A 72,089-nucleotide genomic window follows, 5' to 3' on the forward strand; every position below is an offset into this window, starting at 1 on the left:
TTCCATATTAAAACACCCTAATTTTAAAAAAAAAGCTGATTGTATATTAACATGCACTTAAAGGAGAACGAACAGTATTCATGATAAATTAATCATTTTATTTAATTTTGATTAATTAAATAATTGAACTTTTATAAATCGAAACACATTTTTTTAATTCCCCCGGTGTTTTCTAGGGAGGCAACTAGCTGGAGAGAGGCTCGTCTTAGTTTTTTAAAAAATAAAATAAAATTCATACATTCATGTTCCATCTTAAAGTAAAAATTATACTTATTCACGTTCATTTAATATGAAATTTGTCATATTCTCGAAGTTGATATATTCATACAAATTCTTGTATTACATGCGTTATTGGATTATGTACCGAATAAGTCATGTTACTCGGTGATTATCGACAGTATTAATATACATTAAAGGCGTTTAATAAATGACAATAATGATAATTATGGAAACTCCTTACGAATCATGATCATGTCCCACCGAATTTGGGTGACATTCTCGATAAATCAACTAATACTGATTTAGTGGAAGATATTAATTTATTAAAGATATTATCAAAATATACCAATATATTTCCTATAAATCATTAACATTGATATTTGATAGATGTGGTCCATCACAACAAAAGTCTATGACTAAACATTATAAATAAACCTTCTCCAGAGGTGTAACTCTTAACTATACAATATACATTCTTAACACATATTAGTTACTTGATCGTCGGAGTACATTTTTCATGTCAACCCCAACTGAGCACCAACAATTGAAGGAGAAGACTTGAAGTGAAGAGCGAGAAGGCAATCGGCACATTAGCAATTGTTCAACTAGTTTCAGGTATTATTTAGGTTCACTTTGTCTATATAGGTACATGTAATCGTTTTTGTTTTATCTCAAGTATTAATTAATTATATTTTAAATATTAATTAAATAATTATTTTATAAAAACTAAAGTTATATAAAAGAAAAATAATATTAAATAATAATTATACATAATTGAAAATTTTATGATAATTATAACATCCATTGTTTTTATTAAATATAGAGAAATTTCAAGATTTTAGATTTTGGTGAACTTGGTGAAAATTGAAAACTCAAGAATTGAAAAAATAAAAAATATCATAAAAGATTTTTTCTAAGTATGAAATATAATAGTGAAAGTAAGATTTTTAGTTTATTTAATAAATTAAATGTGTTTTAGTAACTTTGGAGATTGATAAGAGAATATATATATATATATATATATATATCACTGAAAATTATTAAATAAAATTAATTTTAGAGACAACAAATAATTAGTTACTATATTAAATAAATTAGATAATATTTAGTAACTAATTTTTATATCTCTAAAACTGATTTTTATGTAATAGTTTTCTTGTGGTGTATATAATTATGGTCATTATCGTCTAATTTCTTTGAATATTATTTATAATCATAACTCATAAATACAAAACTCCATCAAATTCAGTTGAGTTTATATAATTTGTCATCTCTTATATTTTTTTTTTATAAAAGCTTTCATATTAGATATTACTATGCAGTTTGATATCTCAGCTAGACTGATACATCAAACAACAACAATCATTTGTCATCACATTAAAAAATATTATTAAAAAAAATACAAAAATATAGGGGAACTAGACCAAAACTCATATGCTAACAAAAAAGATACATAGGTAAACTATACTTATTCATAAAGAATTCTAAGAATAGACTAGATGGAAGTATATACCAATAAAATGATTCTTTATGAATAAATATATTAAATTAGTCAACTTATCAGCACATATTGTAGAAACTCATCCAATTTTAAACTGGTGAAAACACAGGTATTTTTGCATCTCTGCATTTTTTTATTTTTATCATTTGCATATATATATATATATATATATGTTTAATATTAAAATTTAAATAAGAAATTTTATTATTTGAACACTTATATTAACACTATATTCGAATAATTTTTTAATAGCATAATTTAATTTTAATAAATAATTTATTTGAAAAGATAATTTTTTTTTATTTTTTATTAAATTAATTAATGTTAACATCATCATTTTATCAAAGCTACTGACAATAAATATATATTAACTAATTAATTACATATTAATTCTAAAATATCATCAATACCAATTATAAAAAAATATAATAATAAATATTTGCATTAATATTTTATATACAACAATTATAAAATCGATCATTTAAAAAAAATAGTTGGAAATGATGAAAAGATTAAACATTTAGATTGAAAAACATTGAATACTGTACATATTTGAGTTTGATAATATATATCTTAATTAAGAAAAATGTTTAAATAAATATTTATTGTGAAAGATATTTTATAAGAACAATTAATTACGTCATAAACGTATTATCCCTGAATTAACAATACAAACCTATATTAGTATTTATTATTTTAGATTCAGCACAAACACCAATTCAATCCTATTTCAAACTAATTTAATTTCTTGAAAGTTTTAATTGTTTAAAAAATTTTAAATAATTTTTATCCTGCTACAGCTAATTTGGTTTAAATTAATATTATGTTTAAATACAAAGTCTTAAAAAGCATTATATATTCCAAATTTACCAGGTAGCCTGGTCAAACATAAACTTTTTTTTTTCTATTATATCTTAAATTTTTTTCCAAAGATAAAATAACAGTAAATAAAAAATTTAATAAAATTTATTTAAATAGATATGTATTTATTATAAATTTAACTTCTTTATCTTTTATTTATTTAATGAATAAATACATAAGAAAAAAAAAATCTGTTGGAAATATTTATTCCAGAATTATTATATAGTTATGAAGATTTGAATTGAATTGAAAATCAGTTCTCGATAAAAGAAAGTGATGAATGGATTAAACATTTAGATTAAAAATATTAAATATTATACATATTTGATTTGATAATATGTATTATATATATTTTAAGTAGGAAAAATGTTTAAATAAATATTTGTTTGATTGATAAAATAAATTTGGTGAATTAGGGATAGAGAAATTAAAAGTACCATTGTTCATGAAGAACTTTGTAAAATTTTAAGAAAAAATATTTATTAAATGTTATTATTTAATAGATAAAAGATTATGTAGCACATTGAAATATCTAATGGAAAAAAAAAGAGCAAAATAAACAAACAAAAAAAAGCAAAATAAACAAACAAAAAAAGAGCACAAACATTGCGAATTCATAACCAACATGCAACATTAATTGATTAGAAAAACAAACTAATTATCACTACTCTTTTCTTTCATATAAGCTTTTATCACTTTCGATGGCGACGTTTTTGATATCGTTTCTCGATATTAAGGCATACATTGTAAGGAGAATTGAAGAAGTTGGATGAAAAGTCACTCATCCTAATTTAATCAAGAGACCAAACTTCATGTGCTTGATGAGGATAACGATTTCCCACTGGATTAATTCAATACAATTATGTATTTTATGTCAAACTATTAATAAAAAACAAATTAATTGAAGATTAGTAAAAAAAAAAGAAGTTTTTTCTCATCATTAGGAACACTTTTTGTTTATTCTAGAATTTTAGGTTTCACTTTTTGCTTACTATAGAATTTTAGGTTTTCGAATACACATTTATTGGATATGAATTCATACACACATGTGCCAATGCAAGTATTTTTTTTGCGTGCTTGCAATGTGGTGAGTTTTGAGTTCTCCTATTGTTGCCATAATTCGTGAGTCAATTTTTAACCTGATATACAAAAATGTAATGCATGTAAAACAGATGAAACAAAACCAGAAAAATAAATAAAAAATCAGGATATGAGAGAGGGAAGAGAAGTGAGAAGTTTTGATAGAGAGGAAAGTGGAAAGTGTTGATAAAGAGGAAAGTGAGAAGTCTTAAGGAAATTACATTTGATTTTTAAATAATATAATTAAAAAAAATAAAAGTGAATACCAAAAGAAGAAAATGACAAGAATGTCAAAGATAACAATAAAATCACAAAAAAAACTTCTTATTATATATTTTTAAAATAATAAAATAAAATATTAGTATAAAAATGAAATGAGAAAGTAAGTGTGGACATTAAAAAAATCTCTTTATATATAAGTATATATATATATATATATTATATAATTATGTTTTTATTAAAATTGAGTCTGAAATACTGGTGAATTATATTAAACTGCTATGTTGATAATACATTTTCAAATACTTTTTTTTATAATAATTTGGTCATATAACTTATTTTATTTTATATTTTTCGACTAAATATGTTCTACCTAATTTTTATAAACTCGATTTTAATCTTTAAAAAAATATAACATTGTTAATTCTTATATTTTTTCTATATTAACAAATTTAAAAACATAAATTTACAAAAATAATATTATACATAGTTATTTTGTCCAATTCTTTAATAACATGATAAGTCATCAAAGAGTTACTAATGTTACTTTTAAGAGTAGAGAATCATACTACTCATAGAAGGAACACAAGGCAAAAACAATAAATTTGTAAACTCTTAATACTTTTTCGTCATTAATTATGTTTCATTTCGCACAAACTATTTAATGTACCATTGAAAAAAATATTAAATGAATGATCATCTTTAATTTATTTTCCTTTTTATGATCAACATATACTTATTTAATATCACCTTATATCTCTTATATTTATCTTATTTAAATTTTTTTTATATTTTTTATCTTTATCTTATTTTGTTTTGCCTTTATTTTATATGTTTTTTATTTTTATTTTATTGTTGCTGTTTTTATTTTCTAGACTTCTTTATTTTTGTATTTTTTTTTCTTCTCATTTTTAAGCATTAAGTGTATCATTTGCATTAGTTTTTTTTAGGATTTTGCATTTAAGGTAGACACTTCAATATAATTTGTGGGTCCACTATTAATTAATATTAATTGACTTTATTTTTTTATAATTATGTCCTGTATTTTTTTACTTGAAATTAAGATGATTACATCATCAATAATAAAAATAAATACTAATTTATGTTTATATATTCAAGTTTTATGTTGTTGTAGAGTTTAATTTTTTATTTTTTTCATCCTTAAAAAAAAATAATTTTAAACTAAACATTTTAAATTTATTACTTTTTTATTTTATTTTGTAAAAACTCATTTATTTATTCATTAATTATATTTCTAACTATTTTAAACATTAAAAATATTTTATTTTTAATGTATTTAAAATTAAAATTATATAAAAAGTAATTTATTATTTATTTATTTATTTTTTAAATGGTGTTAGAAAGAGAAATAAAAATAAAATAGTATTAAATAGGAAAATAAAAATTAAATGATGAGAGATATGCAACTTACCCACATCTTTTAAGTAGAAGAAACCTATATTTAATTATCTTGTTCTCTACCTTAATTATCCCTTGTAAATTAGCAGTTAAAGTAGAAAAGATTTCCACGCGGCTAAGTAATTGAAAAAGTAATCTTTGTATCTATATTTTGGGTACAATAATAAAGTAAGAGGTTTGGTCAGAGTTTAGACTTCTCAGAATTTATGTTGTGAAGTTCTTTATTCTGAGAAGGAAGAGAGAAGAGGGAACAGAAGAAGGTAGCAATGGATGAGATACTGAACAAGGTGGGGTCATACTGGTTCAGCCGCAAGGCCAACAAGGAGTTTGACTCTGTCGGTGATGATATCAACGTACAGTCCTTAACACCCTTTCAATCTTTTGCTAGATTCATTCTTAATTTTCTATATTTAATTTGCAAAAAATTCCTTTTTTCTCTCTTTTTTTTCTTTTTCCTTTACCATGTGTGCTTCGATTTTATGGTTCTGGCTGTCATATTTGCCCCTCTTGAAAAAAAATTGGAATTTATTTTATTGCTCAACCATGGAGCAGTATTTCTGTTGAGGGTTAAGGTTGAAATTGAGACGTAATTGCTGAATATTCATGTGAATAATGCATACAGGCATGCCTTTTTGGGGTTCTATGAAAAAAGGACGTTTTTAATTTGTGACTTTTTTGGTTGTTTTAGGAAGGAGTGAGAAAAAGGTTTAGGTAGTTCCTTTATGTGTGCTAAAGAAAGTTTAGTTCTGGTATGGGAGGGGGAAAGTGAACTACAAGGTAAACTCATGCTGCATAAGGTGGATTTGAGGTTTTGGTTTAAATGAGTAGCAGGTGCACCCTTTTGAAATCAGGCAGTCGCCTTCATCCGAATGTTAAAGTCTTGGTACCTGTTTATTGTGATTATCTTTCTCTTCTTTTACACACCCACACTGAATTTACTTGTAGGTGTTTGTTCGTTTTCCCCTTTTGGATACTTGGAGTTCTTTATTGAATAAAACCAGGGGTACTTGATAGTTAATGATGTTGAGTTTGTTTTTCATATTCTCCTGCTTTTGGTGCGTGGATATCCTCAACATAAATCTTCGGGAAGATTGCATTGCTGTGTTTGAATATAATATATTTCCTGGTGATTAGTCAATATGTTACCATTGTGATAAGTGTAGCAAACTGGCCATATTTACTTTAGTTTTGAAACAGAATCACTGGAATTGAAAAGGAACACTGTCTATAAATGTGTATGAAATGTTTGTAGATACTAAAATGCTACGGTGATCATCATTTCTGAGATTGAGTTTTTTTGGGGCATTATTTATGGTTCTGGTGAGTAGAAACTTGGCTATAAGATAGTATAAAGGTGAGCAGAACATTGGCATTGGGTCCAGGATTAGAGTTTAATTCTCAGAATTGGAAGCTTAATTTCACGACTCTTTTATTGTGGACATGAGATTAAATACGAAATGGGCCATAGATTTTTTAAGGAGAGACAGGTAAGGGCCTAGTAACTTAGGAAGGAAATTTTAGGCTGTGAATAAACAAAGGAACAGAGAAGCTTTATAAATTTTTTGTATATGTTTTTTCTTTTTCTGGTAGGGAACAGGGGAGTTACAAAACTAAGAGACACGAGGAAAGCTTGAGGATGAAGCATCTGCCAGTACAGAAAAATAAAATCAGGAATGAAATCATATATTCCGCTGGCAAAATTAGAAAAAAAAAGTGCTAGATTTGGCTAATGCATTTGCAACTTGGTTAGTCTCTCTAAAGTTATGTGATAACTTGACAGTTCCTGCTTGCTCCATAATGTGCTTGTTCTGATTCAAAAGTGGAAAAATTGGCCAAGTTGTAGGACAGCTATGTGTGATTAATGTAATGTCTGTAGGAGAATCTGATTCCAGTAGATAACCTTTTCCCCTATCCAAATTCAGACCATGGAACAATCCCCATAACCTTTTCTCTGATTAACCACAATTCCAGAAGAAGAACGTGAGATTTCAAGGCCAAAAAACTAGTGAAGATGGCCAAGATTTTTAATGCTGAATTTGTGGTCCAACTGTACCTTGACAGACTCAATTTCATTAGAATCATTGCCTGCAAGAACTATGTCATTAACATAGATTAATAATGCAGTGAAAGACACCCTGTATGCTTTATTAGGATTGAATGATCTACTGAAGATTGGGTGAATTTAAGGGCTAATAACGTTGTGGTGAGCTTGGCATACCACTGTCTGTCTACTAGCTTGTTTCAACCCTTACAATGATTTTCTCAATTTACAGACGTTATTTGGAGGAGAGGATGCCATACCAGGGGGAAAATTCATATAAACTTCTTCATGTAAATCGCTATGCAAAAAAGCATTATTAACGTCCATCTGTTCAAGAAACCAGTTTTTGGCAGTATCTAAGGCAAGGATGACTCTCACTGTTGTGAGTTTTGCAACAGGAGAGAAAGTGTCAAAATAATCTACTCCTTCAATTTGTGTATAACCAATTATCGGGCTTTATGCCTTTCTATGCTCCATCAACATGGAATTTGACCTTATAAACCCATTTACAGTCAACGGGATTTTTACCAGGAGGAAGATCAACTCTCTCAAGCATTTTAGAAGCTTGAGTATATATTTTAGGTTCAATTAAGGAAGATACTGAATAACAGAAATTCCTATAATTGGAAGAGGAATAATTTTGCAACAAATATCAAATTGACCTTGAATTCATGTATATAGTACATTACTTAAGGTTAAAAATGGGGAAAGTTGCACAATACCAGAAACCTTTGCATGAATTTTTGATCCATCAGGTAAGGTAATAAGAACAGGTGAAATTTCAGAAAATGTGAGAAAGTTTGCAAGGTTAAAAGTCATGTGATCAGTGGCCCTGTATCAAGGAGCCATTGATCAAATCGTTTACCTGGAGCAGGGGAATGAGTGTGTAAAGCTATGGTATGGGCCAAGTTGGAAAGATAGGGAGTGTTACAGCAGCTACCTTAGTTGGACTATTGAAGCAAGTTAAGAAGTCCTTGATACTGCTCTTGTGTAAAACTAGGACCTGGGATAGTATTTCCTAATTGGGTTTGAGGCCCTCTTTCCATGGCACAATCCTCATTTGAGATAACATCATTGGCATTGCTTTGTCTAGGCTTGTAGCTAGGAGGAAAACCATGCTTAAAATAGCAAGTATCTACTGTGTGATTGGTCCTTCACAGTGTGTACACAGTTTGTTGGAGACAATTTGGCCTCATCCTGTTGTACTACGACCTCTACCTCTACCTCTACCAGCATTTCCACGGCCTCTGCCATATCTAGGATACTGGTTTGAATTGACAGCAAGACCTCTTCCAGAACCAGTACATTGATCGGTGTTGACAGCAAAGATTTTCGTATCAAATGAGGACTCAATCACTCCAGTAGCAGACATTTGCCTTTCTTGTTGTACAACTACAGAAAAAGCCTTGTTTATTGGAGTAAGTGAATCCAGAAGCATAATCTCGGAGTGGTCCCTCAGATTCCCTTCACAACCAGCCATAGTATTTGCTCTACAACTTGTGTGTAGAAGTTGATACCATATGGTGTGAGATTGTGTTTCTAGAACCGTTTTGAATTTTTTTAATATATATCAGTGATTCAGGTGAGAGATGAGCTAAGATAGATTATCGATTAACCTAGTTAGAAGTAGTTTGAGTGTCTCAGTAAGCCCTAATGATTAATAGTATGTAATATATCAATGCATGCTTGAAGTTAGTCTTGTTTTGGTGCTGAGAGGTGTTCATTTTTCCTTGCTGGAAATTTTCAGGTTCGCTTATATAAGGCAAAATGGGTTAGATTGTTAATGACTTAATGCTTTTAGTTCTTTAATTCTTCCTGCTTTGGGTATAACTATATAGCATACAAGATTACTTTGATATGGATATTAGGGAATTTGCAATGCTCAAGATTGATTTATGTCCCTGCTGTTCAAAGAAAGCATTTTATTCATTTGTGCATCTTGTTTGTAATGTTTCTTATAAATTTAACAAATCTTGAGAAGACGTTTTATTGCTTATGTTTTATTAACACCTTTGCCACTGTTGAATAGTCACTGTCAACCAGTATTGAAGGGGGAACCAAATGGTTGGTCAACAAATTAAAAGGTTTGTATCAATTATGTTTCTATGTATTTCTCAAACATTTGTACAAGTATATGTATAGGTTATGAAATCTATGCTTTAGTGGGGAGTTCTTTTAATTTAAACTCAATCTCTGATAATTAAATGCATCAAAGTTTCAAAATCTTCACTTGGATTGCCAAAGCCATTATACAGATTTCATCAATCCTCTATGTAATTAATTTTTATTTGACCTGAATGTAAGGGGATTCTCCATGATGAGAGAACTGGACTAACATGGGGATTTAGTATTTTGAAATATGAATCACTTTCAACTGTGTTTGTTTATATATATGGTGTGGGGGTAGGCAGGCAGGAGTTTTGGCGGTAGTCTAGTGTGAATAGGGATATATACTTGCATAGCTTTTTCAGAAATTTCTTTTTCTAAAGAACACTAAATACACTGAAAAGGACTTCAAAACATTCTAAACTGAACTTAATGTAACAAGCATGCATTGTCTCATCATGTTTGCCAAAGTCCATCTTGTACAAGAAAACCTATGAATTTTGGTATTTGATCATTCTATAGGTAACGTAACTTGTGGAAGTAGGATTTTTACGTTTGATCTTTAGTACATACAGATTACATATTGAATTTATTAGCATCCCAGTTTTACAAATCTTAGAAACTGCCAAGTCCTTTTAAAGATTATTTATACATTCTTCTCCAACCATTGCTTTCTCCAGTCATTGACACCTCATACTTCCCACTCCTACCCTCCACCCTTTTGATTAACATTACTCTCTCTATGCTTCATAGGAAAGATGCAAAAGCCATTAACGGAGTTACTAAAGGAGTATGATCTACCCATTGGAATCTTTCCTCGTGATGCAACAAACTATGAATTCAATGAAGAAACAGGGAAGCTTGTTGTTTACATTCCTCAAGTGTGTGAAGTCGGCTACCGAGATTCATCTGTCTTGCGGTTCTCCACCAGTGTGAGTGGTTATTTGGAGAAAGGAAAGCTAGCAGAAATAGAGGGAATAAAGACTAAAGTGCTGATCTGGGTAAAAGTAACCACCGTTTCATCTGAGGGACCAAAGCTCCATTTCATGGCTGGCATGAAGAAGACAAGGAAAAGGGAAGCATATGAGGTTACTAGAGATGGTATAAACGTAGATAAGTTCTGATATATTTACAACAAGTTACTCTTGTTAAGTAGTTTTACAGTTAGTAAAATAAATTATCTGTTCTTGTGGATCATTTTATTCTATTAGATATGAATGCAGTGAGTGAACTTGGAATTTGGTGGAACCTCTCTTGGTCCTTGCTTGATGTGAAGTACTTTCAGTTTTTACTGTTTGGGTTTATTAAGTTTTATTCAATACTGGAACATATGTGCTAGTGAACAATGTGCATATTTGGATAACCATTTAAAAAGTACTTTTGGGTGTTAAACATACCCTTTAAGAAAATATTCTTTATACCCTGTACCATTTAATATGAAAGCACTTTTACAAGGGTTCTAACGGTAATCCAAACATGACTCAAGGATATTGTCAGAATAATACTTTGGTACATGACTCGGGGTATTGGTTCCCCACTACTATTAGAGTCTGCTATTAATTGTGTAGAGAATGGTTAAATGACACAATTGAAACGCAGAAAGTGTTGGTGTCACATTAACTTCATAATAAAGAAGTATTCAAAATGTATTTGTGGCCTTTTGGAATTGTCATATTCAAAAGTATTGGTCCCTTTTGGAAATGTCGAAGTCTGTCTTAAATTGTAAGCCAATGATTCTTTAGTTACATTTTCCTTTAATATTGAATGCAAATTAGGATCTACAAATTTGAAATAGCATCTGTATTTGTAGAAGTTTGGTATGAAATGTCTTCGTCAACGATTCAGCATGTGGAGCAAAACATGATCTGAGTTACTTATGAATTTTTCAAAATGCAGTTAAAAATAAAATGTAGAATGCACCAGCCAGGAATCGAACCCGGGTCCGTACCGTGGCAGGGTACTATTCTACCACTAGACCACTGGTGCTCATGTAATAAGGTCTGATACATTGGATATTTATTACAATAATAATCTTTTAAGCTTCATTTATTATCATTAATTTTACTGTAATTAAAATGTGTAATGCTTTGAAATCTTAGATAAAATTTTATTTTTTAATCTTATATTAATATTTTTCTTCAGTTTTTATTTTTTTCAAAAAGCTTATGTCAATTAATTTTTTTTATAACGAAACAATTTGAATATCTCATTAGTAATTCATTTAAGCTCTATTTTTAATATAGGTTATCTCAAGATAACTACAATTTTTTATAATGATGAAAATTATAAGTATTATTATTAATTATATTCTATTAATATTATTTATATTTTAAGTTATAAGTTTTTAATATAGTTTACAATTTCTAGTGCAAACTAATGAGATATGTTGGTCATTCTTCAACCCTTTGATCTACATAATAAAAATAAAAATCATTTATATCAAATTAATCTTAATCCAAACTTAATTTTTAATAATTTAGAAAGGTTAATGCAATTTAATTTTTTTAAATAATTTTATTATATTTTTCAAAAGTACCGAAAATTGCAATTGAAAGACTATGAGGAATAAGGAAAATTAATCATCAATTACTTTAAAAGAAAAAGTTCTCATTACTCGAAAAGGTAACTCTGAAATAATGATTAAATATGATAGGTGATATTATCTTTATTCTTTATGAAGTGAAATTCGAGCATGTTGAAATCATTATATAAGATCTTCATACTCCGCATAGCAAGAAGCTCAGGAGATATTGGATCAATTTATGCTTATTGAAGTTTAACAAAGTTGCTTGTGAAGTTTGTGTTGTTTCTTGACTTACTGGTTCGCTGCAGTGGTGGTTATTCGTTGTGAAAGGTGGTTGGTGGTAGTATTGGTAATTTTCTACATTTGTTTGTGTTCTCAATTCATGGAATCAAGATGGATTATAAAATTTAGAATATAAAAATTTGGATTTTATGTATTATGTACGGTGTAATTCTGAATTTTAGATGTACAATTCAAAATATAACTTTTTGTTTTAGATTAATTCAAAATATAATTTTATGTTTTAGATTGTACAACCTGAAAGACTTTTCTATATCGAGGAATGTGTTTCAAATTGTACAATCTAAAATATAACTTTATGTACAATCTGAAAACTTTTTATGGATCTGGGAATATATTCTACATTCTGCAATCCATAACACGTTTAAAAAAAAAACACATTATGAATTGTTTAATCTAAAGGGTATTTCCAGATTTTGAATTACCTTCCAAATTGAATAATCTAGAATGTGTTTTGTTAGACCGTACAATCTGAATGATATTTTTAAATCTAGAATAGAAAGTTTGAAATAATTTTGAAATCTTCATTTTATTAATTGATAAAATTATAATAAAGGTATTATCTATCATTGTTACTTGTAATGGTAGGAAAGTTAGTGTTGAATTATGAAGAAGGAATCTCAATTTTGGAGGAAAATATTTGACAAAGTAGATAAAATGTCCGACATGGAAGAGTTAATGAATTACGGAGACAATGAAGATGAATTAGTTCAAGGAGATTGTGTTAGACATTTTACAATAAATAAGGTAAATAAAATTTCATTTATTTGTGTTATAACTTTAACAAGTCATGTAGTTATGTTGTAATGTATCTCTGTAAGGTGGGGTTTGGATTTGATTTTGTGATAGTCATTATTAGATAGGACATAGTAAATGGATGTCTTGTTAGGTTGTGAAAATGGGAGTAAATATAGTAAATGTTTGTTAAATTAATTTGAGAAAAAAAAGAAAAATATTTTAATGAAAAAAAAGTGAAATGATAAAATTTTCCGTTTTTGAATATTTTCAAAATAAATAAATAACTATAGTTATTTTTTTTTATTTCTTTTAATAAATACATTGTTGAACCAAGTGGTGTTCAAGCTTTGAAGAATCCAAACCCTTTGAAGGATGTTGAAGCCTCTGTTGTGTTTGTTGTTGCTGTGCTGATTTAGCTTAGTTCTGGGGTAGTTTGGATGTTGTAATCCACCCTTTGATTAAATCTAAAGCATAGGCATTCTCAATCTTTGTGAAAGTAAAATGTTTTCAAACTAAGTTAAAACAATCGATTGTTTTGTCGAAACAACCGATTGATTCGAGGAAACAACTAATTGTTTGTTTTGGGACCATAACATAAAATCTGTTTTATCTTTGACTGAGCTTTAAATGTTTTAACTGCTTACGCTCCAGTCATTAAATGCTTTGACCAATCTTTTAATGCAATTTAAGAGTTTGTTAAGATTTGATAACAAACTACATCTTTGAATATATTCAGAAAAATAGATTTGACAATTAATCTTTGACAAGTTTTTGCTAAGAGTTTTTGAGTTTTTCAAAGAGCTGAGATTGCTAAGAGTTTGTGATTGATCAAAGTGTATGGAATATGATTCTGCTTGTATTGATTTCAGATTATCTTCTATAACAAGTGTAATCCTTGTACTCTGTTAAACAAGTTTCGTTTCTGTGTTTGCTGAGATTGGCTGTGTGTTTGAGGGGATCAAGATCAGCAATCTTAGTGTTGGTGTGTTGGCTAAGGAGAGTGTGTTTCTTGAGGTGTTCAAGGTCATTCTCTTGGTTGTTGTGTAAGTGATCAAGGTGTGATTGCTTAGAGGATTTCCTCAGGGTTTCTGAGAAGACTGGATGTAGCTCTGGGTTTGGAGTGAACCAGTATAAACAACTGTGTACAATCTCTCTATCCCTATCTCTTTAAATTCAGTTTTGTTATTTGATAACTGGTATAAACAACCGATTGTTTCGGTAAAACAACCAATTGTTTTTCCAGTATTGTGCTTTTGCTTTATGTTTTGGAAAAATTGATTTCTTAATCAAGGTTTTCTTGAAGTATTTTCATTCTAAGCTCAAAAGTTTCTGAAAATCTTTCTTAAACAATTCACCCCCCTCTCGTTTAAGGCCATATATTCTAACAATTGGTATTAGAGCTTGGTTATTGAAAGTTATTCAAGTTGATCTAAAAATCTTTTTTCTATGGCTGGAAAACTATCTTTTGAGGAGGGTGTTTCAATCTACAAACCACCTTTATTCTACGGATTGAATTATAAGTTTTGGGAAGCAAGAATGAAAATCTTTATTGAATCTATTGATCAAAGAATTTGGGATTCAATTGAGAATGGTCCTTACATTACAAAGTTCAAAAAGGATAATTCTTTCATTGCAAAACCTTTGTCTAAATGGACAAATGATGAATGTAAAATGGCTCAGCTTGATCGGTCTGCTCAAAACATTATAGCTTCTGCATTAGATACTAATGAATTTTTCAGGATATCAAAGTGCAAAACTGCTAAGGATATGTGGGATACACTCAAGGCTGCTCATGAACCAAAGGAAGCAATGACAAAGAGTCAAGCAAGAAGGAAAAGAAGGCAAAATAAGAAAAGCCTCAATCTTTGCTTCATGGCCAAAAGGGAGGATGACTCAAGTAGTGTAAGTTCATCAAACACTTCAAACTCTGAAAATTATGGTCAATTGCTTCAAGCCTTTCAAGAAACGCATGAAGAAGCCAACCGATTGACTCTCTTGAACAATCGGTTAAAAGAAAAGAACAGCTGGCTTGAAAACAGAGTAATGGCACTGGAAGAGGATTTAGAAAATTCAAAAACAGATTTTGAAAATCTGGAAATCATTTACAAAAACTCCTCTTGCAAGTGTGATACTTTAGTTTGTGAAAATTGCGAAAATCTTGAAAAGAAGGTTCACTATCTTGTTAAAACAGTGGATAAGCTTTCTAAAGGCCAATCCAACTTTGAGAGTGTTCTAGCATCTCAAAACTGTGTTTTTGAAAAAGCTGAATTGGGTTTTAATCTACAAAACAAACAAGATAGATTTTCAAAATCATTTTCGAAAATGCCAGAAAAACAATCGATTGGACCATCGAAACAACCGATTGTTACATGCTTCTATTGCATGAAAAGAGGTCATTCTGTGAGGTTTTGTAAAATCAGAAAACATGTTGTTCCTAAAGGTCTTATGAAGTGGATTCCTAAGGGAAATAAAGCTTTAATTGATGAGTATAAACCAGATGGACCCACATTCATAAGGGGACCAAATCTTTGTACTTGAAAATCTCTTTTGTAGGAAATCTTGGAGGAGAGCAAGCAACTATGGTACTTGGATAGTGGATGCTCCAAGCATATGACAGGGGACAAATCAAAGTTCCTGAGTATCTCCTTCAATCAAGAGGGTCATGTCACCTATGGAGACAACAACAAAGGAAGAATTCTCGAGAGAGGATCCATAGGAGATAAGAACATCTTGGTAATCCATGATGTACTTTTTCTTGAAGGCCTAAAGCATAATCTGCTGAGCATTAACCAACTTTGTGACAAGGGATATCAAGTGATGTTCAAGTCAAACACATGTGAAATCTGTCTACCCAACACCAAAGAGGTAATGTTGGTAGGTAAGAGAGTTAATAATGTGTATCTTCTAGATATCTCTTCACCATGTTCAATTGGATGTCTTCTATCCAAGCAAGATGAATCTTGGCTTTGGCATAGAAGAATTGCTCATATTCACATGAATCATTTGAACAAGCTTATTTCAAAAGATCTTGTGATTGGGCTGCCAAAACTCAAGTTTGAGAGGGATCACATTTGTGAAGCATGCCAAAAAGGGAAACAAGTGAAAAGTTCTTTCAAAATTAAAAATGTTGTTTCTTCTTTGAGACCTCTTGAACTTCTTCACATGGATCTCTTTGGACCCTCAAGAACTATGAGTCTTGGTGGAAATTATTATGCTCTTGTTATTGTTGATGATTTTTCTAGGTACACTTGGACTCTTTTCTTGGAATCAAAGAGTGATGCCTTTGCTGCATTCAAAAAGCTAGCAAGAAGACTACAAAACACAAAGAACAACAACATAGGTTCTATAAGGAGTGATCATGGAGGAGAATTTCAGAATGAGAAGTTTAGCAAATTCTGTGAGAAGTTGGGAATTCTGCATAATTTCTCTACTCTAAGAATACCACAGCAAAATGGAGTGGTAGAGAGGAAGAACAGGTCTCTTGAAGAGCTAGCAAGGACAATGCTTAGTGAACCATCTCTTCCTAAGTACTTTTGGGCAGATGCAGTGAGCACCTCATGTTATGTGATGAATAGGGTACTTATAAGACCCATTTTGAAGAAAACTCCATATGAACTCTTCAATGGAAGGAAGCCTAACATCAGTCATCTCAAAGTCTTTGGCTACAACTGTTTCGTTCTCAACAATGGAAAGGAAAACTTAGGGAAAGTTTGATGAGAAAGCGGACCTTGGTATCTTCATTGGTTATTCACTCACAAGTCATGCATATAGAGTCTACAACAAGAGGTTGATGACTGTAGAAGAATCAGTTCACGTTGTCTTTGATGAGGTAGATCGCAGAGTCAATCAAATCCCAAAGACCAGTGCTGAAGAAAATGAACAGAGCATCAGTTTGGAGAAGCTGGAAATCTGTGCAGAAAAACAACCGGTTGATTCGCAGAAACAACCGATTGAAATTCTGCAACAGATTGAGTTGCCCAAGGAGTGGAGGATTCCTAGAGATCTGTCAGTGGATAACATCATAGGGCAGATAAAGGAAGGTGTCTCCAAACGTAGCTCCATCTCAAACTTCTGCAGGCACACAACTTTTGTCTCTCAAATTGAACGAAAGTCAATTGAGGAAGCTCTCAAGGATGAGAAGTGGGTTGAAGCTATGCATGAATAGTTGAATCAGTTTGCAAGAAATGAGGTATGGTTTCTTGTCCCTAAAACTAATGAAATGAATATTATTGGTTCGAAATGGGTTTTTAGGAGCAAGCTAGATGAAGATGGTGTCATCACAAGAAACAAAGCAAGGCTAGTTGCCAAGGGCTACAATCAAGAGGAGGGTATAGACTATGGTGAGACTTTTGCTCCTGTTGCTAGATTGGAGGCTGTGAGGTTGTTGTTAGCCTTTGCTTGTATGAGTGGTTTCAAGCTCTTCCAAATGGATGTCAAAAGTGCCTTCTTGAATGGCTACATCAACGAGGAAGTCTATGTAGATCAACCACCGGGCTTTGAAGATCATAAGCATCCCAACCATGTCTTGAAGTTGAAGAAAGCTTTGTATGGACTGAAACAAGATCCAAGGCAGTGGTATGAGAGGCTTAACAACTTTCTGCTATCTCATGGATATGAAAGGGGAATGGTAGACAAGACTCTCTTCATCAAAAAGTCAAATGCAGTAATAATTCTTGTGCAAATCTATGTTGATGATATCATCTTTGGTGCTACACAAGATAGTTTGTGTGAAGAATTTGTGGCTGCAATGAAAGGTGAGTTTGAAATGTCTATGATGGGAGAACTGTCTTTCTTTCTTGGTTTGCAGGTTAAGCAAACAAAGAATGAAATCTTCTTAAGTCAATCAAAGTATTGCAAGGAAATTCTCAAGAAATTTGAAATGGAGAGTTGCAAAGAAGCAAGCACTCCAATGCCATCAAGCTGTTACATGGATGCTGATGCTGCTCGAAAGAGTGTAGATCAAACAAAATACAGAGGATTGATTGGATCTTTGTTATATCTAACAGCTAGTAGGCCGGACATCATGTTTGCGGTGTGTCTATGTGCAAGATATCAAGAAAATCCTAAAGAGTCACACTTCAAAGCCGCAAAAAGAATTCTGAAATATCTCAAAGGAACATCATCTGAAGGATTATGGTATCCTTCTCACTCCCCAATTCATTTAATTTGTTATTCAGATTCTGACTTTGCAGGTTGCAAGCTAGATAGAAAGAGCACAAGTGGCACTTGCCACCTTCTTGGCTCAAGCCTAATCTCATGGCATAGCAAGAAGCAAGCATGTGTTGCTCTCTCTACTGCTGAGGCTGAATATATAGTTGTTGGTAGCTGCTGTGCACAAATCCTATGACTCAAACAACAACTTGCAGACTTTGGATTACAAATCAGCAAGGTTCCTTTGATGTGTGATAACACAAGTGCCATCAATCTTACCAAAACTCAGATTCAACACTCAAGGACCAAACATATTGAGATAAGGCATCATTTCATCAGAGATCATGTACAAAATAGGAATTGTGAAGTGAAGTTTGTGGAGACCAAACTGCAGTTAGCTGACATCTTCACAAAGCCTTTACCAAAAGAGAGGTTTTTCTTCTTAAGAAATGAGTTAGGTATCCTTGATCTTAATAATCTCTCCTAAATCTGTTTTTGATACATGCTAAAGTCTATTTGTGAAGACAAATAGGGGAAGAATTAATTGGTTCTTGTATATCTTTATCTGATACTGTATAAAATGTTAAAATCTCTGATATGAAAGTGTTTTCTGCTGCTGCTAATAGAAACAACCGATTGTTTCGTGTAAACAACCGATTGTTTATCATGTTTTATGCTTTGAATGAGTAATAATCTAACTTGCTGCTGTAAGAAGCATTGGACAGTATAAATGTTATTTTTGCATGAACTGCTTCAGATTCAATCAGAACGAACACAAGCACCAGGGATTTGTCTTCATCAAATAGGGGGAGATTGTTGAACCAAGTGGTGTTCAAGCTTTGAAGAATCCAAACCCTTTGAAGGATGTTGAAGCCTCTGTTGTGCTTGTTGTTGCTGTGCTGGTTTAGCTTAGTTCTGGGGTAGTTTGGATGTTGTAATCCACCCTTTGATTAAATCTAAAGCATAGGCATTCTCAATCTTTGTGAAAGTAAAATGTTTTCAAACTAAGTTAAAACAACCGATTGTTTTGTCGAAACAACCGATTGTTTATACTTAGGTGTTTTGAGAAAAAGATTGAAAACTGTTTTTAAAATGGTTGAACTGTTAAGAACCAAAACAACCGATTGATTCGAGGAAACAACCGATTGTTTGTTTTGGGACCATAACAAAAAATCTGTTTTATCTCTGACTAAGCTTTAAATGTTTTAACTGCTTACGCTCCAGTCATTAAATGCTTTGACCAATCTTTTAATGCAATTTAAGAGTTTGTTAAGATTTGATAACAAACTACATCTTTGAATATATTCAGAAAAACAGATTTGACAATTAATCTTTGACAAGTTTTTGCTAAGAGTTTTTGAGTTTTTCAAAGAGCTGAGATTGCTAAGAGTTTGTGATTGATCAAAGTGTATGGAATAGGATTCTGCTTGTATTGATTTCAGATTATCTTCTATAACAAGTGTAATCCTTGTACTCTGTTAAACAAGTTTCGTTTCTGTGTTTGCTGGGATTGGATGTGTGTTCTTGAGGGGATCAAGATCAGCAATCTTAGTGTTGGTGTGTTGGCCAAGGAGAGTGTGTTTCTTGAGGTGTTCAAGGTCATTCTCTTGGTTGTTGTGTAAGTGGTCAAGGTGTGATTGCTTAGTGGATTTCCTCAGGGTTTCTGAGAAGACTGGATGTAGCTCTGGGTTTGGAGTGAACCAGTATAAACAACTGTGTACAATCTCTCTATCCCTATCTCTTTAAATTCAGTTTTGTTATTTGATAACTGGTATAAACAACCGATTGTTTCGGTAAAACAACCAATTGTTTTTCCAGTATTGTGCTTTTGCTTTATGTTTTGGAAAAATTGATTTCTTAATCAAGGTTTTATTGAAGTATTTTCATTCTAAGCTCAAAAGTTTCTGAAAATCTTTCTTAAACAATTCACCCCCCTCTCGTTTAAGGCCATATATTCTAACATACATGTTCCTAAAAAATATTTGCCAGTTTCTTCTTGCACGCCTACTTTTTTCTTCCTGCACCTCTATAATGTTGTGCAAACACAAAACTGTCTCTATATAAAACTATATATTTATTTTTTTGCATTTCGGATTATAAAATCTGGTAAATTTTCATATTGGTGCTTCTAGTAAAATTTTGGATTGGCGTCTCCGGTAACTTCCTGGATATGTACTTTCGGTAGTACATGAATGACAGTGTTAATCCAAAATAAAAAATGCAGAACATCCATAATTAAAAACACCATTTTGGATCCATCAATCCGTAATTCAAAAATATGCACTATGGATTCAGAAATCCATAATTGAAAAAAATCATTCTTGATCCACCAATCCGTAATAGAAATTAGACTTCCGAATTCAGCAATTCAGAAATCTAACAATTTATGTAAACTTTGCTTCCGGAACACCCCCTCATCCAGAAAGCAACATGATTCACTTCTAGATTGATGAATCCATAACACACTTCCAGATCCTGATTTCAAATAAAAGGTGAAGGTCAATTTTGGGATATATAAAACTATGGGGTGTAGGAAAAAAAATGTAGAAATGCAGGAAGAAATTGCCAAATATATTTTGGTTCTAGCTCATTCATGAGTGAGGTCTAAGTTTTTTTATCACGCTCAAAACAAAAGTTGCAATAAAGAACAAAAAAGAAAGCAAAACAAAACAAGAGAAAAAAAAGAGAGAACATCTCACATTTACTCTTGGCACCCCTCATTTATTTTTATGACCCCCTCTTTTACTTTTAGCACCCCCTCACAAATTCACTTTTTTTTACAAAGTTCAAGGCCAGTTTCAAGATTTATAAAATTGTGGGGTGAATGAAGAAAATCATAGGGCTGCAAGAAGAAGAAGCCCTTTCACAATACCACTCATATATTTTGAACTTACATGGTACCACAACCGTATGAATTTGGGCTATTTCTTCCTGCACCCTAATAAATTTGTTCCTGCACCCCATCATTTTCAAAGAAGACTGTTTTACCCCTTTTGAAAATGACTTTTGGATTGTTCTTTCCAAAATATTTCCAGAACATATTTTTCATAATACATTTTATTAATTCTAGATTTACCGGAAATCAAAAAAATGTATTTCAAAAAAGATATTTTGGAATATTTTGCCTTCTGGATTTTCTATGGAAACGCTCTTTGCTTATAGAATTCTTATTCCAGAAATATTTTTTTGTTTATGAAACCCCTATTGAAGAATTACATTGAATCCCTATCCCAGAAATACTTTTTGTTTATGAAACCCCTATTCAAGAATTACATAAAACTGTGAGAGTAATTTCAATATTTTAAACTGTGAAACACCCTCAATTTTGGTAGGGAATTGAAGGATTCAATTTGCTTTTGGAGGAGTTGGGCCCACAGTTTTATTAGAAATTGAAGGAGCATGAGAGGAAGCTCATGTAAACCAAAAAAGAGTGAGAAATGGGCTTCATGCGTGGGTCCCACTATTTTTGTTGGGGCAAATTTTTCCTGCACCATATCAATTTTAACCTTTACCATATCAATTTTTTAAAATTTCAAAACTACCCTCCTGCACCATATTAATTTTAACCTCCACCATATCAATTTTTTTAAATTTCTAAAACTACCCTTATTCCAAATTAAAAAATCTAAAATAATAATTATAATTGAGAAATAAAAAAATACATTCTGAAAAAAAAATTCTGAACAAAAAACTAAAAATACATTCTGGAAAAAAAATTTCAGAATATGTTTCGAAAATTGAAATCCAAAATATTTCAAATAAAAAAGTTAATAATTTTTTCCATTTTTATGTAAGGTTATTTTCGTCATTTAGGAGGGATATTTTTGTCATTTTCTAGAACTGATTGGGTGCATACTGAAATTGATATGGTGGAGGGAGAAATTGTCTTTTGTTGGTGAGAGGAATTTTTCCATGCTAATGGACCTTATTTTCACATTGTTTTTTGCACCTTTAGATTGGCAATTTCTCCCTCCACCATATCAATTTCAGCATGCACCCAATCAACTATAGGAAATGACAAAAATATCCCTTCTAAATGACGAAAATAACCTTACACAAAAATGGGAAAAATTATTTTTGAAACTTTTATCTGAAATTTTTGTATTTTTAGTTTTGTGATTTTTTTTCCAGCATATATTTTTTTATTTCTCAATTATAATTATTATTTTGGATTTTTTAATTTGGAATAAGGGTAGTTTGGAAATTTAAAAAATTGATATGGTGGAGGTTAAAATTGATATGGTGTAGGAAGAATTTGCCCTTTAGATTTATAACAAATCATGGGCTTTTATTTTATGCCCTTTTATTTGCTGTTATTCCCACCGTCAATTTTTTTGGTATTACAAATTTTTTTTGATATCCGTATCACTAACCAAATTTTTTTTGATATCCGTATCACTAACCAAATTTTTGTTTAAGTATAATCTTTTACTCAATACCGTGTTCAGACAAAAATTAAAAATAAACAACAGAAATTATAGAAATCTAAAAATAGATTAAAAAAATGTCAACAAACATAAAACATCTTTTATCCTAAAACTACTTTATGTTTAATTTTATTTGTTATGGCGTAGGTCCATTCACTCTTTTAAAATATGAGTTCCACTAACAAAGTCCATGACATTCTGACAGTCTTTTTCAAAAGCATGTGTTTAACGTCGAGAACTATGCCATCAATTTACGACAATTCAAGGCTTGTTATATTAAAAGTATACCTTCTCTTGTAACATTGTATGCAGGGTGTAGTGTACATCCCTAGCCATGTCCTTCGCATCACTACACGTATATGAAAGCCTCATATCATGCTCCAAAAGCTTACCAACAAAAATAATGCATAAAATATAATATATAGTTTCACAAAAGTTTAAATATTTCTTCCTTTTTTAATTTATAGAAACATTTTTAGAGACAAAATCGTAATGGTATTGAAGATCCCACGTCGACTAGAGATTAAGACATTTCATTATATATAAGTGGGTGCAAACCTCATCCCATGAGCTGGTTTTATGGGGTTGAGTTAGACTTAAAATCCACTTTGTAATAAATGGAGCTCAAAAACTTAAAAATTGAACAATATCTCAAATAGATAATGATATTATCTCAACAAATCTGAAGTTAAAATAGTAAGATAACATAAAACCTCTTAAAAATATCTCTTTTTTTAAAAGTGTATATAATGAGAGAAAGTGTTCAATAATATATGGTTATTATATAGTCTTTACAGAATAACTTAAACAATATCATAACTATCCATTAATAACAGTAATAAAACTGCTCATGACTAATCAATCCTAAAATTGAATTTAATCACATAATAATAGATATTTATTATTGACTATATAGTAAAAACTTAATGTCTATAATAAATCTTAACAAAACTTTATTTTAATTTAACAAAACTTTATTTTAATTTTTTAAATTAAGGTTAATACAACATTCTGGATGACTCAATCCGATATGATATATCCTTTAGTATATCACCTCCACAAAATAAAGCACTAAGATGAAACCAATGCACCACCACTCCTTGGCGCTCTATGTTTGCAGAAAAGGAAGAAAGAAACCGTGATATACTTGCTTTTAGGTTTTAAAAAGTCTGAAAGATATTGTTGTAAATGCACATAAATGTTGGTGAAGGAGAAAACACCTGAATTCTAAATATTGTTTACAAAATATATGATGATTTTCAAATAACATATGTGATTTGTGTGAAGGGGGATGAATTGAGTTCTATGTTTGACTTAGATGAAATGTGACAGATACTTCAAATATTAGGGTAACAAGTTTGTGATTAGTGATATTAAATATAATAATTCTAACAATCTAAATTACATAAATTAATAAATTAATTGTGTGAAAAATTATTCATCATTGATTATCTAAATTATATATATTAATAAATTAAACGTGTGAAAATTTGAAGGGAGTTAGTCGTGCAAGGAATTTGTCTTGAGTTATGGACTATAAAGCTCAGACACTTCTCTTAAATGATGTGTCGGTGTCGGATACTCATATCGGACACTGACACTCGTATGACACTTGTAGAACACGTATCCATGAAGTGTCCAATTCAAAAAGTATTTGTTGGATTTCTAACAATTCTAGTATGGTTCTAACACAATTTTAAAAAGAAAAAATATATTAATTTTCTAAAAACTCAAACTTATTGTATAAATTTTTATTATGATTATAAAAATAAGAAATAAATCCTTTTGAATCAGTCATGAAAATCATTTTTATGCTCCAAAAAATAATATAGAACATACTTGTGCACATAAATCTTTATTGTTAATTTATATAATTCATAATTATATTATATAGATTTGTGTCCCCATGTCCTACATATTAGATATTATATGTATCTTCGTGTTCGTGTCAGTATCTGTGCTGCATAGGTTATGGAACTCAAATTTGTAGACCAAAAGATCTTATGATGAATAAAATGCTAATTTATGATAAAGATATATTTAATAAAATTCTTTTCAAAATTTTATAGATGTTATTGTATTAAACTTAGGGTATTTAGACTAATATATTGAAATGGAGTAGATAGACTTTATTTGATGTCGCTTCTACATTGTGGTGCGATTTAAAGAAAGCGTGTGAGTATTGAGAGGGTATAAATTGATTTGATTTTAATATGAAATGGGGTTTGGTGAAAAAGTCAAGTTGAGAGAAGACGTTTAAGTTGTGAGAAGACGTTTGGATTGATAATTGTCAATTGAAAGTTAGATTTCTAAGGTTGTTTAATAACCTTTTCATCATAAATAATCCCCTGAGTCGCTTTGGTAAATGGAATAGAGACAATTGGTTTGAGAATTCAAGTGGAGAAGAGAGTGGTTTGAATGAGAGAAGACTCAAGTAGATGAATTTATGACTGTGCTGGAAGGTCAAATCTTGAAAACAGACAGGGAGAACAAATGGTTATGGAGAGACCCGCAAATCTGTAAGTACTCTGTCAAATTTGCATATGCAATCGTTTCTAATTCTATCCCAAGTGCACTTAAGGATATGTATAGGGTTATGCGGGGTTTGTTGTTCCCACCATCAACACAATGTTTTGTTTGGACAACATTGCAAAACAACATCGCCACAAAGCAAAATCTGATTAGAAGGTCAGTCCACCTTGCGAATTCATCATGTGTTTTATGTGGGACCGAGGAGGAAATGTCTTTACACCTTTTCTTAACTTGTCAGATTGTGAGCGTTGTATGGAATTGCTGTAGTAAATGGACTGGGGTTAGATATGTAAATCATTTTGCTCTAAAGGAACACTTCGAACAATTTCATTGCCCTTGGCTTAACAAAGAAAGTAATAAGTTGTGGAAAGGAGTGTGGGTATCCATCATCTGGTGTATCTGGAAACATAGGAATGAGATTGTGTTTAACCAAGTAAAAATGGATGTGAGTGAAATCTTTGCCCTCACCCAAATGCAATCGTGAGTTTCGTTAAAAAACAAAGCTCCAAGGACGCTTTTTTTCCTTTGGTAGCAAAATGTTGATTTTGTGAGGATAAAAGGTCGATATGTATTGACAAATTTTTCTTTCTTTTTAGACTTCTTTGAGAATATATGATGTACCCTTAAGGTATATAAGGTTGGGGCACCTTTTTTGTGCTCTTTTTCTATTAATTTATTATTTACCAATTAAGAAAAAAAATATTTTATTTAATGTGATCACATATTTTATATTTTGTATTTTTTTTACTATTTTTATAATTTACCTTTCTTGTAATTTTTTAATAGTTTACCTTTCTTGTAATTTTTTTTAAACCATACCTCGTATAGGATATGGTATAGAGAGTTTGCTAAATATATACTATATTCTTTTTCTGGTAGATGTTAATTATGTAACTCTTGATTTGGTAAATCATGAACTGCGTAAATGTATATATATATATATATATATATATATATATATATTTATAGACACGTTTTGAACCATAATTAATTTTAGATGTTAGATTTAAAAAAATAATTTATTACTAGAATTAATAAAGTAAAGGAAAAAAAAATTCTATGTTAACTGTGCGAAAATTTTGAAATTACGTTTACCATAATTTGTAACGGCGTTTAAAAAAAAAAAATCATGCACGTTTTTTTTTTCTTCCTTATCTCCATTTCTCTCTTTCTCCATATTCTTTTTTTTTCTCTCTTAATTTTCTCTCTCAATCTTCATCTATTTTAGAATCTGATCGGACCACGTTGAAGCTGACGAGTTAAGGAACATTTCTATCCGATCAAATGTTTAAACAGAGTAAGTTCATTTTTACTCTAAATATCCTTTGTTCTTTGTTTTTTCTTAGGATTTAGTCATCAATTTTGGTGAGGTCAGTTGAGAAGTTTAATCCTCTCAACTTAGTCTACTATATACTGAATTTTTGTTCTGTTTGGATAACTTGGCCTGTAAATCTTGAAGCTTATCCAGACCGTGTGAATAAAATTTTAAAAGTTTTTTGGAAAGTAAGCAATTGAGGTAAGGGAAGCTAAATTGAATTTTTAATAAAACCCTAGGCTAGAAGATCTGGATGTGGAAGGGACGTGGTCTCAATATTCAATTTCTCTTGCAGGATGTTGTGTGTTTATATATATTGGGTTGTTTGTTTATATGTTATTTAAATTTGTGGAAATATTAGGTTTTGATGATTTAGTATTAAAGTGTTATTTTTTTTATGTCAAAATAGACTTTTGAATATTGTGGATCACTTTTTGAATGATATTGTATGACAGGATGGTATGGAATTGAATTCATACATTTGGGATAATGTATGGATTGATGTTTGTTGTGTATTAAGTATTGATGCATATGTGGTAACAGAGATCTCCGAGCTTCACTGATGATCTAAGTCACATAGACTAAGATATCAGGTGGTGAGAAGCTGATGGGGGAGTTCATGCACACCGTGACACGACTTGGGTTGTATTGAACTTACCCTGATCCTTGCTGTTGGATGTTGGATTCGCTGGTAATCTTTGGATCAGGTGTTAGTCTCTGGTAGGACTTACTTCTTTTTTATCAGCCTGGTAGGACTTACTTAATACGAGTCTTCCGGTAGAAGTTGTTTGTTGAGTATTTTGGATGTGTAGATCCATGTGAGATCTATGTGATTGGTTTATGGTTGAGATTTGTTGATCATGTAATTTGGTTTTCTCTTTGGATTTAAGTGTGTATATTATAAAATTCTATTTTCACTAGCTTACCCTTGCTTTTCTTGTTGTGTTTGAACTGCTATGATTGTACTATGTACACGAGCAGATGACCATACAGGTGCAGGAGAGCCTTAGATGTTTCAAAGTTTTATTTTGAGCTATGGATATGTAAATATTTGTATTTCTATAAATCCTAATAATGTATTAGGAATGTTTTGAAAAATTCAAAGTTTATATAGAAACTGGTAGAACGAACTTTTATTATAATAGTTATATGTAAATTATGGGGTGTTACAATTAATTTTAGATGTTAGATTTAAAAAATAATTTATTACTAGAATTAATAAAGTAAAGGCAAAAAAAAAAAATATTCTATGTTAACTGTGCGAAAATTTTGAAATTACGTTTATCATATAAAAAATAAAACATATAACAATGATCGGCATTAATAAATTATCAACAGTGTGAAATTTAAAAATCATTATAACAATGAATTAAAAACTAATTAAAACACTAAAATGAAAGGCACATCAAATTTAATTGGAATAAAGAAAATAAGAATCAAATTATTAGTAAATTTTGTTATTTTTATGTTATGTAATTAAAAAATTGGGTTAAGAGATAAATTTGCCAAGATAAAAAGTCAATAAATTATTAGTCAGGTGAGAAGAGACTATAAGAAACACAATAAAATTACTAACAAATTAGAGAAAGATACAACAATTAAAATGAATAGTATCATTTTTTAGCCATTTAGATATATTATATATATATAATAAAGTATATACATTGTTTTTGTTACTGTTTTAAGATGTATGATTATGGCGTGATTTTGTCTTGGGATATTCATTAAAGAGTAATTTGGAATAAATAAAATAAGAATAAAGGGCGTGTTCTTAGCACTTCAACATGTTTAGAGTAACTTCATTAATATATATACTTTATGAATAATAAGATTTTTAGAAATATTTAGAGTTGATTAAGTTTAAAATCGAAGATCAATTTAAATTATTATTATAAAAAATATAATTTATTAAATATTGTATCTTTAAATTGTTGAAAATAAAAGCATAAGACTATATGTTTCCATTATAAGTCATTTTAATAGAAAGAAAATAGAAATGAGCTTTTACATAACATAAGTTTATACATAAGTTAAAAATATAAATGACGAGAAACTATATGAGGGAGTTTCTACATATTAGTTTATCTATTAACAAATTTTAGCTTATAAAGAAAACTACTTTTAATTTTTCTATTTTTTAAAATATTTAAAGAAAAGTCATTTAAACACACATAAATGATTCATTTATTATTTTGTTATATAAAATTTGGCTATATGCAAATAATCCACTATTAAAAGTGATTAATCGACTTTTTAATTGTGAGAGATTTTTAACATTTATAAATAATTTATTATCATAAGTTAATAAATAACTGTATTTGTTGGGTTTCTTTATCTTTGTCTGGGATTTTAACTTGATTTTTAATACAATATTTGTCGGATCCTTAGTTGGTAAGGTTTTAGAAAACCTGTTTTTAGGATTTTGTATAAGAAAGTGTCTCATTTTATTTTATTTATTCTTTATTGATAAAATAAAAAAAAATTATAAGTTAATAATCGGTTAACAGATTCTTAATTCTTTCTAAATAATTGAGAATTATTATTATAATAGTTTAAGGAATTCTCTTTGTTTAGTGAAGTTATAATGTAATAGTTTTTTAAAACTTATCAACACACATCTTTTAACATTCTTTGAATTTTTTTAAAAGTTGTATTGTTTACAAACAAGAGTCTTAACTATTTTCTCTAAGTCTATGAAAATTAAGAAAATACTTTTTAATTAGGCAAGTAAGTCTTGCATAAGAATAATATGAAGTTAAAGTTTTATACATGTCATTGGTATCGTTCACCATTGGAGTGTTAATGTGCATGTGTGTTGCAGTTGCAACAGAAAAACAAAATAATAGCATGAAATAACTCATAAGTTTATTTCATTTAAACAGATATAAATTTAGATATTCTTTGTGTTAACTATAACAGAAATCTCATCTCTAATTTTAAATACACTTTACTCTCTTTAATATAATATATATATATATATAAAGTTTTATTTAATATAATATATATATATATATATAATTTTATAGATAAATGTTGTTGTGTTTTTCCTTACTATACATCATTAGCAATTATTAGTTATTTTTGTATAAATTTAAGTCTCAACACTCCACAAACTTTATTACCATGTTTAACATAAAAAATATTAAAATTATTTGTATAGATATGAATGAGACTCTAATACTAAAACTACAAAATTATTTACTCTACTTAATTAAGTTAATTTCTTTTAATTTCAAAATACTTATCTCACTCCAAAATAAATAATTAAAACAATTATTTTAAATCAAATTAATTATTAATTTAAATATTTGTAAGAGTGATTTACTTTTATTTTTTTAGAAAAAAAAATAATTGCATGATAATGTTTTTAAAATTTTTATTATATTATTTTTAATTAAATTTATAATATTTTTGAATCATTAGAATTAATTAATTTTTATTATTATTTCTTTTAGTTTGATGGAGAAAAACATCCAAGATTTAGAAAGTTTTCAACAACAAATCTTAATTAGTATATTATCATTACTATTTAAAATAATGATAATGTTGTCATTAACATAATTAAAAAATACTACTCTGTTTTGTTTCACTTTCTCTTTCGAATTTAGGACTATGAGAAAAATACAGTTAGTTTTCAAGGAGTTTTTCTTCCTACATATCTTCTTAGTGTTTAAAGTTTTGTAAAAATTCCTTTCCTTTAGAATTTAGGACTATGAGGAAGTGCTTATTGTTAAGAATTAATTGATAATTGGAATTGAAACTGAAATCTCTTTATTAGAAAAACTGTACCGATACAATACAAGCAATGCTATTTATAGCTGTTAAAAATAGAATGAATTAAAAACATTATGATAACAGAAGTATCTAGCTTTAAGTTTTGGATAGTTAGAGTTAACAACCTAACTCTTCTATTTAGCTTATTTCAACACTCTTCCTTAAGCTAAATTCTGCAACACTTCTAACTCTTAACCACTGTCTTAGTTCTTCAAATCTGTCTAGTCTAAGTGGTTTGGTGAAAATATCAGCCACTTGCTCCTTGGTGTTGCAATGCTTCACTCCTAGCTTTCCTTTTCCAACTTGTTCCCTTGAGAAACGAAACTTGGTCTTATGTGTTTACTCCTCCCATGTGAGATTGGATTCTTTGCAAGGTTGATGGTTGATTGGTTGTCCACAAAGTTGCACAGGCTTCACATGATCAAACTTCAAATCATCAAGCACAGACTCAAGCCAAACACATTGACAAATAGAACTTTGCTTGATATGGCAAGGTGCATGCTCAAAGGCAAGGGGCTGCCTCATAGCTTTTGGGGAGAGGCTGTCACCACTGCAGCCTATAGTGTCCTACAAAAATTTGGAGGCAGCTGTACCAGAAACAATTTGGTCTGGACTTAAACCAACTGTTAGTCATTTGAATAAAGCAAGATTAGTTGCTAAGGGTTTTCTGCATAAACATGGAATAGACTACACTGAAGTCTATGCACCAGTGGCCAGATTGGAAACCATTAGATTGGTGATTGTTGTGGCCAGTTCTAGAAACTGGAAAATCTATCAAATGGATGTTAAATCTGCATTCTTGAATGGAATTTTAGAAGAGGAGGTTTATGTGACTCAGCCACCAGGTTTTGAAGTAAAGGATGCCAACCACAAAGTGTTCAAACTTAAGAAAGCACTTTATGACTCAAACAAGCTCCTAGAGTGTGGAATAAACTGATAGATTCGTTTTTGCTCAAGCTAGGCTTCACAAAGTGTTCAGTAGAATATGGAGTGTATGTAAGAGAGTCACAAAGTCAAAGCTTAATCTATGTATGTCTATATGTGGATGATTTGTTAATGACATGGAGCTCAATGACAGAGATTGAGCAATTCAAAAATAGATTGAAGGCTGTTTTTGAAATGACAAATTTGGGAATGCTTAGCTATTTTCTAGGAATGGAATTTGTATACACAAATCAAGGTATTATCCTGCATCAAAGGAAGTACATTAATGAAGTGCTCAACAAATTCAATATGGATCAATCCAATGGAGCTAGGGTGCCTACTGCTGGAAATTTGAAACTGACAAGCCTGGCAGGAGATTGCAGTAGATAGTACTTTGTTTAAACAGATTGTTAGAAGTTTGAGGTTCATCTGCAACAGCCGGCCTGACATAAGCTATGCAGTTGGACTAATAAGCAGATTCATGTGTAATCCAAGAGCCCCTCATATGGCAGCAGCAAAGCACATATTGAGGTATCTTAAGGAGACAGCAGGGTATGGCTTACTGTTTCTAGTAAGCTTGAATGAAGTTGAAGACTGTTTGGAGGCTTGGAGTGATTCAGATTGGTGTGGTGATAAAGTCGGAAGGAAGAACACCTATGGATATTTTTTCAAATATCTGAAAGCACCAATATCTTGGTGTTCTAAGAAGCAAACTGTAGTTGCTCTCTCATCTTGTGAGGCAGAGTATATAGCTGCAGGCAGCTTGTTAATGTGTTTGGCTTGAGTCTGTGCTTGATGATTTGAAGCTGGATCATGTGAAGTCTGTGCAACTTTGTGTGGACAACCAATCAACCATCAACTTACCAAGAATCCAATCTCATATGGGAGGAGTAAACACATAGAGACCAAGTTCCATTTCTTGAGGGAACAAGTTGGAAAAGGAAAGCTAGAAGTGAAGCATTGCAACATGACTGATATTTTCACCAAACCACTTAGACTAGACAAATTTGAAGAACTAAGAGAGTGGTTAGGAGTTAGAAGTGATTCAACTTTACACAAATGACAGCTTCAAACGAAAACCACCAAACTAACTAAAAAACATGGTCTTTACTACACCTAAAAAATAGCTTTAAGAGACCAACCTCATACACCCCACAGGTTCCAAACACCAATCAGAAAAAGAAGATGAAACAAAGTGAAGTTTTGCACAAATTGTTTTTAATTTGTGTACCATGTATAAATTGTTTTTAATTTGTGAGACAGATTTGAATCACTCCTGAAATGGTTCTCATTTATTTATTTTTTATTACTGATAAATATATATATATATATATATTTGTTTCTCTTAATATTAATTTAAACTTATACTTATAAAAATATATGGTGAAATTGTAACGTTTATGCTTTCAATACTCTATTGGTGGAAGATGACAGATGATTTTGAGTTTTTAACCACCTCACATTAAGCATGGCCAAAAATTTCGGATTTCTTAGCTCACTAAATTCAAATAATTAAGCTTCTTCTTTTATATGATTATTTTTAACGACGAAAATAAAGACTCGGTTTTAACTTCTTTTTTACATAGGTTATTCATTACCCTACTTCTACTCTTCGACTCTTTATTCCTGTACCTCCATAACTTTTTTTTAAACCGTCATAAATCAGGCGAAATAATTATTTTGTCTTAGAAAAAAATATACTTTAAATTATACAATTCATAAATATTTTTTTTTCTACTTACACTTTTTGAATTGTAAAATGGAGAAAGTACCTTTCACATTCTATAATCTATAATATTTTTTTAAAATACATTCTGAATTATAAAATTTAAAAGGTATTTTTATTCTATAATCCAAAAATACATTCTCAATTTTATTATAATGTATTTTTTTAAACTATTATAGATTATAGAATCCGAAGGTATTTTCAATCCAAAAATACTTCTTAAATTCTATAATTCAGAGTTTTTCCTAAGTGTTTATGGTAACGGAGAGGGGTATAAAGATTACAATTTTTGTTTTGGAAGATAGAAAAAGGTGTGCTGTGTTACCATACCTTAGCGGTTATCATCTTTTCATATTTTGCTCATCCTCAATCTCTCTATGGCATATTTACTATGATGAATCAAAGGGTAGAAAATATTCAAAATTAACTTAATATACTTTTGAATGAAGTGGTAATTGGTAAGTGTTTTGTTTATTCAAAGATAGAGTGTCTTTGAATAAATCATTAGAAAGATAAAAATTTTATATCAAACTTAGATTTCGAGAATATAAAATTTATTTCAAATATCAAATAAAAATTTATTTACAGGATTTTTTTGATACTCGAACAAATAAGCAACTAAAGAGCAATTAAATTCTTATGAGTTAGTTCTTAATATAATAATATTACTTATAAATATAAAAATTAAAATTATTACAAAACAGCAAAGTTAAATAAAACTAATATATACAAGAATCACCAATAAAAATCAATGTTAATAATAATTTGCATTAACAACACCAATTTAATAAAATCAATGTTAATAATAATTTGCATCAGCAACACCAATTTAATATGCATAGTGGTTAGTGTGGTTAGTGTTAGTGTATGAAGATGATAGTGCTCGTTTTTTAATTTGACATGCAACTTTTAATACAAATCAAAAATATTAATTTATGTTTTTATGTAACTTTTGATACAAATCAACAATATTAATTTATGTTTTCATAGTAGATGAGTTTTTTCATGCTTTTAAATGTATGAAATTGAGATAAAGATCCTTAATTGTAAAGTCAAAATAGAGAGGTTAAGGTGAGAAGTCAAACTAAACATACTTTCTTATTTGTTGGTAAAGAACTTTTTTAAGGCACAAATGAAGTTTAAGATGCACAAGGTCCTGAGAACAAAACTCAAAATCCTCAATTTGTTTAAGCTAGTGATTCTTGGCTTGAAGTCAAGCTATATATATTTTCGCACTTGTTAATAAAAAATTGTTTCAAATCATGAGGTCAAGTTAAAGATACGCAAGGTGACTAGACTATAGAAGGGTGAAATCACCTCCTCTGAGTCTCTAGGACCAAGATCTATTTATAGGAGGAAAGGTCTACTAAGTTTTCATCCTTTCCTAATTTCTAATTTCTAGGAAATTAGTACTTTATCATGTGGAATTATAGTTACATTTTTTGAAATTAAGAAATTGGTTTTAGTTGCTTAGTTGGTTAAGCTCTTTTCTTAAATTCTGGACGATATTTATGGATTCTACTCAAAAGTTCCTTTTCGACCATCGATCGATAACTTTAAGAAAACTACTATTATTTAAGTACATCGGTTCTAAGATCGACAAGCATGTCGATGTCACCTAAAACTTGATGTATTATTATGCATGATCCACAAGTCCCCTAGGCTCAAGCCTTGTAGGAGTAGAGCCTAGTTGACCATTTATCCAAAGTCAAACATCTTGTTCTTTTTTGGTGGGAAATCCAAACATTCTTCGAATCAATATGACTTTTGAAAGGACTTTTTAGATCACACCTAGTCACTCAAACACCATGCTCTTTCAATATCCATTAAATACCCCCACATACCTCATTTGGATTTCAATGTGATGTGGTCACAATATCTTGATTTTTATGTAGGGATTTTGTGTTGTTTGAATGTATTCTAGTTGTTTGAACTTAGACAGGAATGTTATATGAAATGATAAATGTTTAGAGATATGATGAAGATATTCATGTGGTAAGATGATTAAATTTTTATTATAAAAAAATTCTAGCTAGTTATGTATAATATGATTGAGATGTTAAAGGGTTAAAAGTGATTGAGATAAAAAATTATATAGTTTAAGTGAATAGATTTCAATGAGATATGTTATATATATTTTAATAGTTAAAAGTTGAAATATTTCAATTAAGTCAAATTGACTCAAGTTGTTGTTATTTTGGAATAAAATATTCCATGTTATTTTGGAATAAAAAATTCAATTTGAACCAATTGGATCACTTGTTATATCACTACAAGAAATTATTTATTTACATACTGATTATTACATACATATATGAATCCGTATGTAACAAATGCATTTTTTTTATATTCCTAAAACAAATATTGAAATCCCAGTAGGATTTTCCAATCCTTTTTAGATTCGAATTTCGATTCTATCTGTTTGTTTTGTTGCAAATTCCTTTACTTACGGATATTTACATATGAATTTAATTCAGTATGTAAATACATTACATGCGAATTTTTTCGTATGTAAATCAAAAGTAATCGCATACGGACATAATCCATATGTAATTTTGACGCCATGAAGCTAGAATAATTACATACTGATCATATCCGTATATACAACATTACATTTTTACTTAAAAAAAGTGGAACGTATTACATATTTAATTAAAAAAAAAGAAATAATTACATACGGATTCTCACCGTATGTAAGGTATTACATATTTAATTTAAAAAACTGAAATATTTACATATAGATTATATTAGTATATATTGTGTTACATACTGATATTAAAAAACACTAAAAAGAACATGTAACCATTTTCATTCCCTCTACAACATTAATCTTTTTCCAAATATAAAAATAAAAAAATCTCATTCCCTCCACAACATTCTCTTTTTCCCAAAAATAAATTTTCCATTCCCTTCACAACATTCCTTTTTTTTCACAAAAACAATTTTTCCTCTAGAAACCCTATCATTTCTTCTCTTAATCTTAAAATAAAATATACTATTTTTTTTACCGGTAATAAAAAATGAATAAATATGAACCACTTGACGGGTGGTCAAACCCTTATACATAAACACAACCTTTAACCTCCCTTATTAGACAAACTCCCAAATATGCCTAACAGAATACATCTAGTTGAACCCAGAGAGAATCACTTAAGGCGCTCAAGCCTACATCTAAAAAGAGTACATCATGAGACCATCCCTATACAAACCAAAGAGAAAATATACTAATTAATATAATTAAACACTAAATTTAAAGTTACTAATTATACCTCTTAAATATTATATTGTGCATGTAAATATTTAATTAAAATATATAAGTATACACATATCACAAGGAAGTATCTAAAAAAATGCATTCATCTTCATTTAATATTTATATACATTAAAAAAAAGTCACAAGAAATAGAGTACTTCATATGCTCACTATGAAACTTTATTACTAGTAAAATCATATACTACTGTAATACACAATCAACATGAATAAAAAACAATATAAGACAAATAATAGGGTAAACTAGCAATTATATAAATGTAACTATAAATCACAAACATAAAATTTATTACTTTTTATACATTTTTCGAAGTAGTCAATTGTTTATCATAATTCACAATCCATATCACTCATGTAAGAAATTCATTGACTAACATACATACGCTTAACTCTACTTTTGGAAGATGCGTGTATTGAGTTAGACTAAAAGATTTGCCCTGTCATACGACCACACTGTGAAATTCACTCAGTTATGCACATATTATCTCTTTCAAACAACTGACCCATTCATATGAGTCTCATTCGATTCTCACCACCTGAATAACTTCATCTATTTGATTCCATGTAGAGTCAGGATACCTCCTTCTAGACGAATTCCTAGTGAATGCACATCCTAACAATATCAAAACGACAATTCATTTCTTGAAAATATTGTCTTGATCATATTTTCATATTTCATATCTCATATCACATAAATACACAATTCAATTACACCAATTTTTTACATTTTTAAACAATCCAAAAATATAAAAGAAGTCACATAAATACATAACTAATTAGTTCAATTACTTATATAAATAAAATTTACACAAATTTTAATTAAAACAATAAACAATTATAAAATAATGTTTTAGAATTAAATTTCAAATTTGAAGGTTTTTTTAGCTTGAGCGAAAATCTCGTCGCTTGAGCAAAAAATGAGGTCGAGAGCAAGCTCAATTCAAGTACTATTTTTGTTTGAGCAAGAATCCATTTGCAGGAGCGAAAATAGACCCGAGAGCACCCCAAAATTTCACCCAATTTTTTTCTTAAGCGAGAATTTTCTCGCTTGAGAGAAAGTGTACCCAAGAGCAAGCAAAATTTTCCTGCCATATTCTATCTTTAACGAGGATCTTTTGCTTGAGCGAAAATAGTAGAACAAAACTTTAGGAAACAACTTTTCAAGATTTCATCAAAATTAATACTCAAACTTTTATTTTATAAAACATATCAAACCAAACTAACATCACCTTGCTTACTGTTGGATAAGTACTCTCATGTCAACCTATATATCTATATATTCATGATTTTTAAACCAAATTCATTTAGTTTTCAACATCCAAATTCAAACAACAAATATTTATCAATGTTTCCATTTCCAATGATTCATAATACCATTCAAACATTCAAGAATCTTTTTTTTATCAGCAATAAAGATTAAATAAATGCGAACCACTTCAGGGGTGGTTCAACCCTTATACAAAATATACAATAAACAACTTCTAAACTAAAGCCACCAAACTAACCAAACCAAAGCACGAATCTTACTAAAAACCTAACATACGTCAATAAACCATTCTCATACATTTCAAAGGTTCTAAGCACCAGCTAGAGAAGGAAAACGAAGCAGAACGAAATTTTGCAGAAATCCAAGACCACACCTTTGCTTGCACCATTGCACACACTTCTGACGCGTCAGCCACCCTCCTATTGAAAATGATAGAGTTCTTGTGATTCCAGATTTCCCCCACAACCCCAACCCAAATTGTGCTCCATACATCATTAAATGAATCAGAAAACATGCTTAACCTGAACTGAGCAATGTTTGACGAAGGATCAATGTGAGACACAAACGACACTCCCAACCACTTAAAGCAAAAACACCAAATCTGCCAAACATTCAAGAATCTTGTTCACACCACAATCAACTTGTAAATTTATCAAATCAACAAAATCTATTATCTTAATACTTTCACTTTCAATCCCAAATAAAACACATTCATTTACTCAACAATACAACCTGCAAGAAAATTTGAAGATTGTGACCGTGTCACATTCACATATAGATCTTCTAACCTAAGGTTCTATTGCAGATTAAAACTAGCTTCCATTACCCAAGTAGAAGTACGTGTGCTCACAAAGAGGTCCAACTCCTAAAGATCACAATGATAACTTAACATGCACCACAAAACCCTGATGAATGATCCAAGCATATCACTAGGACTCTAAACCAACAAAGACTCATTCTGAAGTCTCTTGTACCACATGTAAATGAATCTATCCAGATAAACAGAAGAAAAAAAACATAAAACTAAATCAAAGAAAAAATGAGCATAATTGAAACTTTTTGACTTTGCTCACTCAGAAGACCAAAGACCACCTAAAACAAGTTAGAGAGAGAATGGTTAAATTAAAATGAAACCTGAATAACTATTTTTTTCTATTAATATATAAATTTTCACTTTAATAATGAAAAATTCTGATGTCATTTTAATTTTAGCACTTCTACTCAAAACAATTTTTTAAGTACTTACACAAAAAATATCTTAAATAAATTAAAATGATTAAATTTTTTAGATACTTGATTTAATTAAATAATATATATATATTATCTAATATTAATTATATATACATATTATTCTTACACTTTCATTCAATTCTACTTTAACATTCTATTTATATTAAAAATAATTACATTTTACTTCGACTTTATAATTTAATTATGTTATTGCTCATTGTAGTTACAATGAAATATTTACAGATATTTTGAACGTAAGAGAGGTAAATAATATTTTTTAATATTGTTTATTCGTATGCAATAATTTTTAAAAATAATATTGTATAGATGACAAATTTATACACAAAAACAATATAAAATTTATTGTTAATAATGTATTAAAAATAAAAAGATAGACGTGATTATGTTGTTTTAAAAAATAATAAATATATTATCAATTGAATTATGCACTTGATCCAATTGTTTTAATTAATTAATCATAACTGATAATAAAAACTAAAAAATCGGTAATCATATCAACCGTTTAAAAGTGAAAATAAATCTACATAAATTAAAATTAGACAGCATAATATTTGGAGAAAGTTAAAATAAGTCAATTATTTTATATTAATTTTAAATTGTGCGATTTTTTTTTAATTCTAAATATGTAAACATATTTTTTTCCTCTTTCAAGATAAATTAGTAGTCATAATATAATGTAGTGTATATTGAAAAAGATTAAAATTAAAATTTGTCAGCATAATATTTTGGAGAAAGTTAAAATAAGTCAATTATTTTATATTAATTTTAAAGTGTGCAAAAATAAAAGTTTTTAATTCTAAATATGTAAACATATTTTTTTTTGTCTTTCAAGATAAATTAGTAGTCATAATATCCCTACTAAAAAATCATTAAATAGAAATTAATTTTAAAAAATAAAAATAATTAGTTGCTATATTAACTAAATTATTTATTTTAAAGACTAAAAAAATTATTGATTTCTAAATTAATTTTTATTATTCATAAATAGTTTCTAAATTAGTATTTAATTAACTACTAACATTTTAACTACCAATTATTTAGATTCTAAATTTGGTAGCAAAATTAGATACCCATTTAGAAATTATTTATCACTAATAAATATTAATTTAGAAACCAATAATAGTTTTAGTCTCTGAAATAGTATCTAATTTAATCAATATAACAACTAATTATTTTTAATCTCTAAAATTAGTTTCTATTTAATGATTGTTGTGTATTGAAAAAAATTAAAATTAAAATTTGCCAGCATAATATTTGGAGAAAGTTAAAATAAGTAAATTATTTTATATTAATTTTAAATTGTGCGAAAAGAAAGGTTTTTAATTCTAAATATGTAAACATATTTTTTTTGTCTTTCAAGATAAATTAGTAGTCATGATATCCCTACTAAAAATTATTAAATAAAAATTAATTTTAAAAATTAAAATAATTAGTTGATATATTAACTAAATTAGATAAAAATTGATTTTTAAATTAATTTTTTTATTGATAAATGATTTTTAAATTAGTATATAATTAACTAATAATATTTTAATTACTAATTATTTAGATTCTAAATTTGGTAGCAAAAATTTTGATAGGTAAGATAACAATTTAGAAAGTATTTATCAGTAATAAAAACTAATTTAGAAATCAATAATTTTTTTAGTCCCTAAAATAGTATCTAATTTAATCGATATAACAATTAATTATTTTTAATCTCTAAAATTATTTTCTATTTAATGATTGTAGTGTATATTGAAAAATATTATTTTACAATTATTCAATACTTTAATAATAAAATTAATTTATAAAAAAATAAATTATAAATTTAACTAAAATATAATTATTTTTAATTCAAATACAATATCAAAGTAAATTATTGAATAAAAGTATAAAATAATATATATATATATATAATTACTTTATGCATATTAGAAAAAAGGTTACTTATTACACGTATAAAAAAATTAATTATCTTATTTAAAAATATTTTGGTACTTTAATTATTTTAATTAATATATTTACTTTAACGTTAAATTAATTACCTTGAACGTTAAAATGATAAATAATTTTTAATATTATTTATTTGATGCTGATGTGAATTTGAATATAATCCAGCTCATTAAATAAAAATAAAGATTTATATCATAATTTCTAATTTTAAATTTAAAAAATGTAAAATACTATATTGGTGGTAGATGCTTGGGAGTTGAAGTGGGAAACACATGTCCCTACTTTCCGAATGATGCCAACTATTATTACGTGGAAACAATATCTTCTTTTTCTCTCCTTTCGCACCTTCACCACGAGCTCGCCACACGCCTCTTTCCTTACGCAATCCTACCCGTCCATCTGTTTCTCATCCAACGCTCAAAAATACAGATCTCACTTTCCGAAATCCCAAAATACCCCTCTCTTCTCCTACATATACCTTCCTTGTCCCACGCAAGCTTCACCACCACAACTCTAGCCTCAATCCTTGGCCGCCATTGTTTCTTCTTCTTCTTCTTCTTCCATTTCCTTTCCCTCTTTCTCGATCTCTTTTCGTTTATCCTTTTGGAGATTTTGATCTCATGGCCCTCGCTCCTTCTAAAGTTTCCCCCTTTTCTGGGTTTTCTCTTTCAGACGGTGTTGGGGCCGTGAGAAACCCAACCTGTTCTGTTTCTTTGAGCTTTCTGAATAAGAAAGTGGGAAGCAGGAACCTTGGTGTTTCTGCCTCAACTGTGCCTCTTACTGGGGTGATCTTTGAACCCTTTGAGGAGGTTAAGAAGGAAGAGCTTGCTGTTCCCACTGCTGGGCAGGTTTCGTTGGCTCGTCAGTATTACGCTGATGAGTGCGAATCTGCAATTAACGAGCAGATAAAGTGAGCGTTTTTTTGTTTTCACTTTTTTTTTGGTTTATTTTTTGAGTAATTACTTGTGATTACATTTTCTGCTTTTGTTATCTGTTTGAGTTTTTGTTTACAAATCTGTTGCTGTCTTTTCTGTCTCCTGTTTAGAGAGATTTGTTTAAACAGATTGAAAAGTTGACAAATTTATAATTCAAAAAATGAACAATAAAAAGCTTAAAACAATTTTAAGAGTCTCTGCTTTGCTTATATAAGCAGATCAATCAATTATTTTTATATATGCTCTTGTAAAGTGACCTTTTTGCATTGTTGAGTGATTTAAACTCAGGAAAGTACTTTTCCTTGTACTTGTAGTTACAAATTAAAAACGAACGGTGATTATTGTAAATACATGTGTAATAATCAATGATGTCTTAAAATTAGTGACCATTTAACAATCACTCTGCTTCTACTTTTTAGATTTTGTTCTGCAGGGTTTGATCCTGAAATAAAAAAAGGGTAAATATGTATTTTTTTTTAAAATATTGTTTTTAGTTTTTTGTATTATAAAAATGGTGATTTTGGTTTTAGCAGAGCATTTCTGAGATGTGGTGGACTTTGTCCCTAATTACTTCAAGATTAAGTACAAGATCTGGACCAAAATCATCATTCTTAAAATATAAGAATTAAAAACATATTCGATCAAATTTTGATAGGTTAAAACGCATTATTAATTTAGAAAAAAGGTGAAAATTTATATTGGTTTTTAATTTTTATTTGCTTGCATATAATAGTGGTCCTCTGATTAAGAGTTTTTTCCACTTCAATTTTGTGTCACAGTGTGGAATACAATGCATCCTATGTGTACCACTCCTTGTTTGCATACTTTGACAGGGACAACGTAGCTCTCAAGGGATTTGCCAGGTAACTAACATTAAACCCCTTGTGTCTGTTTCTGTTAAAAGTTTCTTCCATTTCTCAAACAGGTGTTCATTTCACGTTGCTATTGTTGAAAACAGGTTCTTCAAGGAATCTAGTGAAGAAGAAAGAGAGCACGCTGAAAAGCTTATGAAATATCAGGTTAAATTAATTTTATAGTTAACTGTTAATTCCTAATCATGTAGCTAAAAGTAACTTCTCTGAAGTTACATGACAGTATACTGATATATATATGGTCTTTGGTAAATTGTTTAGAACACTCGTGGAGGTAGAGTTGTTCTTCACCCGATCAAGAATGTACCCTCAGAATTTGAGCATGTGGAGAAGGGGGATGCGTTATATGGTGAGCTTACTGATTTAATTGCTGTTTCAATGACTCTGAAACTGTGCATTGTGGTTTTTCATGTTTTCAATTGAATATATATGCTGATTTTCCTCTATTGTTTTGTTCAGCAATGGAATTAGCTTTGTCTTTGGAGAAGTTAGTGAATGAGAAACTTCGGAGTGTGCACAGTGTAATGCATCTTTACTTTTCTGCTTTTGGTTTTGTTTTTCTCTTAATTTTTTTCCCTGTGGAACTCACAAATTATTTTATCTAACAGGTGGCAGATCGCAACAAAGACCCTCAATTGGCAGACTTCATTGAAAGCGAGTTTCTTTCTGAACAGGTTAAAGTCATCTAAACCTCAGAGTGGTTGTGAATTCATAAAAATTTCGGTAAAATTTCTTAGAAAATTGAAAGAAATTGGAAAAATAAAGAGAGGAAATATAGATGAACTGTATGGTTTTTCCAAACTTTTTATTATTTTTGTATAATTCCTTATGAAGCAAACCAGGACCATTAGATGTGGCTTTTGTTGTTGTTTACCCTGAAAGGAGGAACACATCTACCACAGGCTAATAAAAACAGAAAACCATTACATGTGTATCTATGCACTGAGCTTGTTTATATTGCCAATGTGTTTTATGTGTTTCTTAAAACATGTCCCTTTCTTTTGTACAGGTAGAAGCAATTAAGAAGATCTCAGAGTATGTGGCTCAACTGAGAATGGTTGGAAAGGGTCACGGTATGTTTTGCTACCACTATTTCTCATATTGGTTCACTGAATTTGCCTTTGATGTACATTTCCATCACTTTGGTATTTTCCTTCTACTTGTATTTATGTTTTATTGGCTCGCAGGTGTTTGGCACTTTGATCAAAGTCTGCTTCATGATGGACATGCCGCTTGAACTTGAATAGTCTTTATTAGTCTTCGTTTATATTTGCTCTTGTATTAAGTTCTGGGTTGTTTTCTAATTTAGAAGTAGTATTTAAGTGTTTTTCCTGAGTACTGAGGTGTAAGAACTTGTAGTGTTGTGGTAGCGAGTATCATATGTAAAAGACTGCAAGCATTTTATGCAATAACATTCGATATCTGCTTTTCAATCGTCCCTCTCCAGTAAAAATGTCAATGGTTACTTTGGCATGATGATATGAAAATTTTCATAATCTTGACAATGAGGAATACAAGATCAAAATACACGTTTGTTTTGAAAATAAATTATAATACCCTGGAAGGTTAGTAATTTGATGTCACAGGGAAAAACTTAAGTTGGAATACTTGCCACAAACTGACTTAAAAGTTAAACTTAATTTGGAATCCAAGTAGGGTCCAAACATAGAATGTCTTCAATTGAAGGCCACTTGTCAAGTACCAAGTATCAAAAACACTGCTCTTCTTACTGATACCCATTAATTTACTTGAAAATATGTTATTAGGTTTAAAAATAAACGCAAATCTGATGTAAGATTTTCAGAAGAAAATTATTACATAAATGGAAATTGCCAATGGATAGTGGGAAATTGTAAGAGCTTCACTGGCAACACCTATATTAACTTGATATATCACGCTGGTAACTTGATTTCTGCTTCTTTTTATGGAGGAACTCTACTTTTCTGAAGGAAAGGGGTGTTTTTGGTTTCTGTTCTGCTGTATTGTTGAACTATAGTTGTCTTGCCAAACTTAGTTTGGTGATATGTTTTGGTTTCCTGTTTACCGATTCGCACAGGGTTTGAATTGAATCCTGGTTGCTCTAGAACTATAGTTTGCAAAATATAGATAATTGGAGCTTGCATTTACAAATGCAAAACTGTAATGAATATCCAAAATATAGACTAAAACTCAGCTGAAACTGAATAATTCAAAGTCTGATAATTCACTTTTACTTCCCTTGGAAACAAAATTAATGATATGCGAGGGAAGGAGTAGACGCTGAAGGAATGGAACTTGAAGAAAATTTTTATTCCCCTTCCTCATACATCTATGATACTTTAATTAAACCTTTGGACTCATCCATCAAGAAAAATTCATGACCATCTAAATAACCACACAACAATATTTCATGTTGGCCTAAAACAGATCATCCAATATGAAGATATGTTGGTTCTTTTCTTGTGAAATGTATTTTGAGGAGAAGAAGACTCAATCATTTTCCACATAACTTGGATATCTGAATATTCTCCACAAGACTCCATGTCTTTATAAAGATTCATAAGTCCATTTCTATGCCCTGTATTCAACTCCATAAATAAATAAAAAATATCAAAGGAAAGTTAACTATGTGATCCAGAATTACTAGTGAATCATAGCATCTCTACTTCAAAGTAGTTTTACCTTTAGATCTGAACATGAAGTTTGAAGTCACTTTGAGAATGATAGTTTTAATTGGGTAGATAGACATCCTCTTGAAGTACCTCCAACCCTTCCAGTTTCCCATTTTCTGAAGCAGATAGCTAGTTTTCTCTTCCTTGCACCCTCCATTTTATATGTGTGAAGCATGTCCTTAAAAAATAATGTAATGATTTCTAGCAAAACAACAAGATGAATCATGCCATATAAGAAAGCAACAAGATAGAAGACAAGGCCTTTTGTGTACTTCTTGAGTCTTCTATCTTCCATAAAGTATTCAAGACATTTGCTTGATTATGCCATTCAAACTGTTACTACATGCTTATGGTACTTCTTTAATGTATCAGAAAAACTAGTTATGGTAAATTATTATTGGTATGAAATATTATTTTCACATTCTCATTAAATTTGACCAGAAAAACACTTATTGTAAATTGATTTTGACTGTAGAAAAAATGAAAAATACTCCAAAAATCATATCATAGAGGTGGATCTTTTTAGTTTATAACAGATAATGCAGGTCAACAGTGTATAATTAATGGGTTGGAGGAACTTGATTTGGATTTTGCTTCCCTACTTATTCAACTCACTAAATATTCTCAATCTAATTACATCTATAAGCAAAATGGTTCGGTGTGGGCCCTTTTGAAGCGGTTGTTGGTGTATCTTCATTGTCTTTGTGTTTGTATTTGCACTTTCTCTGTAGTCTTTCTTTATGCACCAAAAAATATTAATTACATCCACAATCGTAAGTAAATTTTTTTATTGAAAATTATTTCTTCACAAATTTTATTTTCACGAAACATATTGTCTCGTTTTAAGTAAAAAAAAAAAGTTGTATTGCCACGAAAACATAGAAAGTTACTCATAAATTTTATTTTATTTATTTAAATTATTTCAAATTTTAAAAATATTTATAAGAATAGTCAAATGCAACCACAAAACTCTTCGAAATATAATATGATTCTGTAAAAAAAATCTCGAAGTAATCCTATAAGCGTTTTTTAAACATAAAGTATGTACTTATCTTAATAAGTTGTTGAGATTCAATTCATCAAACAAAAAAAATAAGAAAAATAAGAATTATTATTATGCCATGGAAGAGACTTAACATCCTGAGTGGTTGATATTAAAAGGCAAGGTTCTTGAATTGGCACAATTTAGTAGGACCATAAAAGTGATTAATGTTTGAAGGAGCATTAATTTGGATACTGTTTCAATCGCTTTCTATGGTATAATATATAGTTTAATTTTGGTGAGTGAAATTTAAAAGTTAGGCCGTGGCATGTTCTTAAGCTTTTTTTAGGTGTTGATCAATCACTTGTTTTGACATCTCACCAATTTATATGCTTTGAATTTGAATTTATATCTCTTGTTGTTTTTGTGTGTGTGTTTTTTTGGGATGAGAGGTGTAGATGGGAATATTTTTGGTACATATTCTTGGTGTTTCAGACAACTTTCACTGTTTTATTTTTTTGAATTGAGAACAAAATTTGAAAGGGAAAAAAATCTAATAGAAATGATGAGAAAAGTGAGGTTCTCTTGACACAAACCTAAGAAATAAAAGTGTTGAAAATGTTTTTATTTGTATGTTCTTTACTCAGCTGCAATTATTTAGGGATTTTCTTTCGGAAGTTTTTATTTGCAGATATAAACTCCCTAGGTAAATTATTCGCGGATTTAAATTTTAAAGGGACTTTACTTGTGGAATTAAATATTCAGAACATTAACGGTTAGAATTTGAAAATTTTCTTTTCTTTATTTTTTATTTCCCTATCTATCACCTTTTATTTTTATTTTTCTATTTAGTACTCTTTTGTTTTTATTTTTCTATCTAGCACTCTTTTGTTTTTATTTTTCTATCTAGAACTCTTTTGTTTTTATTTTTCTATCTACCACTATTTTAAAGTAAAAAAAATTTAAAAAAAAATAAAATTTGAATGTATTAAAAAATAAATATTTTTAATTTTTTAAATAGTTAAAAATATAATTAATGAATAAAGAAATAAGTTTTTACAAAATAAAAAAAAAAAATTAATAAATTAAAAATGTTTAGTTTAAATTTTTTTAAGAATTTTGTGTGTCTGTGTTTGATAATATGAACCACATTTTTTTTGTTTGATCATGTTGTTCTCTTTTGTATATATCGGTCCTTATTCAACTTGATTTAGGTCCCCCTTTGAGGTTCTTTACATGGGCATAGTATTTGACCAGTGTATGCAGGTCAATACTCTTCAATATTATCTGTGTGTTCATTATTAATTAATACTAATTGACTTTGTTATTTTTATAATTATGTCATGTATTTTTGACTTAAAATTAACATGATTACATCATCAATAATAATAAAAATAAATACTAATTTATGTTTATAGATTCAACTTTCATTCTTAAAAAAAATTAAACTAAACATTTTTAATTTATTACTTTTTTTATTTTTATCTTGTAAAAACTCATTTCTTTATTCATTAATAGCTATTTTAAAAATTATAAATATTTAGTTTTTTAATGTGTTCAAAATTAAAATTAATAATTATTTTTTAACTTTTGAAATGGTGCTAGATAGGGAAATAAAAATAAAAGTATGTTAGATGGAGAAATAAAAGTGTAAATAGTATTATATGAAGAATTGAGTCCTGTAAAGAATTTTTTTTATCATATATTACCTTTTTAAATTAAATAAATAATGAGAAGATTATTAGTTTAATACTTGTTGAATAAATGTCGGCTGGTCCAAAAGACAATTCTTTATGTATGTTAATAAAAGAAACTTTTGGGGTTGATTATATATTTTTGTAGGTTTCTCGTGACGGTGAAATAATCACTTTTATAATATATCATATATTTTATCTAAATATATAATATATCATACTTTCTTTTATCTAAATTTATTTTGCGTTTATAGTATCTTTCATCTTTTATCGTTGAAATCCTAATATGATATTAGAGCTTAAATGTTTTTTTTAAGGGAATAATGAGAGTGAAAAAGAAGAGAAAGTGAGAAGTTTGAGAGAAAAAGCATTCCAAAGCAAAAATGGTCTCTGATAATTCTTTACCTTCACCTTCTTTTTGCTATTAGAACTTTCATTTGTGGGTTGAAAAGATGAAGATTCATCTGAGAACTCAAAGGTTGTAGGATATAGTGGAAGATATTTAAACTCCATTACTTGAAAGTCTAAGAGTAGAACAATTAGAAGTCATTAACAAACTAACAAAAGAAGAAAAAGCACTTGCTACATATAAGAATATACACAATACACAAGGAAAGACCACTCAACAACACTACCAAAACGGAGAAACAACTCTATGTTGCAATACTACATTCATATTAGTTTCCAAATAATAGTGTTAGCAAAAATGTGACTTTATTAGACTCAACCAAAAAGGTTGACTTTTAAAAAAAACATAAAATTATTTTTAAATTTATATTTATATTATGTAAAACTTATAGGTAGGATAAACTAATCCTAACTACATAAGTAGAGTTGACTAAGTCAACGTTCAATCGATGTTAACTTTTTAATAAATAAAAATATTTGTGTTATAGTATGATTAATGTCGATTTAGTTGACGTTTATAGAGTTCACTTAATGTTAGACATTATTAATATCGATTTATTCAATTCTAAATTGACACTAAGTGAAATAAATATAAAAAAGTAATTAGCGTTGACCTATTTGACACTAATGTTATTTGTTTAAGTTATCATTGCTTAGATAGACACTATGTCTTTAATATTTATTTAAGTTAGTGTCCACTAAGTTAATGCTAATTTATATGCTATAAATCCGTACATGTTCATGACAACAAATAGGAACCGTAAATGTTTTTAATTCAAAGGTCCATATTTAAAGATGACAAATCTCTTCACTCACAATTTTACACGCTCCTTTTTCTACATAAATCTTCTCACTCTCATCTTTTTTCCATCCACACTCATCTCTTTCATTCACACTTACCTTATTCATTCACACCTATCTCCTTCATGCACATTCATTTCCTTCATCTACACTCATCTCCTCCATCTACTACATTTTTTTGGTGTTTTATTTTTGTTGAAGATAGAATCATTGTAAGAGAAATTACTTTTTGAAATTGTTGTTATTAGTGTCGACCACATTGACATAAATTAAATTAATATTAAACAAATTTAATTTAGTGTCAAATTAATCGAGATTAAATTAAATAAACTAAAAGGCTTTAATAAAAACAATTAAAGTTGGCCTTAAAAAACTAATGCTAGGGAATTAGCATTTTGACTTTAGAGCCAAATGTGCGATATAAATCCAATACTATTTACTAATTAGAGTTAGCTTTTGGTTCCTGTAGTGCAAATTATTACTCAACAAGAAAGATCAAATAAGCTTGGTTGATAAATAGTGGATGCATAAACCACATGACTCATAATGCTAACATCTTAAAAGAGTTAGACAAGACATACATGTTCAAAGTCATTGTAGGCAATTGAAAGGTACTCTAAGCCTGAAGTTAGACTTTGACACTCGACATTCAGTATTTAGGATTAGATGAATGCGTACTTGATCCTTTGGAATTTGTGCTTATTTATATAATTATTGTGAGTCTATTGTCGTTAATGAGCCTAATAAAAGGAGATCAACAAACGCTGAGTCATCGTTGTTGGTCATGTCAGTTAATTTGGACTAGATGCAGAATTAGAGTCTTGGTCATACGGAACCTACTAGTACATATTTTTAATTAATTTTTTTTATTTAGAATAAATATAACCCAATTTTAAGTATTAATAAATTCAAACAATAGTTATAAGGTTATAATTTAAACTATGTTTTTCATATTTTCATGCAATTAAAATTATAATCTTAGAATTGTTTTTAAATGATCAATTATTTAAGAAACTTTATCTCAATTTTTACTAAAAATAAAAAATTTACAAAATAAAGAATTTAGTCTGTTGTTAGTTGATAGAGTTTAGCTAATAATCTTGGGTACTTCATAGAAGAATTGGAGTCTTTTCTTGGGCTTTTGAAGTTGGTTTGGAGACCAAACAATGATCATTTACTAGCAAAAAAGAAGATTGAAGCCATGACATAATTTCAAATAGAGTTATTCCCAAAACATTAATATTCTCTAAAAAAAATTAATTTATCTTTTAAAAATTTTAATTGAATATTTTTTTATTAATTTATCTTTTAATGTAGTATTTAAAAAAATATTTATTTAAAGATTTTTTAGATACTGTTTACACAAATAATTTATTATTATTTTAAATGATTTATTTATTTATTTTATATTTTATATATAAATAATATAAATGATTATTAATAATAATAAATTAATTATCATTTTAAGAAAATATATAAGTTGCTTTCCAAATAGCGACTAGAAAAGACATGACTCACAAAACTTTCAAGAATTTTCCATATTCTTTATTCTTTTCAAGAGTTGAACATTTCCATTTCAAATGGACATAAGTGAAATGTGTAACTTAAGAAATTTATTATTTTAAGATTTTTATCAGGACTTTTCAAATGTCTTAATTATTTCCAATATATTCACTCGAATAACTTAATATATAAGAAAATATTCTCCCATCCATATTAAAAATATTAATTATTGGCAATTAATTGTATTAATCTTATATTAGGAGTTTTATTTTATATTTAATCTTTAAATTAGTGTAAACACAATAAATTGTAGAAAGGAAAATTTAAAATTATAGAATTATAAGAAAACCTAATAATAAACGAGGGTCATCGACATTTCTTTGTTGATTTAATGCTTCATCGTATCATATACGATACTCTGTCGTTGTTTGTTTTCAATTTTTATTCTTCAATTCTAATCTCCAAGTTAGTAGTTTAATATTGTTTGCTTGACTTTAAAGACTTAGGATATGCAACATTTCTTCATGATAATGTCAAAGTTTTGCTTTGTTCCAATCAAAAACCTAAAATTTCCGTACTATAACATTACTTAATTGCAAATTCTAAACAACAACAGTCACACTAATATAATACAAAATTCAAACAATACTTATAAAAATATTTATGTTAAAATTATTTTGTATTGTATTACAAATAAAATATATCCATATTTATTATATTAAACTAATAGTTTTTCAAATAAGGAGGTGTAAAACACCATTTTAGATATACATTTCACCTAAAATTATCATGTTTAACAAGTTTGGTATTTTTTTTAAAGTTTATTCTTTTAATTATTTTTTTTGAGAAAGTATATAAATAAGAAATTCTTATGTATTGAAATGGATGGAAGTATTAAAGTATTGAAAGTTAAAATGAAGTAACTTCTCACTTTCTACACGCCAACATATAAAAGTGATAAATTGAAGAGATCATTGCCTTCTCGTTTTACTGCTGAAATATAATATTGGTGAAAATTGACCCAGTCCTCCACATAATGAAAAGTACATCTCTTTTATTTAATATTATTTCTGGTTATTTAATAATATTTTATACAAGAGTCACTATTTAGTCAACAATGAGTGAGTTTTTGAGTGTCTATAAAAGGAGTATGAGTATTCAAATTTCAATCATAAAATCTAATACCATCCTCAAACTCCTTACCAGTCACTTATTCAGCTTGTTCTATACTCATCTCCAATGAGAATCCATCAAATCTTCTTCAATATCTTCATACCCTTGTGCTTTATATGCTTGAACATCAACATCCACCAAGTAACATGCCACTGTCATGACCATGACCAATTCTTGTTACTCCAATTAAAGGAAAATCTTGTATTCAACCCAGCCACTTCTAACAAATTGGTTCACTGGAACCAAAGTAGTGATTGCTGTCAATGGAATGGAGTAACATGCAGCATGGGACATGTAATTGGTCTTGACTTGAGTGGGGAGTCTATTTCTGGAGAACTAGATAATTCCACTCTCTTTAAACTGCAATATTTGCTGAATTTGAATCTGGCTTACAATGATTTCAACTCTTCCATTCCATTGATGTTTGACAAGCTCAAGAATTTGAGGTCTTTGAATTTTTCAAATGCTGGATTTCATGGACAAATTCCTTCCCAGATTTCTCACCTGAAAAATTTGACGACACTTGACTTCTCTACATCACTTGCCTCGCAACATTTTTTCAAACTCCAGAAGCCAAATATCAGCATGTTCTTGCAGAACCTTACGAAACTCTCAGAACTTTATCTTGATGGTGTAAGGGTCTCTGCTGAGGGAAAGGAGTGGTGTCATGCTTTGTCTTCTCTTCAAAAACTAAAAGTGTTGAGCATGTCATCATGCAATATCACAGGGCCAATTGATTCTTCATTGGCAACTCTTCAGGGACTGTCAGTCATTAGACTGAATAAAAATAGTATCTCAAGCTCTGTGCCAGAATTTTTTGCAAATTTCTCCAATTTGAATGTTTTGGAGCTTAACAGTTGCAGGTTGAGTGGTCATTTTCCAAAGGGCATCTTTCAAATACAAACTCTAAACGTTCTTGATATATCAAACAACAAGGATCTTCATGGAGTTTTGCCAGACTTCCAAGAGGATGCAGTTCTTCACACCATGAATCTTAGTAATACAAATTTCTCAGGGAAATTACCAGGTTCTATTTCGAATCTAAAGCAGTTGTCTATTTTAGATCTATCTAACTGCCAATTCTTTGAAACACTCCCAATTTCAATGTCAGAACTCACTCAACTTGTTTACTTGGACTTGTCTTACAACAAGTTTAACGGTTCACTCCCTTCTTTCATGATGGTAAAAAAACTCAGATATTTATCTCTCTTGCACAATAGTTTGACAGGAACCATTGCTACAACTCATTTTGAGGGACTTGAAAATCTCCTCATCATCAATTTAGGAGATAATTTTCTGAGTGGAAAATTTCCTGTGTCACTTTTTACACTTCCATCTTTGCAAGAACTTACACTTTCTCATAATGGATTTGACGGTCCATTAGATGAATTCCCAAATGTTTCTTCCTCTAAATTACAGTTGATTGACTTGAGCAGCAACAGCTTGCAGGGCTCTATTCCTGTATCTATCTTTCGTCTTGAAGGACTTCGTTTCCTACAACTTTCTGCAAATGAATTCAGTGGCACCATAGCACTTGATATGATCCAGAGGAGTTTACATACATTAGGTCTTTCACACAATAACTTGTCAGTTGATATAACTTCCATTGATGACCATGACATTTCGTCCTTTCCCAGCATGAAATACTTATTGTTGGGTTCTTGCAATTTGGGAGAATTTCCAGGGTTCTTGAGAAACCATCCCCAATTGCATGCTTTAGACCTATCCAACAACCAGATTCATGGAAAAATACCTAACTGGATTTGGAGATTTGACTCTCTAGTTTATCTAAATCTTTCCAACAATTTTCTCACTACCATGGAAGGACCCTTTGATGATCTGAATTCCAAGCTATACATCCTTGACCTTCATTCCAATAAACTTCTTGGATCCATTCCTACTTTCACAAAATATGCTGTCCATTTGGACTACTCAAGCAATAAATTCAGCACTTTGCCACTTGACTTGGACAACTATATCCCCTATGTATACTTTCTCTCCATTTCAAATAACAGATTTCAAGGGAAAATCCATGAAGCCTTTTGTAATTTTTCTTATCTCCGGTTGCTTGATCTTTCCTACAATAGCTTCAACGGCTTCATTCCCATGTGTTTGATGACAAGGAATAGTACCCTCAGAGTACTAAATCTTGCAGGAAACAAACTCCAGGGTTCTATTTCTGATACCATTTCAATTTCATGTAATTTAAGGTTCCTTAACCTCAATGAAAATCTATTGGGGGGTGTTATCCCAAATTCTCTAGCCAACTGTCAGAGTCTACAAGTCTTAAATCTTGGAAATAATCAGTTTAGTGACAGATTTCCATGCTTCTTAAGGAACATTTCCACCCTACAAGTGCTAATTTTGAGGTCAAATAAACTCAATGGTCCTATTTCATGCACCCATAGCACTACCAATTGGGAGATGCTTCATATTGTGGATTTATCCTACAATAACTTCATGAGTATACTACCTGGAGCATTATTGAGAAGCTGGACAAGAATGATGGGTAATCATACTGTATCCTATGAAGAGCATGGGACATTATTTTTTGACATGTTTGATAATCATGACAAAATGCGTTACGATAATTTGTTCTCGGTTATCAACAAGTTTCTCGTAGTAAAATTATACAAATTATTGTCAACTGAACCTTACACTGTGGTTGACCACATATTTGCTTACTATGTTACTTCTAACCAATTTGGTGGTCGCTATTTGAATTCAGTTGCAATTGTGCACAAAGCAAAGCAAATGGAGTTTATCAAAATTCCCTCTGCCTTCTCTTCCTTGGATCTCTCCTTTAACCATTTTCAAGGTCCAATACCTCAAGAATTTTCGAGATTGAGAGCACTGAAATCTCTTAACCTGTCACATAATGCTTTCTCAAGCAATATCCCCTCATCAATAGGAAATTTGAGGAATCTTGAATCCATGGACTTGTCAAATAACAATCTGAGTGGAGAAATCCCACTCGAGCTTGTGAACTTAAATTTTATAGCATACTTGAATCTCTCATTTAATCATTTGTGGGGGAAAATCCCAACAGGTGGTCAAATGAACACATTTGAAGCATCTTCTTTTGTGGGCAATGAAGGATTATGTGGGCCACCCTTGAAAGGTTGCACCAATGGTAGAGTGGGAGATTCAGCTCCAACACCAGTACATGAAATGCATGGATCAATTGAGTTAAATTTCATAAGTGTGGAGTTGGGATTCATTTTTGGGTTGGGAATCTTCATCCTTCCCCTTATGTTCTTGAAGAGGTGGAGGGTTTTGTATTGGCAGCTAGTGGATAATTTCCTTCAAAGGATTGTCCCCCAACTTGATTTTGTCTATGAATACTATGGAGGCCAAAGGTACAAGTCTCTAAAGTGGATGGGGTAGCTGATCTCACGATGGTGAAGCAAACATATGTTGCATCTTCTTTCTCCTTTGGGTTTTCATGTTTTCTTCTTGGACTTGTTTTTATGAATAAACACAGTGTTATAAATCACTGTATAATAAATGTTTTATGTTTGACACAATCTAAAACCAACATCTTAAAGTAAAGTTTTGTATATAATAATAATAATAATAATAATAATAATAATAATAATAATAATAATAATAATAATAATAATAATAATAATAATAGAGAAGTGGTATGTTAGACGGTGCAGACTTCATCTGGTATGAATTCCATATCCATTAATCTGTTATAAACAGTGTAATGAATCATAGATTCTGACAGCTCATAGACATTTTAATGGGTGATGCAATCTGAGAGTTCATAAACGATTTAAGGGTATATATCAGAGTAACATTCCCATTAACATTATGAATTTCATTAATGTTCATTAATTTGTTGTAAACACAATGTTATGAATCATAGCTTTTGATAGCTCATAGACCTTTTAATGGGTGATGCAGTCTGAAAGTTTACGGTCTAATGTATCTCACAGTAACATTCCCTCCCATTCACATTAACAGTAACATTCCGATTAACATTAACATAATAACATTTTTGAAGCTTTCTGAAATCAATAGTGTCTAATCTAATATTAAGTAATCAAAAGAGAATACATGAATGAATAGTGAATTAAATATTAAGTACTTCAATTATTCAAGGTTGTAAATGAGGTTTTAAAACGAACAAAATTGATTTCCTAAGGTGTGAATAATTACTGTCCGTAAGGACTTATCCGTAATGTATTGCACAACTCTCCTAGGATACAACAGGAATTTTTCAAAAATTTTCGAGGATCAGAACTAGTAAGTTACTCTTAAAAGAATAAATACCCAATAGAACCCAGAAATATAATAATTAAATAAAATAATAAAAGTGAAAAGGGAAAGAGAAGAAGATGAAGGTTGCACGGAGAGTGATATAGGAAGATGAAGAAGAGAGGAAGCTTAAGTAAGAGATCTGTGTAAATGAGAACGAAACCCCCTCTTTATATAGGGAGAAGAACCAAGTATCTGTTGCATCTTCACAACTGAAATCGTGGCACATTCCATTGACTGACCGCCGGAAAAGGAGCAACCGCCCAAAGATTGGGGAAGACCGCGAAGATGAAGGAACGCAGAGAGAGTGAAGGACGTGAACCTTCCCTAGACGTGCGACCACGATCTAGGGTGTAGAGGGCAACGATGCGCATCAAACTTGGATTAGATCCAGTAACTGTTCCACTTCCGCGATCTACTCCAACGTCCTCGAAAATCGCTAGGGTTCTGTACACACACTTTGTTCTCTTTCGTTTTTTCACAGTCTCTGATTTTTACCGTTTTTCAATATATGTAGTTTTACAACAATCCCCCACATATTGCAAAAGATAAAACATAGAGATAAAGAAAGGAAAAATAATTTTGGGTTCATCTAAGATGTAATGCATCAGAGCTGGTATAGCAAGCTATATGAACCAGTCTTAGATTGATGAACTTAACACTTAGTATGTGTTAGAGGTTTATCAATCACAATACACCCCCACATTACTTGTTGTTATCGTTGTGTTGCGCTACTAGGCCATGCGCCTGCCCGGTATTCATGAGTGCTATAGAGATCTTGCCAAGATTTCATGCAAGCGGCTCCACTTGACACTCATACAGGTGATTTCATCAAGTGTATGTTGCAAATCATACACCACCCATAAGGGATATGAAGATCATTAAAACTTTGTAAATTGTTAAAACTCTTTTACCTCATAATTTTAACCACAAAGTCTATCCTCTCGATAATACAATATCTAACACTTTCACACACACCATAGGAATGGACAAAATTGATTTAAAATCAGTATTAGTGCTAACAGAACTAACAAGTGAGTTGTTTTTACCCATATGAACCTTATTCATGGGATCTCCAATCACAAAGGTTGGGTTTCCATCACTTGTTTGTTTGCAAGTGGCTTAAGTCCCATTCCCCTCGATGTTTCTAAAATCATTTTTCTCCCTAGGGGTTTTCTCAAAGGATCTACTAGATTCCGTATGGACTTGACATAGTCAATAGAAATCGTTCCACTCTTTAACAGCTGTTTCACCAAATTATGTCTCAATTGTAAATGTCTATTCTTTCCATTGTAGCTTTTATTTTTAGCTATAGCTATTGCCAATGGCAATCACAATGCATTGATACAGATGGGGTTGGTTTCACTCCTAACGAAATGTTTGCTATGAAGTTTTTCAACCACTCAACTTCACTACCAGCCATCTCGAGTGCAACAAACTGAGATTCCATTGTTGATCTTGCAATAATCGTTTGCCTGGCTGATCTCCATGTAAATGCACCACCCCCAAGTGTAAATACATAACCAATAGTGGATTTATTCTCATCTGAATCAGAGATCCAGTTAGCATCATTGTATCCTTCTAGCACAACGGGAAATCCACTATATTCAATAGCATAATCCATTGTACCTCTCAAGTATTTCATGAGTCTCGCAAGTGCATCCCAATGATCCTGACTAGGACATTGAGTGTATCTACTCAGTCTACCTACTACATAAGCAATATGTGGTGTAGAAATGCTCATTAAATGCAATAAGCTCCCAATTATCTGGGCATACTGAGTTTGAGAAATAGATTATCCTCTATTCTTCTTTAATTTAGAGTTAACATCATAAGGGGTACTCACTAACTTAAAGTCATAGTAACCAAACTTCTTAAGAAGTTTCTCAGTGTATTTTTCTTGGGATAGTAATATACTATCTCCCTTCCTTATGATTTTAACTCCTAGAATCACACTTGCTTCCCCCATGTCTTTCATCTCAAACTTAGATCCAAGAAACAATTTTGTTTTAAAAACTATATCATTACATGTACCAAAAATTAGCATGACATCCACATACAAACATATAATGACATATTCACCATTTTCAGATCTAGAATACACACATTTATCAGCATCTTTGGTAGAAAAACCCTCACAAAGTAAAACATTATCAAGTTTTTCATGTCATTGTTTTGGTGTTTGTTTCAAACCATATAGAGATTTTAAGAGTTTGCATACCCTTTCCTTTTGACTTGGAACTACACATCCTTCAGGTTGAGTCATATAAATTTCCTCTTCTAATTCACCATTCAAAAAAGTTGTTTTAACATCCATTTGATGAATTACTAACTTATGGATAGATGCTAATGCTAGCAACACACATATAGAGGAAATCCTAGTAACAGGTGCAAAAGTATCAAAGTAATCTATTTTATGTTTTTGAGTAAAACTTTTAGCTACTAATCTTGCCTTGTATTTCTCTATGAATCCATCAGGATGGTACTTCTTCTTAAAGATGCACTTACAACCAATGGATTTTTCTCCTTTAGGCAGATCTACTAAGGTCCACGTAATATTTTTCTTAATTGAATCAAACTCAGTTTTAATGGCCTTATCCCAATGTTTAACATCAGGAGCACTAGTAGCTTCTAAAAAACCTTATTGGATCATTCTCAACTAGATAAGTGTAAAAGTCATCTCCAAATGATGTTTCCTTTCTCTGTCTTTTACTTCTCCTAACATCCTCACACAAGGCATCACTAACACTATCTATAGGTTGTTCAGATGTACCACTACTCTTTAGAGAAAAGATGTGTTCAAAGAACTCAACGTTTTTCATCTCTACTATAGTGTTACGTTCAATTATATCACTTTTAAGAACTAGAAACTTGTAGGCAACACTATGTTCCGCATATCCTAAGAACATGCAATCAGATGTTTTAGAGCCTATTTTCCTTTTCTTAGGATCATGTAACATTACTTTAGCTAAACACCCCCACACTCTTAGGTATTTCAGATTTGGTTGATAACCTTTTCACAACTCATAGGGTGTTTTACCAATTTTCCTATGCGGTATCCTATTTTGCAGAAAACACACGGTAAACAGAGATTCACCCCATAAATTATCAGGAGCATTAGATCCAATAAGCATGGCATTCATCATTTCTTTAAGAGTCCTGTTTTTTCTTTCAGCTACTCCATTAGACTCAGGTGAATACGATGAGGTTACTTCATGAATTATACCTTCTTTTTCACAATAATCATTAAATAAAACATATTCACCACCTCTATCTGATCTAAAATTTTCTTATTCAATTGATTTTCTACTTCTGCTTTTATAAGTTAAGATCATGTTAAAAGCTTCATCCTTATGTTTAATTAAATACACTTTTGTGTATCTAGAAAAATCATCTATAAAAGTTACAAAATAATTTTTACCACCTCTAGACATGGTTTGTTTTAAATCAGCAATGTCGGTATGAATTAAACCAAGAAGTTCAGTTTGACGTTCTATAGAGTGACATGTTTTCTTTGTTATTTTAGATTCTGCGCATACATCACATTTACTATTTTGTTTGTCATGCATGTTGATTAATCCTAGTCGTTGCAATTTCATAACATACGAAGAATTTACATGTCCTAATCTAGCATGCCATATATCATACGAGTCAACAATATAAGCAGAAGATTCAAACTCATTCATAACTTCATAAATGTTCAATACAAAAAGACCTTGATCACAATATGTCTTCCTCACAAAAACATTGTTTTTTGTCATAACAATCTTATCATATTCAAATGACACTTTAACCCCAACTTTGCTTAGCAATGCCATAGAGATCAAATTAACTCTAATTGATGGCACATGTAGCACATCACTCAAAGCCAGAGTTTTACCAGATGTGAGCTTCATAAGAACTTTTCCTTTTCCTAGGACTGGAGTTGTCCTGGAGTCACCTAGTTAAACTAGTTCTTCTCCACCCCCCACACTTGTGTAGGAGGTAAACACATTTCTGTTTGCACAGATGTGTCTGGTAACCTCAGAGTCTACCACCCATTTTCTCACATTTGTCAATGGATTTACTTGTGAAACGAATGCCACAATAGTATCTTTCCCTTTGGCTAGATTTGCCTTAGGAGGATAGTCGTTTTTGGCCCTATGTCTGCATTGAGGTGCATGATGACATGACTTTCCACAGACAAAGCAATTACCCTTTTTTCTTGAAAGTGAGGTTAGTTCCATTGGGTCGAGAGAATTTATTATATTTCTTTTTATGATCAAATTTTTTCTCGTACCTTTTTGGAGCTAGTTTGTCTTCTACCACGTTTGCTTTGGCAGACAAAGTTTTGGCCTCTACAGCAGCGCACTCCTTCCTGTTTTTGTCTTCGATGATGATGTGGGTGATCAGATCTGATTGTGACATCTGTTTGTGTCTGTGCTTTAGTTGTTGTTTGTAATCCATCCAAGATTGTGGAAGCTTTTTTATCAAGAGTTCGGACACGAATTCATTCGGCAAGGTTATGCTTTCAGTTTTGATATCTTCAATCAGCTTGTGATATTCGTTTATCTGCATTTTGATGTCTTTGCCTTCGATCATCTCCCAACGGTAGTAGTTTGCAATTACGAACCTTTGTCTGACGATGTCTTCGGCAGTATATTTGAGGATAAGAGAATCTCAAATATCTTTTGCATTCTTATAAGAAGCATAGACATCGAACAGATCGTTAGATAATACACTGAGTAAGGTGTAACGACATACCTTATTTGCATGGATCCAATCATCAACTTGTTTCGCAGTCGTGCTTGAGTCGGGTTTAGAAGTTGTAAGTGCAAGAGCAACTCCATACATGTCCAATAGGGTGGACACGCGTTCTTGCCAACGTCGGAAACGAGAGTGAAGATTGACTGGCTTCCGAAAACGGAGCAGCCGTCGAAAGATTGGGAAAGACTACAAGGATGAAGGAACGCAACGAGAGTGAAGAATGTGAACCTTCCCTAGACGTGCGGCCACGATCTAGGATGTAGAAGGCAACAATGCATATCAAACTTGGCATAGATCTAGTAACCGTTCCACTTTCACGATCTACTCCAACGTTCCCGGAAATCGATAGAATTCTGCACACACTCTGTTTTCTTTCATTTTTTCACAGTCTCTGATTTTTACCGTTTTACAATATATGAAGTTTTACAACAGAAACCATCCACATAAACAGATACAAAATATCTTCCAATGTTCTTGACGCACACAATCACTTCAAACATCCGTCCCCAACGAAGTGAGCTCTGCAATGTTCCTCGGGTCATTCTCTGTTGTTGAGACCACAACACGGGTGATATATTATTTTGTTTCTCATTATTTAATCTATCTCTGTGATATTTGTTTTTACTTTTTAGAACGTGATCGCTCAGAATAATGTAGTAACTTTTAGTGAACAAAGATTAGCGTGTTTTTGACGCTACGTAATGATTCAACAACAATATCTCTAAAGGGTTTCATCATTTTCACTTTCATTACCTCCCTCCAGTTATGTTAATTCATTCTACATTATGTTCTTGGACTAAAATATTTTTGGAAAATTAAATTAAATTATAACCTTGTCAGAAATATATATATATACCAACGAGTGTGTATATATTAATGTATAATTACATAAAAAAATAAAGATATGTACAATATTTAATAAATAATTAAAATGTTTCTATTTTAGAAAGTCGATAACTTATAAAATGAATCATTAAATCAATAAAAATAAAATAGGAAACATAATTTATGAAAAATTAATGAAATTATTAACAACAGAATATGAATAAAACATTATTATTATTAATGTTTAAAGAAGTCTTCTATTCTTTCTTTTATTACTTTGTAAATTTAAAATTAGCTTTCTACGCTTCCTTTACTACTTTGTAAATTTCAAATTAGTTTTCTACGCTTTCTTTATTACTTTGTAAATTTAAAATCTACAACGACTATTTTTAAGGTTATTTGGAAATTAATATTAATTTTTTAATAATACTGTGTTAATTATTAAAAATTAAACATGGTCAATTATTTTAATGATTAATAAAGTTCAAATAAAATTAATAACTTTTTTTATTATTCTAAAACCTAAATATATATACTCTGGCATGTGCGGTGTCGATTCCAGAAGCATGGAGAGCGTCGTGCAAAACGAAGTTGAGGTCGGTGACGAGGTGGCATTGGACACTAGAATTGGAACCGGTATGATAGAGAAGGCAAGAGGAGGAAAACGGGCGAAACTAAGATTTGAAAAATATGGAAGTTATGGGATGAAGAATTCAATGTTGGGAGAAGAACTTGATGATCAACTCCTTTTTAATTTTTATTTTTACTTTTTATGTATTTTTTTCATAACTATTTCAACTCTTTTTATTCTTATTATTATTGTTAACTTTTACTACTTGCAGATATGTTTTAAACATCAATCTACTAATTTCAGTATTGAATTAGTTGAAAGACGATTTGGGATCATCTGAACATAATTATACTATTATCTCTCTAAAGTTAGGTCGTCGTTGTAATCATATTTAATTTGACTACTAAACAAAAGGAATCTGATATACATTCTTCACATGAATATTGTTGAGAGACTCCATATATCTATTTTGTGTTTTGTTGTGTATTACCTAGTATAGAAGACTACCTTTACTCTAGATATTTTCCTTCTTTTATATTTTCTTTGGTTAGATATAGAATTTAACATTTTTATACATAATTGATCATTTTATTTTGAATTATTTTGATATTTGACTCAAAGTCTGCAAATTTATATGAATTTGATGTAATTTTCCTTTAGTTTATGTTTAATATGATAAATGAACTTCAACCCAAGTATAAAATGCAACATCCAACACTTATAGGTATTCAACATGGAAACAAAAGAAAAACTAAACTAACATTTTTTATTTAAATATTATCTATACCTATATATAAAAGGATTCTCCACTTTAACTGCTCTCAAATTTTTTCTTATTTTATCCTTATATTAATATTTGATTTTATTTTAGTATTTTGGGCATTGCGTCATTTCTTTTTCTTTTTTTAAATATTTGAAATAAATGGAACAACCGTTTTGAATGGAAAGAGATAATTTTTTTTGAAAATTAATTGCATAATGAGAAGGGGTGTCTGTTTTATGAGAGAGAAATAAATTTAAAAATTATTTGAAATAAATAGAGCAACCGTTTTGAATTGAAAGAGATAATTTATTTTGAAAATTAATTGCATGATGAGAGGGGTGTCTGTTTTATGGTTTTATGAGAGAGAAATAAATATTAGGAGACTTGAGTAGTGGTCAAATGTGACCAAACTTGAGCAATTTTGAAAATTGAGTATATTGTCATTTTCTATTATTACTAAATTAAAGATAAAGGAGAACCCAAAGAGAGAGGAACTACCGGAACAAATGGTTGCAAGTGCGAGAGAAAGAAAAAGGATATGAGCAAGTTATGTCTGTTTTTTTGTTCATATTTGGTTACTTTTTAATTTTTATTATTTAAAAGTAATACTATTTAATAGAAGGTTGTTTCAAATACTATGTCGTTTTGAAGTTCTGGAAGGTTCTTCACTAGCAATACACACCGAAGCCACATCGCTTAGGTGGAGATTACAATGCGGAAGCCAACCGTTTGGGGATAAAATCAGTGAAATGTTCAATGGCTCTCAGTGTCGTTTTGAAGTTTTGGAAGGTTATTAGCAGGCAGTAGTCGCCGAAGCCATGTCGCTTAGGTGGACATTATGATGCGAAAGCCAACCGTTTGGGAATAAAATCGGTGAAATGTTTCAATGGCTATTGAGGTTTGAGATGTAAATGAACGAGATAATTAGTACAGATTCAGAGTTTTATAAAAGAAGTTTCAAAGTTTCATTTCATTCATTCATTGTTATAGGATTTGAACATTTTTGTTTCTATTGCTTTCTTAAATTTTTTTTATATTTTTGTATGAAAATGTTTATTCAAGGCAGATTTGAGTTTTTATTTACCATTCAATTCTCTCTCAATTCTGGTTTAATTTGAGCGATTTTATTGACATTGCACTCCAAAAGTACACACCTAATAAAGAAAGGGAAGATTTTTGAGTTTTTTTTTTCTTTGATATGAAATTTTTGGATCCTAAATTATTTTTGGTAAGTTATTTTGTATTCATGTCAGATTTATGTATTTAGTAGTGTTCTTGGAAATCTTAGTGATCAATCAAGCTGCCAAAGATATTGTAAAAAAGTTAATAATGGATAATTTGGTGAATAATACTTTTTAAATAATATGTTAAATTTAGTGAATCCTAAGCCCAGTTTGTGGGCAAAGTTTTTATGTCTATTGTTGTCTTGATCTATTAGATATTATATAAGTTGGAAGTTTGATAATTTGTATTTAGTTTATTATTTTATTTTTTTCAATGTTGATTCAATTGATATGGTTATAGATTTTACAACTTCCAATATACGACCCTTGCATAAGACGTTTGATGAACATGAAAGTTATTCTAAACTTGAAATGGGAAGATTTTGAAGAACATTACCATCTGCATTATGTTTTGACATTATTTGCTGCTCCAATTTTTTAAGCCTTAGCCTTAATCTTGATAACCTTACAAAGTTCAACATTACACTCAAGTTAAATCAAAATTTAATATTCATAAACAATAAAATAAAAATATAAAAAATAATGTAAAATCTTAATAAAATTATTATCAGTTGTGCACTTAGATAATGTAAAATCTTAATAGCCAGGTTCCTTCAGCAACCTTTCAGGGACCAAAGAAAATTTAACCACTACACCAAGCAAATTCTTTAGTTAAAATTTAACCACTACACCAAACAAATTCTTTAGTTTTATTATGATTTTTATTATACTTATTATTATTAATAATACTAAAAATATTAATAATACTAACAATATTAATAATACTAACAATATTAATAATACTAACAATATTAATAATACTAACAATACTAATAATACTAATAATACTAACAATACTAATAATACTAACAACACTAATAATACTAACAATACCAATAATACTAGCAATACTAATAATATTAACAATAATACTAACAATACTAACAATATTAATGATACCAACAACATTAACATATGAATCACATCTAATTTATCTATAATCTACTTGAGTCTAAACATAATTTATTATATTATCTATTAGTATGAATCACATTTAATATATGTCATACTCATAGTCATCATATTACCTATTACATTAAAATCAACTATCATTTTAATTATTATTTTACCATCATATTGACTTAATTAAGTTCATTATAGGTAGTTGTTACTAAATAACCCTTTTTATTAATATATATATATATATATATATATATAATATAAATCATAATGACAAAGTGATTAAATAATTTATAACTTAACATATTTTAAAAATTATACATTATATCAATTTTAATATATGTAAGTAAATATTTGAAAATAAGATTTTTTTTATCGAAAAAGAATAAAATAATTAAAGGAAACATTTTAAGGATATTTCAATCCTTATACAAGAATCTCAAATCAGAAAAGAAGTGTAAGATACAAGCACCTATATAGCCATCTAACAAAAACTTTACAACTACCTATAATAACCTATATTTGAAAATAAGATATCAAATAATTTTATATTAATATATATATATATATATATATATATATATATATATAACCACGAGTTTAAAGTAATATATATAATATGAAAGTAATATATTATAATATATATAATATGAAAGTAAATTTAAATTTAACCACGAGTTTTAAAAAATTAATGATTAAATAAAAAAATATATTAATCAATATATATGTATTTATAGTATTAAAGTTATATTAATATTATATAATTTCTTCCTTTTTCTCTCTATCTATCTATATCCGGATAAAAGTAATATTACTCAAGTCAAATAAAACTACTATACACACAATAAATATCTAAATGTATATTTATATCAAAATTAATATTAATAATATGAATATAATATTGATAATATGAATATAATATTAATAATATGAATATTAATACTAATAATATTAATAATAATAATATTAATAATATGAATCTTAATACTAATAATATTAATAATAATTTAATGATATTAATAATAATTTAATAATATTAATAATAATATTAATAATATGAATATAATGTTAATAATAATATTAATTATAATATTAATAATATGAATAATATTAATAAATATTAATAATATTAATAATATAAGTATAATATTAATAATATGAATATAATTTATTTTATTATTATTATTAATAATAATTTTTTTAATATGTATAAATTTTATTAATATGTATAAATTTTATTAATATGTATAAATTATATTAATATGTATAAGTATAATAAAAATGATAATATGACCAAAGAACTTGTTTGATCTAGTGGTTAATGTTTCCCCTGATCACTTGTATGTAATTTTTGCCCGTATGTAAACCTGTTTTATATACGGATTTTGAATGTATGTAATTCCAAATGCACTGGTAGTGCAAGGTAGTGCAAGAAGTGTGTTTAGAAGAATTTTATTTTACAATTTATGTCTTTCCATCTATTTTTTTATCTTCATCTCTAAATTCAAATTTGAAAAAGAATAAATAATTAAATAATTTTTTTATTGAAATATATGTTTAAATATGTTTGGATTCTCTTACCCGTTATTTTTCTAATTACTTAATAATTTTTTCTTAACACTTTAGTTTACAATTTATGTCTTTCCGTCTATTTTTTTTTTATCTTCATGTCTTTTTCTTTATCAGCAATCTTCATGTCTAAATTCAAATTTGAAAAAATATCAATAATTAAATATTTTTTTTATTGAAATATATGTTTAAGTATGTTTGGATTCTCTTACCCGTTATTTTTTGAAGTACTTAATAAATTTTTCTTAAAATTTTAGTTTTACTCCCTTTGGTTAAGTTAATATTTTTACTATAATAATATTCCATTTGAAGGAAACATTTAAGCCGAATATATAAATATAATGGCCAACACAATTGTAGGTTATATCTAGATTAACTATTATAAAAACAAACTAATTTTGAAAATAGCTTAGGTATAATTTTTAAAGTATTTATATTTTAACTTGTACCTTTGATAATGTTGATTTAAAAGCTTAAAATTTAGAGATTTGATATTCAAATTTAAAACTTGATGCTTCTAATCATAATATATAATTTAATGATAATGTACAAGAAGATAAGATAATGATCTTATATGTTTGTTGTAACACCCCGGAAAATACATCTAACTATTACAATACAGGTTCTACTTATTTCTATACATGCATAAAGTTTTTCAAAACATTTCTAATACATGATTAGGACATATAGAAATACAAATATTTACAATAAAAGTTTCATAATCAACGCCCTAAAACTCTTTTGATCCTCAGACACCTGTAAGATCATCTGCTCGTGTACGTAGTACAGTCATCGCAGTTCAAACACAACAAGAAAAGCAAAGGTAAGCTAGTGAAAATAGAATTTTATAATATACACAATTAAATCAAAAGAGAAAACCAAGTTACATGATCAATTTCTCAAATTATTCAATCTTTTTCAAATCTCAACAATAAAACAATCACATAGATCTCACATGGATCTACACATCCAGAATATTCAACAAACAACATCTTCCGGAAGACCCGTATTAAGTAAGTCCTACCAGAGACTAACACCTGATCCAAAGATTACCAGCGAATCCAACAGAAAGGATCAGGGTAAGTTCAATACAACCCAAGCTGTGCATCTCATATGTCACGGTGTGCATGAACTCCCCCGTCAGCTTCTCACCACTTGATATCTTAGTCTATGTGACTTAGATCATCAGTGAAGCTCGGAGATCTCTGTTACCACATAGGCATCAATACTTAATACACAGCAAACATCAGTCCATACATTATCCCAAATGTATGAATTCAATTCCATACCATCCCGTCATACAATATCATTCCAAACACGATCCACAACATTCAAAAACGTAATTAAAATAAAAAAACAACACTGAAATATTAAACCATCAAAATATAATATTTTTACAAATTTAAATAATATATAAACAAACAACCCAATATATATAACACACAACATCCCTGCAAGAAAAATTGAATATTGGGACCACGTCCCTTCCGCATTCAGATCTTCTATCCTAGGGTGCTATAAAAAATTAAATTTAGCTTCCCTTACCTCAATTTCTTGCTTTCCAAGCAACTTTTAGAATTTTATTCCCCACCGTTTGGATAAGCTTCAAGATTTACGGACCTAATGCAAATTATCCAAACAGAACAAAAATTCAGTATATAATAGAATAAGTTGAGAGGATTAAACTTCTCAACTGACACCACCAAGATTGATGACTAAATCCTAAGGAAAACAGAGAACAAAGGATATTTAGAGTAAAAGTGAACTTACTCTGTTTGAAAATCTGATTGGATAGAAATGTTCCTTAACTCCTCTGCTACAACGTGGTATGATCAGATTCTAAAATAGATGAAGATTGGGAGAGAAATTAAGAGAGAGGGAGAGAAGAGAATTGGAGAGAGAGAGAGAGAAAGAAGAAAAATGGTACTGTGGTGTGAAGAAGAATGTTTCTGTTGGTTTTTAAAAAAGGGCACGCTGTTACATTATCTCCAACTACAAAAAATTTCGTCCTCGAAAATGAACTTACCAATAAAGAGACTAGGGTATGATGCTCGTATCTCCTCTTCAATTTCCCAAGTGGAGTCTCCAGATATGAGATCCCACAATACTTTCACCATGGGAATACTTCTTCCACGAAGTTGTTTCACTTATGAATCTAAAATTATGATTGGCTTCACTTCAAACGTTAAATTTTCTTTCACCTGGATAGAATCAGACTCTAGAATGTGACTGGGATCAGGTACGTACTTTCTTAGCTGAGATACATGGAAAATATTGTGAAGGTTAGCTAAAGGAGGAGGTAAAGCAATTTCATAAGCCACGAGGCGTATTCTCCGGAGAATTTGATAAGGTCCTATGAACTTAGGAGTCAATTTCTTGGATCTGAGTGCTCTTCCTACACCAGTGAACGGTGTAACTCTCAAAAAGACATGCTCACCCGCAGAGAATTCTAAAGGTCTTCTTCTTTGATCTGCATAAGATTTTTGCCTGCTGAGAGATGTTTTCAATCTTTCCTGAATCATTTTGACTTTCTCATTGGTTTGTTGTATTAATTTTGGTCCAATTAACACACTCTCACCATCCTGAAACCAGCACAGAGGTGTCCTACACTTTCTTCCGTACAATGCCTCGAAAGGAGCCATTCCTATGCTAGCTTGGTAACTGTTATTGTAAGTGAACTCTACCAATGGTAGAATTTCATCCCAACTGCCCAAATGATCTAACACACAAGTCCTAAGCAAATCCTCTAAGGACTGGATAGTTCTCTCTGATTGTCCATCAGTCTGAGGATGATATGCTGAACTAAGTCTGAGTTTAGTCCCCAAAGCTTCTTGAAGTGTTTGCCAGAATCTGTAGGTGAATCTGGGATCTCTATCTGAAACTATGCTGGAGGGTACACCGTGCAATCTGACTATTTCATCTATGTAAATCTGGGCCAACTTCCGCATAGAGATTCTCAGGTCTATAGGTAGGAAGTGCGGCGTCTTTGTCAACTTGTCCACTATGACCCAAACAGAGTCATGCTTCCTCAAAGTACGTGGTAAGTGGGTAACAAAATCCATTGACATACTATCCCACTTCCACACTAGAATGTCTAACTGAGTTAACATGCCTCCAGGTCGTTGATGTTCAATCTTTGATTTCTGACAAGTCAAGCAAGCAGCTACAAACTTGGCCACATCATTCTTCATGCCATGCCACCAATAAGACTTCTTGAGATCTTGATACATCTTGGTCATCCCTGGGTATAAACTAAGTTTGCTTTTATGACCTTCAGATAACACTGTTTGCTTTAGTTCATTATCCTTTGGTATGCATATTCTATTTTTGAATCTCAAAATACCATCCACTCCTAAAGAGAAGTCTTTAGCTTTGTCAGTATTTAATAAGCCCCTGAAGTTCTTCAATTTTGAATCTTCCAATTGCTTCTCCTTCACCTTCTCCAGAAATTCATTAGTTATAACAAGCATATTACAACTAATGCAATTTGAAGACATGGAAACCTCCAAATTCATACTCGTGAAATCTTCAATCAATGCTAGCTCTCTAATCATAAGCAACGACATTTGTATCTTTTTACGACTCAACGCATCTGCAACAACATTTTCCTTCCCAGGATGATATATTAGTTGGAAATCATAGTCTTTTAAAAATTCAATCCATCTCCTCTGCCTCATATTTAACTCCTTCTGATCAAACAAATACTTCAAGTTTTTATGATCACTGAACACATTAAAACTAACTCCGTAAAGAAAATGTATCCATATTTTTAAAGCAAAGACAACTGCTGCCAATTCTAGATCATGAGTTGGACAATTTCTTTCATGCACCTTTAACTAACGAGAAGCGTAGGCAACAACTTTCTTATTCTGCATCAAAACACAACCCAATCCCTGATAGAAAGCATCACAAAAAACTTCAAAAGACTGATTGGTATCAAAGATTGTCAATACAGGAGCATTAGTCAACCTTCTTTTCAACTCTTCAAAGCTTTTCTCACATTGTTCATTCCATGCAAAAGGATGATCTTTTCTAGTCAATTGGGTCAAAGGAGCCACTATTTTAGAAAAGCCTTCTATAAATCTCCTGTAATATCCTGCTAACCCGACAAAGCTTCTAATTTCTGTAACTGTTTTAGGACGTTCCCACTGAAGTACAACCTCCACTTTAAAAGGATCTACTGATATTCCCTGTGCAGAGATGACATGTCCTAAAAATTGTATTTCTGACATCCAGAAGTCACATTTTGAAAGTTTAGCATATAACTGTTTTTCTCTCAAAATGTTCAGGACAATTCTAAGATGTTCTGCATGTTCTTCCCTTGTACGAGAATAGATCAAGATATCATCTATGAACACTACCACAAACTTATCAAGAAAAGGTCTGAATATCCGATTCATATAATCCATGAAGATAGCTGGAGCATTGGTCACACCAAATGGCATAACCAAAAATTCATAGTGACCATACATTGATCTAAAAGCAGTCTTCTGAACATCTTCCGCTTTCACTGAAATTTGGTGATAACCTGAGCGCAAATCTATCTTAGAAAAGACAACTGCCCCATGCAACTGATCCATCAAGTCATCAATTCTAGGAAGAAGATATTTATTCTTTATTGTTAACTTGTTTAATTGTCTGTAATCTATGCATAGACGTGACGAACCATCTTTCTTCTTCACTAATAGCACTGGAGCTCCCCATGGAGAAACACTAGGTCGAATGAATTGTTTCTCTAATAAGTCTTCTAGTTGTTTCTTCAATTCAGCTAACTCCGTTGGTGCCATCCGATATGGAGAAATTGACACAAGGCCTGCTCCGGGAATCAAGTCTATTGCAAACTCTATCTCTCTTTTAGGTGGAAGTCCAGGAATCTCATCAGGAATTACATCCATAAACTCCTGAACTACAAACATATCTTTTTGTACTTTATCAGTAACTATAGAACAAGCCAAGAGCATAAAACATTTTGCACCTTCTTGTATCTCTCTCTCAAACTGATGAGCTGAGATAACCTGCATTCCTTCTAATTTAGGGAAAATTAACTTCTTTCGACCACAATCTATAAGGATATGATTAGCAGACAACCAATCCATTCCCAATATAACCTCCAAATATTTTAGAGGTATACAAATCATGTTGATCTTGTATCTCTGCCCATCTATAATTACTGGACACTCAGCACACATGGAAGAAGTTACTATAATACCTTCTGTTGGTGTAGATACCACCAACTCAAATTCTAATTCTCGGACTGGCAACTTACGTTTCTTAGCACAATCAAAAGATATAAAAGAATGGGTTGCCCCAGAATCAAACAATACAGATAACTGTGTTCCAAGGATAGAACAAATACCTCTAACAAGGCTATCAGACTGTGAAGCTTCAGCTCCACTAATAGCAAAAACTCTGCCAGCAGCTTTGGGTTTTTTATTACTATTTTGTTGTACTTGTTGCACTCCGCCAGAATTTGGAGCTCCCAATTGGACACAACAGTCTTTTGTTGCATGACCATACTTGTGACATCTATCACATGTCACATTTGACACTGAATGAGGGAAAAATC

General features: G+C 30.0%; 4 protein-coding genes, 1 long non-coding RNA gene, 1 other non-coding gene and 1 pseudogene across 6 annotated transcripts; 4 read left to right on the plus strand and 3 right to left on the minus strand.

Moving 5' to 3' along the window:
* The first annotated feature begins 5,348 nt into the window (after positions 1-5,348).
* LOC137824184 (uncharacterized protein At5g01610) lies at positions 5,349-10,694 on the plus strand. Its single transcript, XM_068629670.1, has 3 exons — positions 5,349-5,652; positions 9,370-9,424; positions 10,200-10,694. The coding sequence occupies exons 1-3, from the start codon at positions 5,566-5,568 to the stop codon at positions 10,568-10,570; spliced, it is 513 nt and encodes a 170-aa protein (XP_068485771.1). The 5' UTR covers positions 5,349-5,565; the 3' UTR covers positions 10,571-10,694.
* A 667-nt stretch (positions 10,695-11,361) lies between these two features.
* Positions 11,362-11,432, minus strand: TRNAG-GCC (transfer RNA glycine (anticodon GCC)). Its single transcript has one exon. It is a non-coding gene; the product is annotated as a tRNA-Gly (tRNA).
* A 19,846-nt stretch (positions 11,433-31,278) lies between these two features.
* Positions 31,279-31,915, plus strand: LOC137824533 (secreted RxLR effector protein 161-like). Its single transcript, XM_068630199.2, has 2 exons — positions 31,279-31,520; positions 31,570-31,915. Exons 1-2 carry the CDS (start codon positions 31,279-31,281, stop codon positions 31,913-31,915), a joined length of 588 nt encoding a protein of 195 aa, XP_068486300.2.
* An 8,929-nt stretch (positions 31,916-40,844) lies between these two features.
* LOC137824185 (ferritin, chloroplastic) lies at positions 40,845-43,821 on the plus strand. The gene is made up of 8 exons (XM_068629671.1): positions 40,845-41,491; positions 42,296-42,379; positions 42,475-42,535; positions 42,650-42,737; positions 42,848-42,909; positions 42,997-43,062; positions 43,398-43,461; positions 43,576-43,821. Exons 1-8 carry the CDS (start codon positions 41,202-41,204, stop codon positions 43,623-43,625), a joined length of 765 nt encoding a protein of 254 aa, XP_068485772.1. The 5' UTR covers positions 40,845-41,201; the 3' UTR covers positions 43,626-43,821.
* Positions 43,822-44,562: 741 nt separating this feature from the next.
* On the minus strand, positions 44,563-45,324 carry LOC137824186 (uncharacterized). Its single transcript, XR_011083218.2, has 2 exons — positions 45,050-45,324; positions 44,563-44,945 (listed from the first exon to the last, which is right to left on the minus strand). It is a non-coding gene; the product is annotated as an uncharacterized LOC137824186 (long non-coding RNA).
* A 5,845-nt stretch (positions 45,325-51,169) lies between these two features.
* LOC137824187 (receptor-like protein 7) lies at positions 51,170-55,133 on the plus strand. Its single transcript, XM_068629672.2, has one exon. It carries the CDS (start codon positions 51,667-51,669, stop codon positions 54,985-54,987), a length of 3,321 nt encoding a protein of 1,106 aa, XP_068485773.2. The 5' UTR covers positions 51,170-51,666; the 3' UTR covers positions 54,988-55,133.
* A 2,048-nt stretch (positions 55,134-57,181) lies between these two features.
* Positions 57,182-57,610, minus strand: LOC150025397 (secreted RxLR effector protein 161 pseudogene; annotated as a pseudogene).
* Between the last annotated feature and the right edge of the window lie 14,479 nt (positions 57,611-72,089).

Source organism: Phaseolus vulgaris, chromosome 8 (assembly GCF_051622355.1).
Source record: "Phaseolus vulgaris cultivar YP4 chromosome 8, ASM5162235v1, whole genome shotgun sequence".
Classification (NCBI taxonomy): Eukaryota; Viridiplantae; Streptophyta; class Magnoliopsida; order Fabales; family Fabaceae; genus Phaseolus; species Phaseolus vulgaris.

What these genes read in the sequence shown, in the direction of transcription:
- LOC137824184 (XM_068629670.1), top strand. Translation starts at nt 5,566, where the DNA reads ATGGATGAGATACTGAACAAGGTGGGGTCATACTGGTTCAGCCGCAAG. An exon ending in CTGTCGGTGATGATATCAAC is followed by an intron (nt 5,653 to 9,369) that starts GTACAGTCCTTA and finishes ACTGTTGAATAG; the next exon opens with TCACTGTCAACCAGTATTGA. An exon ending in GTTGGTCAACAAATTAAAAG is followed by an intron (nt 9,425 to 10,199) that starts GTTTGTATCAAT and finishes TATGCTTCATAG; the next exon opens with GAAAGATGCAAAAGCCATTA.
- LOC137824533 (XM_068630199.2), top strand. Translation starts at nt 31,279, where the DNA reads ATGACAGAGATTGAGCAATTCAAAAATAGATTGAAGGCTGTTTTTGAA. An exon ending in GCAGGAGATTGCAGTAGATA is followed by an intron (nt 31,521 to 31,569) that starts GTACTTTGTTTA and finishes CATCTGCAACAG; the next exon opens with CCGGCCTGACATAAGCTATG.
- LOC137824185 (XM_068629671.1), top strand. Translation starts at nt 41,202, where the DNA reads ATGGCCCTCGCTCCTTCTAAAGTTTCCCCCTTTTCTGGGTTTTCTCTT. An exon ending in GCGAGTTTCTTTCTGAACAG is followed by an intron (nt 43,063 to 43,397) that starts GTTAAAGTCATC and finishes TCTTTTGTACAG; the next exon opens with GTAGAAGCAATTAAGAAGAT. An exon ending in AATGGTTGGAAAGGGTCACG is followed by an intron (nt 43,462 to 43,575) that starts GTATGTTTTGCT and finishes ATTGGCTCGCAG; the next exon opens with GTGTTTGGCACTTTGATCAA.
- LOC137824187 (XM_068629672.2), top strand. Translation starts at nt 51,667, where the DNA reads ATGAGAATCCATCAAATCTTCTTCAATATCTTCATACCCTTGTGCTTT.